Below are 72089 nucleotides of genomic sequence, written 5' to 3'. Positions count from 1 at the left end.
ATCAAGATAATCAAGGGTTGGAATCATTTTGTTTGGTATGGAATTCATTGAGGTTTTGGCACGATGGCGGTTTAGTATGGGCAGTCTGTTGGGGAGTGAGACCAATTTGAGACTTCGGATCTCGGGTAAGGTATAAATGATTTTCTGCAAGGGGATTAAGGATTCGTTTATCATCGGGATTGGAGAGTTCTACTATGGTTGGGTTCGGTTGCCTTGGGAAGGCCGTGTGTGTTTGGGGTTGTGGTTGCATTCTTCAAGCTGTCTGGGCGCTTAGGATGGTAAGTAACGATTTTGAGGATGAAATCTAATTCAAGTGGTGGAGAGTTGTAAAACTAGAAATCTTGTGGATCAGTTGTAAGGAATGAATCCCATTTTCAGGACTGGACATGGCGTGTTAGAGGAACCAACACAACGTTTCTAATTAAGGAAAAGTGCGGTTCTTATTAAGCTCAACACAGCGTGTTGGTGTCTAAACACGACATGTTGGAAGCTGGGAAGGAAAACCTAATTTTTAGGATGTTGCACCCTATATAATCTCTTTAAGCCCCAAAGGATGGTCTCCTTACCAGCCTCCATTGTCACTAAAACTGATCCTTAAGTCTCTTGTTGGTGTTCTTGAGCTAGTAAGAAGTTCTTGGTGCTCATTGTTAGTCTTTGTGAGGGAAGAGAGATCTTGAAGTTGCTTTGTTTGGGGAAAAGGCCTTAGATTCTGAATCATCATCTTGTGAGGAAGATTTATGAGGTATCAAGTTTGCATCTTGTCTTGTATATGTTTAGATCTCTTCGTTTGTGCTTTGTTGTGCTTTTGGACCCATTTTGGGTTGATTAGAGAGTGAAGTTGTTTAAGGGATTGTTATTCCAGATCTGATTTTGTTTTGGTCCCTTGAGCATAAAGGTGCAAGATTTATGAGATTTTAGGTGTCATGCATGCATTAAGTCAATTATTAAGTCCCTTTTAAGCTTGAGAGCTTCATTTAGGCATGCATAAACGTAAAGTTGGCAACTTTACGTGGTTTTCCAGCTTAAGGAAGTCAAATCTATGTTTTGGGGTTATGTCTTCAAGGATCAAGTGCTTATTGGTTAAGCCCTTGCATAATCAAGCTTTGTGGGTTGGGTTTTCCGACCTTTTGGTAGTCCTTATGGGTAAAGATGGAAACTTTACCCTTCTAAGTATCATTTTGGTCTAGATTTGAGCTTTAGAGCTCTTGGAATTGGAGATAGTAGTTGTTGTGATATGTCACTGACTTGACTCCATCTATCCGAGGGCAGGAATGAAGAGCCTATGGATCACAAAAAAAGAAGAAGGGATAGTCAGTCGTTTCCCAGGAGGTTGTCCCGAAATGAGGCTTCGACGATCAAGTCAGTGAGGGTCTGAGAGTGAGAGTTTAAAGTGTACAAAGAGTGTTTAAGGGTTAGAGATCTTGGCCCTTTCTCTTAGGGGAGAAAAGGTCCTTTTATACTTGTGGTAAAAGGGGGACAGATCCCCGAAAATACTTTCTGCCTTTTCAGGTTCCGCCAGAGCCAGGTGAACTCTAATTGGTGAATCGTATTCCGTAAGTGGTTGCCTGCCATTGGTGTAGGTTTGCCAGGTAGGATGTTCTAGGGACCACACCTGTCACCCTGTGAGTGGGTTGGTACTGTTTTATCTCGACTCTGGCCTTGATGCTTGGGCACTAAGGAATAAGCGTGGTAGTATGAGGGCTAGAGCGAGCGCGAGGACCGGACGTTAGCTATTTGTTATTCGGACTCGTTTGTCAAATTGACGGCTCCGTTGTATTTGACGGATTCTCGATGGGGTACATCAATAGTAGCTTATTGTATTAAGCTGTTGAATCTCGGGTAAACATGACGTGTTTGCAAGCCAACATTGCATGTTGGCTGAGGTTTTCCCGATTATCTGGATGATGGAAGAACATGGCGTGTTTGCAAGTCAACACGATGTTTTTGGTCAACATGGACCGTTGACTTTGACTTTGACCATAAGTTTTACCAGGGTTGACCATGGGATTTTTGGGCCTTGAGCTTTTGGATTGTTGAATGGGGCCCTTGTTTTGGGACCATGTTATGAAAAGGGTAAAAAGGTCTTTTACCATGGTTTGGACACTTAGCTTGGGTCGAATTCGATTATTGATGGATGTTTATCTTGTGATTGATAGTGTGGGGATCTGTCAAGCCAGCAGTCAGGAATTATCTAAATAATCGGTAGTGCGAGGTGAGTCTCCTCATTAGGTTTAGCGGGACGAAGGCACCAATGTCGGCCCATGATTTTGTTATATTTAGTATGCTTGTTTTCTGCGTGACTCTTGCATGTGTTATGTGTTTTATGTTTATCGAGAGGGGCTCGACGCCGGGCAGAGCCCGATGCCAGGCAGGGCCTGATGAATATATTGTATGTTAGTTATTTGTATGTGTATTATCTATTATGATTGTCGGGTACGACTCGATGTCGGGCGTGGCCCGAAGGCTAGTCTGTATGCTATTTATCTCTGTGATTATGGCATGTGTTGTGTGTTAATGTTTATATGCTTATAATGGGCAGGGCCCGATGCCAGGCGGGCCATATGATTGACATATTTGTTTACCGAGCAGGGCTCGATGCCGGACGGGGTCCGATGCCGGGTAAGGATCGATGAAGGGCGGGGTCCATTATGTATTTTTTTTGTATGTGTGGTATGAGGTATCTTGGGGAACTCACTAAGCTTTGTGCTTATGGTTTTCATTTTGTGTTTCAGGTACTTCGGTTTTCAAATGGAAGAGCTCGGGATGATTGCAGAGCACACACCACATGTTTTCGCATTCAGTGATTTACTCTGATTTGATGATGTTTTGATTAATCTCAATTAACTTAGTTTTATGGAAATGATATGTATTAACGATTTATTAATCTAAAACCAAAAATTTTATGTCATTATTTTTTGGACCTTACATTTCAAGTGCGGAAAAACTGGGCATTACGCCAATGAGTGTACATCCAACAAGAGGGTGTGTTACGGATGTAATGAAGAAGAGCATATTTCTAACGACTGCCTGAAGAAGAAAGAGGGGGCAAGGCCTAATGTGCCGCCAAAGCCAAAGGCAAGAGCATTCCAGATGACTCTGGAAGCAGAAAGGGATGAAGCAGATGTTGCTTCAGGTACCTTTCTTGTAAATGGATTTCCTGCCAATATATTGTTTGATTCCGGAGAAAATTACTCCTTTATATTGCATAAATTTGGTGGAAGACTAGCACTTCCTGTAAATAAACTTGATATTGCTCTAGCTGTAGAAGTTGTTAGTGGCAAATTCATACCTGTTATCGATTGCAATTAAAACATCATCATCGACTTGAATGGGAATAAATTCCATGAAGATTTGTTACCCATTGAGTTGAATGGTTTCTACATAGTACTAGGAATGGATTGGCTCGGTGTGAACGATGTCGATATACTATGCAGGAAGAAGATGATGAGCGTAAAACCACCCAAAAAAGAGTTGTTTATGGTGTATGAGGACAAACGTAGAGTAAATTCTGGAATCATTTCCCTGATGAACGCAATAAACTGTTTATCTAAAGAATGTACATCATACTTGGCATTTATGATCAATGCAAAGAATACCAGTGATGTGTGACTATCCGGAAGTCTTTACCGTATATCTTCCTAGATTACCCCCTGATAGACAAGTAGAGTTTCAAATAGACTTGTTGCCAGGATCGACGCCAATAGCCAAAGCACCATACCGATTATCACCGACAAAGATGAAAGAGCTTATGATGCAACTTCAGGTGTTGTTGGACAACAGTTTCATTAGACCTAGTTCTTCACCCTGGGGATCTCCATTGTTATTCGTGAAGAAGAAGGATGGGAGCATGAGGATGTGCATAGACTATAAAGAACTGAACAAGGCAACAGTAAAGAGCAAGTATCCATTGCCAAGGATTGATGACATGTTCGATCAGCTGCAAGGTTCGAGCTATTTCTCAAAGATCGATCTTAGGTCAAGATATCATCATTTGAAGGTGAGAGAGCAATGTTGGATTAGTGTCTAAGTCCATAACTATTTTGGTATGTATTTGACCCAATGATGCATGGTCCTTTTGGGTTGCCTTCACCAAAGCAACTTGATTGGAGAAATAAATAGAGAGAGAGATTATTATGATTTATTAATATGTTATAAGAATAATATATTAAAGGAGAAATCATATTTGTTTAATTAATATTGGTCAATAATTAATTAAGAATTAATTTTGTGATCAAGTGTAATTAATTAAACTAGAGGGGCTGAATTGTAATTATGTGATAGTTACAAAATAAGGTAAGGATTATCTTATATACATGGTGAACGAATTTGAGGTGTAAATCCCTTAGAATTTGACTAGGATAAGGGTTTCTAAGACTTATCTTATGGTTGCTTGGTGGGCAAGCAACTAGATAAGGATAAGGACTAAAACCCTAATCTTTACACCTATATAAACCCCCTAAGGCATAGGAATTCGTCTAAGCCTTCCCAAGAAGTCCTAGGGACGAATTCTAACCTCCCTCCTCTCTCTTTATACCTTCTCCACTTGCTTATGGTGTTTGTAAGCCATTAGAGGAGTGACACTTGTGACTCTCAGCTTTCCAAGGTCAATTCAAGGAGGAATTGGATTGTTATTGCTATATAACAATCAAGGTATGTTCTTAAACCTAATTAAATGTGAATTCTGATTTCCATATGCTAGAATTAGGGTTCAAAGTCTTGGATTCAAAGTATGTACAATAGAGAAACCTAGATCCGAGCATTAGGGTTTGTATGAGCACATAGGATGTCTTATGACCAAAACCCATCAGTGGTATCAGAGCCATGATTGGTTTCTATTGTATTGATGCTTGATGTAACTGAAAATCGTGTTTTGGCCTCACTGTTCGACCTGACTCGGCGAGTCACTCTTGGACTCGGCGAGTCAGCCCTATTCGGCGAGTTCCAGAGGGTGACTCGGCGAGTCGGTGCGTCAGACAGTGCTTATCTCCGGATTTCTTGCTGTTTTTGCATTGGGATAATTACCTTATCATGTTAGATTAATATTAATCCGATTATATGATATATTTGACAATAATTTTAATCTAATTGAAGATATTTATCAATTAATAGGATAATTGTTTCCTTATAAGATAATTGATTAATTATTTTAAGTAAATTGATAAATTATTTTGCAAGAAATCATCAAATATGGATAATTATGTGATTAAATGTTAATTTGAATTATTTGTTATTTGATCCTTGTTGTTGTGAAAAGTTTCATATTTGGCCCTTTAGGTTTTATAGTTTAAAATTTGAACCCCAAAAAGTTTTGTTGTTTTGAAATTTAAAAAGTTGAAACCCTAATGTTTTGAAAAAGGTTTCAAAACTTGCCCTCAAGTTTTGGAATTTAAATTTTGATTAAATAGTTTAATTTTGATGCATATTTAAATTCTAAACCCTAATGTGTTGAAATGTTTCAAAACTTGCCCTCAAGTTTTGGAATTTAAAAGTTGATTAAATGTTTAATTAGGAATGTTAAATTCTAAAACTCGAAGAAGTTTTGAAAAAGTTCAAATCACACACTTATTGTTTTATTAATTAATTAAGGTGTATAATTAATAGAGATTTAATAAATACATAAAAGTTTAGGTTTACAATTTAATTGAATTAAAAGTATAATTGTTAAATTAGACCACCTAGTATTTTAAAAGTATAAAAATACACCCTATACTATATATAACATTAAAGGTCTAACATTATATATATGTATGAGTAAAAGTCAGTCTTACCGTTAGTAGGCCTCATTCACGAAGCTGGTCTATAAGGGTGTTTAAGGAAATTGCCTATAAAATGGCGATTGAATGGGTATCCACTCTTACCCACCGCACTCTTGACTAGTGGAGGGTCGTTAGCCGAACGGGTAGGATAGGACGAAACCTTCCATTATAAGTATAATGAATTATAAAAGTAACTAAATGTTTTTCAAAATTCCCAATCTTAGTTACTTAGGCAAAAGTGAATTGATGCAATTCCATGAAATTACACTTTGTGCCCTTGCGAAGACGTTAGTGGAGCGTGTGTGGTTTACCGGCACACTAAATGGGTCTAAGCAAAGGTAGAAAAGGGTGACTCAATGTTTGTCATAGTTCGGTGGAGCGTGTGTGGTTTACCGGCACATCGAATAGGTGACTGTAACATGTGAGGGCACCATGTAGTTTGCATGGTTATTCACACCCGCTTTGTGATCCTCGGCATCCCAGTCACAAACAAGAGGGGCATATCGAGATTTAAACATGTCATTGAAAGTTCAATGTATCTCAAAGGATCTAGGAGTTTTCATAGATTTAAAACTTAAATGTCTTTTCGTTTTTCGTGGTGGAAATTAGTGAATCGTCATTCACTTACCTTCAAATGTTCTGCAATTTGGGTTACGGCATCCCTCTCCCGAGTTGTAGAATATTGTGTGGGGTCCTAGCCTTAGTATCTCATTTGGGTGATTTACTAAGGACTCAATCTATCAACTAACTTGAATTCGTTTTCTCCCATTTTGTAGATGTCGAAGTTCGACAACTATGGTTTTCCCAAATCCCGTGGAACAAGCTTTCCACATGAAGATGGTATTCCACGATTCAATCGCGGAACAAGAAATCATGCTTCACTTCCTCCTCCTCCTCCTATTGTTCTCCCCAACCCACAAGATCGAAGAATTGAAAGGTTCAATATCACTAAAGCCCTATTGGAAATGAAACATGAAGATGGTAAACCCGTGTGTGCCCACGTTCTAGGAATGAAATCACACATTGATAGGTTGATAATGTTGGGTGTGTCATTCCCAAATGAGTTGGCTGTGAATTGGGTTTTGCAGTCACTTCCTGAATCATATAATGAGTTCAAAAGAAAGTATTATATGATGAATCATGACGACAACCTCATTGACCTAACTTACATGCTTATTGCTGCTGAATCAGAAATGATTTGGCGAAGCAATGGAGCGTATTTGTTGGAAAAGTCAACCAACCATGCTTCCGAGGACGTTCTAGGAGAACCGACCTGCGTTTGCTGCCAAAAGAGAGGGCATTGGATACAAGTCTGCCCAAAGAGCCTGAAGAGTCCAGAAGATGGGAGAGTCAAAGAGTATGGTTGTGCTTCAGGTAAAAACCACTATCTAACTCCATTAAGTTCCCATTCATTGATACATAATGTGATAAGATTGCATTTGTATGTTTTACAGGATCGGTGAAAAGAAAGGAAGCTTGGTGAAAGAACAAGATGAATCTAATCACAAGGAATGGATCTTGATCGCATGGACTTGAAGATTAGATTTTGAGCTTAGATAGTTATGATAGAGTTGTTAGAAATTTTCTTTTGAAATACATAGTTTTCAATGGATTTTGCATTGTAAGGACAAATGTTTTCCGCTGCTTTTATAAATAAAAATAAATTTTCGTTTGACTTATTTATTTATTTGTTTATTTCCTTGCAATAAAATCGTTATGAAAATTGGTGTTTGAACATTTCTACAACAAATGAATATGATTCTTATTTATGGTGTTTATGGAAAAATCGCGAATTTACCAAATAGGGAGAGTTTCTCATCGCCCAAAGTTTCAATTGGACAGAAATTTGGAATCACGCAACTTGGTTGCACGATGAATGAGAAATTTCATATTTGAAAATTAGACAAATTCATTGACAAAGTGTCAAGTGAAGGACTAAGAGATCGAGCACACAATGTTGCGTGTTGATCAAGACCACCATAAGAGTAACAATGATATTCGTCATGATTTACTAAAGGTTTAGTAAATATGATTATACTTACAAGATTAAGTGTAATTTTGAATTGATTAAAGGGTTTAGATCAATAGCAGAATGAATAAGAAGAATCAAGTAGGCAGAAAGATAAAAGTTTCTCCATTCTAAGAAGATGGGAGAGTACCTTTTATGCTTTATGATAGGTCTTAATGATTAAGAACCATATCTCAATTGATCCTCTAAGTGAGTCTTAGTACAATTGTATGTCTAAGAAAAGGAATCAAGAATTGAAGAAATGGTTAAATCAATAAGTCAATCATACTTCATTCCAATAACAAGTCTTAAAGTTAAGATTGTGACATTGAGTGAAAGGTATTAAGAAGGTTTTTAACTTTCATTAAATGTGGAAAGTTGTGATGTCTTGGATAAGACAAAGACCAACTAGGACCAATTTATGAAGTCTTTTGATAAAATCTACACTAACTCTTGAATATTTGTTTGTCAAGAAATGGTTTTTGACAAGAGAATCTTATATGTCAAGGAGTCAGTGGGAGTCTTAATGGTCTTGAAAGGTTTCAAGAACAAATCAAATAAACCTTATCGATCATCACTAGCACACGAGTTGAGGTTTACAACCTATCGTGTTGACATTATTTTGATTCTGTGCCAATCCAATCGAGTTAATTATGCATGTGAGTTCTATGAGTTCTCATTTTGAACGCATAAAAGGCAAAGCACCTTAATCAATGAAAGGTACATTGATAGGAAAGGATGAGCTACTTAACTACTTGGAAGACATGGTGGGCAGCTGTGCTACCATAAAGGCAAGAAATCGAGATCAAGAAAGTTCGATCCATAAGAGTTTGAATTTGTCGTAAACCTTGGTTTTGACAAATTCACATGGATAAGAACAAATACACTGTTTAAATCTAAGTGTCATAAGATTTCCTCCTTCATGAAAATGATTGTGAGGAAATGCTTTCACTAAGACAGATTTTAAGAAGATAGTGATTGTAAAATTGCATTCTCGAATTCAATTATGGTTACGGCATCCCTTTCCATAATTTGAATTGTGAGGTTTGGCAATTAGTCTTAATTGTTTAGACACACATATGAACTATCGAAGGCAAGTGTGTATAATATCAAGAAACGTTGATAAAAGATTATCAAAGCACTAAGTATTAGAAACATGAACTTAAGAAATTCAATAAGCATTGTTTCTCTGAAAGTTAAGATGTTTATGAATACATGTCGAAGCTAGTGGAAGCATAAGTGTTATGTCTTATAATAATCATCAAGATAGTGGGAGCATAAAATTATGATTGTATGATTATTAAGGAAAGTATTGCAAGATTAGCAATATTAATTATAGAAAACAAGAGTCATACTTTGCAAAGTCGCAATAGTTGAATAGTTGTTTTGCTATAATTAAGGGAGAGAATATTATGCTTCATTTCAAATCTAAAGGTTTAGGTTGAGAAATGTTAATAAAATTTAGTCAAAGGTACAAAGTGTGTTCTTAAATTTTCGATTATGATTACGGCATCCCTCTTCACAATTCGAATTTTGAGAACATAGCAAATAAAACATTATGCGTCGTGTCCCATACGCTTCGGGTATAGGATCGATTGCAAATGCTTTAATGTTTGACCATTCTAAAATTTTCCGAATGTCTAGCACATTTAGAGGGAAAAAGGACTAGAATCGGTTTAGACTAAAATAATTAAACAACTATCAAAGGACAATCCAAGTTCGACGAGGATTGGTCGCTTGTGAGTAGTTGGAAGTATAGTATTGGAAAATATGGAAATGTTTCCATATTGGAGGGACTATATCGACATCGTTACAAATAGATAAGATTCTATTAAGAATGAGTTGTCATATGGAACATATGGAAGTGTGTCCATATTGGGAATTGAATATTGAGAAATCTATGATTAGATTAGAAACTTCTATGCAAAAGGATGTTCAAAGAATGTACTTTGAGTGAGAGACATCACGTCTATGGAATTGTTTTGTAACAATCTCCGATAGAGGACTTTGTAATATCATTGACAATAGTCTTTATGACTTTGGTGCAGTGACATTACGAAAGGATAAGTTGCATAGAATGTTAGAATCTAGCATATTCTATAAGTAACAAGAATTTGATATTCTTTCACTTATGAAAAGGATTTGGAGTTGTGAAATGAGAATGATTGGAAATGTGTTCAATGTGATCTATTTCACAAAGTAAGAACCATAGGTAAACATTGTGTGCATGCTAGGAGCATGGGACAAGTGTTGTAATTCAAGTAAGAAGTTGATTACCCGAAACTACAAATAATGAGTAATCAATATGGTGATAAATAAAAGGTGTTTTATTTATGCTCAAAGGGTTGAGGCCATATGGGATTAGTATTATTCTTGTGTTTCACATTTGCATGTTTTGACTTCCAGAATAATTGAGTTTATTAAGAATAATCGAATTATTCAAACGGGCCACAGTCGTTCATATGTTGGAAGTAGATATGAATGAAGACTGTCGTGAATTGGTGTGTGGATTGTCTAAAAGAGTATTAGACATAAGCAAATGTTTGCTGCAACGTTCATGAGTGCTTATGAATATGATTTGAGCATTGGATTAAACCCACGCTCACTTGGATCACTCCATGGATTGTATCACGAGTGATTGGTGAGACGATAACATCTTATATTCTTGAAACCGAGATGTGTGAGTTGTATCTTGCGAATCGGTTGCACATTGATAATATGTAAACGCACTAGTAACTTGGTGTTATAAAACATATTGTTGTGTGTGATTCGGTGAGTGAGTGCAGGCAAGCATTGTATCAAAGTTTATCCGTTCCTTTTTTTCAAAGTAGAATAAAAGCGATATCTTTGGGCCCCTCGATGGTTTAGTGATGACAAACGTAAATGCTCGGCCGGGCTAGGGCTAATTTGATTTGTTCAATTAGTCAGTCGTCATAAATCGGAATCGAGATATAGTACAAAGAGAATGATTTGAAATCATATCTCATATGATATCTAGAATGGAGGAATATATGATCCCTTATCTAAGGACACGCGTATTTGATATGATCAGAGTTGACAGCGGCTTTGGAAAGCTACGATTGCAGATCGGGATCCGAAGTCATATGCAGAATAGTTGTTAGACTTATCCAAGTGGGAGACTGTTGGATTAGTGTCTAAGTCCATAACTATTTTGGTATGTATTTGACCCAATGGTGCATGGTCCTTTTGGGTTGCCTTCACCAAAGCAACTTGATTGGAGAAATAAATAGAGAGAGAGATTATTATGATTTATTAATATGTTATAAGAATAATATATTAAAGTAGAAATCATATTTGTTTAATTAATATTGGTCAATAATTAATTAAGAATTAATTTTGTGATCAAGTGTAATTAATTAAACTAGAGGGGCTGAATTGTAATTATGTGATAGTTACAAAAGAAGGTAAGGATTATCTTATATACATGGTGAACGAATTTGAGGTGTAAATCCCTTAGAATTTGACTAGGATAAGGGTTTCTAAGACTTATCTTATGGTTGCTTGGTGGGCAAGCAACTAGATAAGGATAAGGACTAAAACCCTAATCTTTACACCTATATAAACGCCCTAAGGCATAGGAATTCGTCTAAGCCTTCCCAAGAAGTCCTAGGGACGAATTCTAACCTCCCTCCTCTCTCTTTATACCTTCTCCACTTGCTTATGGTGTTTGTAAGCCATTAGAGGAGTGACACTTGTGACTCTCAGCTTTCCAAGGTCAATTCAAGGAGGAATTGGATTGTTATTGCTATATAACAATCAAGGTATGTTCTTAAACCTAATTAAATGTGAATTCTGATTTCCATATGCTAGAATTAGGGTTCAAAGTCTTGGATTCAAAGTATGTACAATAGAGAAACCTAGATCCGAGCATTAGGGTTTGTATGAGCACATAGGATGTCTTATGACCAAAACCCATCAAGCAAGACATCGAGAAGACCGCATTCATAATGAGATACAGGCACTATGAGTTCTTGGTTATGTCATTTGTGCTAACCAATGTACCAATAATATTTATGGAATTGATGAAGAGGATTTGTAAACTATTCCTCGATAAATCCATAATAGTATTTATCAGTTCCTAGTAATGCCTTTTGGTTTAACAAATGCACCTGCAGTTTTTATGGACCTAAGGAATCGAGTATGTCGACCATTTCTGGATTGGTCGGTTATAGTATTTATCGACGCCATTTTGGTATACTCTCGTAGTGCCGAGGATCATCAGAGGCACTTGTAGGAGGTTTTGGAGACTCTTTGCAGGGAGAACCTTTACACAAAGTTCTCCAAATGCAAAGTTTAGTTGAGGGAGGTCTAATTTCATGGACACGTTATTGGTGTAGATGGGATCAAGGTAGACCCAACCAAGATAGAATCAGTTAGGGAGTGGCCAAGACTGAAGACTCCTACTAACATTCATAGTTTCTTGGGTTTAGCAGGTTATTATCAAAGATTTATGAAAGATTTCTCCAAGGTAGTGGGTTCAGTGGCCAAACTAACGAAAAAGGCGAAGCCGTTTGTTTGGAATGATAAGTAGGACTCATTTCAGACATTAAAGAAGCTTTTATGTGAGGATCCTATTCTATCTCTTCCCAAGGGGAATAAGGATTTTTTGGTTTTCAGTGATGCGTCGTATTTAGGATTCGGTTGTGTGCTCATGCAGCGAAATTACACGGTACACGATTTGGAGTTAGTAGTCGTGGTATTTGAGCTCAAGTTATGGCGACACTACTTGTATGAGACGAAGTGCATGCTATATACCGATCATAAGAGCTAATAACATATTCATAACCTAAAAGAGTTGAATATGAGACAACTGCGATGGGTGGAGTTGCTAGCAAATTATGATTGTGAGATTAGTTACCACCCAGGAAAAGCAAATATGGTGGCGGATGCTCTAAGTCGTAAGAAGGTGAGGGTGTCATATCATCTGAAGTCTATGGCATTGGTTGTGACACCAAGTATATTTGAGCAAATACAAGCTCGTCAAACTGAGGGTTTGAAAGAAAACCATATGAAGGAGAAACCTTACGCAAAGTTCTCCAAATGCGAATTTTGGTTGAGGGAGGTCTAATTTCTTGTACACATTGTTGGTGTAGATGGGATCAAGGTTGGGTGCTTCTATATGACCGATTTGGTGTTTTATGTCACTTTTTTGAAGAAAAATATATCACACAAAAATGTTCGCATTTTAAGAGTGGTTCACAGAAAAATATAAGTTCGCAAAAGATCCTAATGTCTATGTGTGTGTGTGTGTGTGTGTGTGTGTGTGTATATATATATATATATATATATATATATAAACAAGTTTTTAACCCGTGGGAACCATGGGTTATAAAATTAATTAAACTTTCATAATAAAAATTTATAATTATTAATCAATTATTTTAAATAAATTATTTTATATAAATTATTAATTCAGAGATATATCAAATTTTTAAAGTTATTATAACTTCAAATTTAGCATATAATTAGAAAATATAAATTTGAAATTTGAAATGAGTTGCCTAATATATCTGCATGACACATGACATAATATTAATAAAGAGTTGTATTAGAGTAACACTTGACAAAAGGATATTAAAACTATTTATTTATTAGAATATGGATATGGATATATATATATATATATATATATATATATATATATATACACACACACACACACACACTAGGTTATAACCCATGGGAACCACAGTTACAACAATAAATAAATTTTTATATTAAAAAGTCATAATTATTAATCAACTATAGTAAACGATTGAAGATGATCCTTGGTGATTTTAATACTACTTTTAGAGACACCAACAAAACTCACCAAAATATGATATAGAATATGCTTAATCAGATGTAGCAAATTCAACCCAATAATTTGATAGAACTTAAAGCAGACACCGACCTATAGAGCATGAAACAAATCTTTGTCTGCTAAAGCATTTTTCTCGAAAGCGAGACTTCAAAAGCATTAACCACTTGCAATACTTGAAAAATACTCTGAGTAAACCATTCAAAAGTGAAACCGTAAAACAGCAACCAAGAGACAAAAGCATTCTTAAAAAATAATGAACAAACTGACATGCATGCTCATGAAAAAATAACAACAATGAAAATATGGTGCTAGGAGAACCAAATGCCTCTTTCATATTAAAAGTTCCAAAAGCAAACACTTCTTTATATACAATATTCCAATGCAAACACATATTTGTTCCAAGATTCCAAAATATTTTTCTTTTACTAACTATTTTTCAACTACACAATCTTTCTCTACTCCTTCTAATTTCGATTAAAAAAAACATCTTAAGAAGTAGGATGCTATAAAAGATAGTTTCCAAAAAGTAAAATGCTATAAAATAGATTTTTTTAAAAAATTTCATTCGATGTTCGAAATACTAAAAAATAAACTATTTTACAAAATATAATGCTATAAATGATCGTTTTCAAAAAGTAAAATTCTATAAAAGAATATATAATTTTATTTGTCGGTCTATGTTTGAAATAAAATAAAAAAAAACATTTTACAAATGAAATCAAAGTAAATTGCTATGAATGGTAACACAAGCCGTTTAACATTAATTTTGTTAAAAAAAATTAAAAATTTATGTATATTATTAGAGTAAATTACTGAAATCGTCCCTATGATTTGGTCAAAATTGCACGTTTGGTCCCTAACTTTTCTTTTGCACTCTGATCGTCCCTACGGTTTGATTTTGTTGCGTTTTTCTTCCTTTGCATATATAAAGTTAGGGACCAAATGTGAAATTTTGACCAAACCATAGGGACGAAAAAACGCAACCAAATCAAACCATAGGGACGATCCGAGTGCAAAATAAAAGTTAAGGACCAAACGTGTAATTTTAATCAAACCATAGGGACGATTTCAGTAATTTACTCATATTATTATTCTTCATAAATGTCACATATTTTTCAAATATACAAAAAGTTCAAATCTTATTGATACAGAATGAAATCAAACCATGTTTTGTAAAGCAACTACTAAACTGAAGAAAATACCTCTAATTTTCACCTTTCTTCCATAATCATTGTAACTCAGTTACCTAACTTCTAAAGCTTAATAGTAGCTCTAGAAAACATGGCCTGAACACAAAAAATATAGAATACGAAATTATTTATAAAAATAAAGCCACCATCACAATTAACATGAAAAGAAACTTATTTCGAGCTTTACATTTTTACCTCTTCATTAAAGAAAGACAAAATGTATTGCAATATAAAACTTTGCCTTGTCCGCGTAGTAGTAGAAGAACCTAAGTATTACATTGGGTGATATCTTAAAATAGGAAAATAATAAGCAACAAAATTCAAATCAAATTATGTGACTAAACACTACGAAAAAAAAAGAACTAATAGTTGTTAGAGTGTAAATTGACTTTTATGACCCAAAACATCTAGTTGATGCGAACTCATAGAAATCTAGGCCAAAATAGTATATGAAGTTGGAGCTTTAAAATCATTTGAAAATAGATTTGGCAGTATATTTGTACAAATTCATCAAACCCACCACCCCCATCTTAGTATATTTGTACAAATTCATCAAACCCACTACCCCCATCTTACACATGATCGGATACATGTCAATGATAAAAAAGATCTGAAACCGGAAAACAAAATTTGATTAGCTTATATTATTATTTTTAATAATATGTGAGCTTGCATAAATTATAAAAAGTATTAGACATGTTTTAACATTCCATGATACAGACTACAATGTCGTAACGGGCGATAACATATACTAAAAACAACATGAGGAATAAAATCGATGAAGAACATATTAGTTATTAATACATTCACATAACACCAAATCTATTACATACCTGCAATAATTAGCTCATTATATATGAATTAGTTTCAGAAAATTCAAGTGGAATCTATTTGTTATTCAATAGCATTAGAAGAAAGACAAACCTAAAAAAACAATAGATTTAAATTAAACCTCATGCCAGTAGGACATGTATATTGTAAAGAAGATCTAAATTCAAATCCACCTAAAACCCCTGAAGAAAAAAAAAGGAAACCCCCAAAATCTTGAAATTTCAGACCCATCTGTATTGATGAAAATATTGGAAACAAAGAATCAAGCAAAGAAGATAGTATTAAGAAAGAGATTATAACAGAAACAAACGAACCTTCAAAACATACCTAAGTGTAATTAATCACCGACTCTCAGTGGAGTGTGGTGTGTGGTCTTCATAGTGGTGGTTAGTGGATTGGCGATGTTGAGCGGACGTGGTTTGTTTCTAGGTTTGAGAGAAGAGAGACGATATAGAAGGATGAATGGAGATCAAATTAACAGATCATGACACGGATTTAGAAATCAGAAAACATTAAAAATCAAAAATTATATATGAAACCTTGGAGATCAAATCTTTTGTATTTTGAAATTTGAACCAGTTGATTTGGTTTTAGAGAAATTGATATATTACCATGGTTGCATCTTTTTTTTTCTCCTTTATTGTTTTCGCCATGGTTGCGTCTTTTCAGCAACCTGACCTCAAATATGTCCAATTGAAATGATAAAAAAATACTCACCAATCCGGATGAACATGTTCAGATAAAGAAGGCTGATAGGCGAATCATTACCCCACACCAAAATCTAAACCCTAAATCGATGCTCAACAACTCTCACCAATAAGATCGTGACTTCTCTTTGCTTCAAATGTTTAGTGAGAATCGAAACTGCCCTAATATTGGCTGCTAAATGGTAGGGAAACAGATTTGGTATTTGATTTGCTATTGAATTGAATTTAATTGAATTGAATGAGCGGGAAAAAAACTGGGTAAATAGGTGGAGAGAATGACATGTGTCAACTTGCTTGTGTATAAGATGAACACGTGGCGTTTAAGGGGGGTTTTTATTAGGCATGGATATATATATATATATATATATATATATATATATATATATATATATATATATATATAGGTTCTATGGAAAACAAAAAACCCTAAAAATCATTAAAATGCATAAAAAAAATACTTAAAGATCACAACACTTTTTTTTGAATTTTTTATCAAAAAATTGCAACTTTTAGGTCAAAATCGCTGAAAAAAAAAATTTTGATTTTTTTTTTACAAAAAAAAAATTGATTTTTTATTTTTTTTCAGCGAAATTGTAAAAAATGCTGCGATTTTTTGATAAAAAAAGTCAAAAAAAAAAAAAAGTTTTGTGATGTCTTGGTATTTTTTTATGCATTTTTATGATTTTTAGGGTTTTTTTGTTTTCCAAATAACTCTTCCCTATATATATATATATATATATATATATATATATATATATATATATATATATATATATATATATATATATATATATATATATATATATATATATATATATAAGTTCAACAAAGAACTCTTAAAATAGAGCGAACCAACGAACCAAGAAACCAACTACTTTGTTGATGTATTTCTTTCGTTCCTCATAATTAAAGGAAAGAAGCAACAAACTGATTACTAAATCATTGTTCGATTACAGTGACTGAAAACTTTTTAAATTGAAGTAAATTTAAAAAAATCTTATGCATTTAATTAATGCATTGTTTTTTTCCCTAATTGTTTTATAGAAACCTTCAAAATCATGATTCAATAAGCGGTTAGATGAATCATCGTGTTTTTAGTTTTATAAAGAAGACAAAAAAATTAAAAATCTTATGCATTTAATTCATGCATTACTTTTTTTCCTATTTGTTTCACAGTAACCTTCAAGCTCATGATTCCATTAAGTGATTGGATGATTTATATTGTTTTTAGTTTTGTAAGGAATGCAAAAATTTGATGCCAACAAAAGTAGTTCTAAGATTCACTTTTATACTTTTCTACCTATATTAGCTTTGTTTTCCACCAAGTTCAAGCCAAGAAGCTAAGATCTCTTTTTCTTCTTTAGAAAATTTTACAAGCACAACAGACTAAAGATATAAGAAAAAAAGTTGAATAAATTATCAAGGATTGGAAAGTTATATAGTAAACAGTGGTATAAAAGTAATAAAGATGTGAGATCAATATTTTAAAAGGATACCTTCAAAAGTTTAACAACTTTTGTTCCTAAGTGTTGCTGCTTAGGTGTACTCTAGTTTCCATACCATGTAGAAACTTTTGTACTAGATTGTAGGATAAAGCAACCATAGTAATTTAAAGATGTTGCAACTTGAATGAGATTATGCATGCACATTGTCAAGTCTTGTTTGAACGAAACCCTTTCAACAACCACATGATACAAAAAAAATAAAAAAGAATCAGACTGAAGATAACATAGTTAACTATCGGTGAAAAACAATTAAAATCACTTTTTTTTAAATTATTTTTTTGTAATTTCATCAAATACTGATTAATTGTCTTTTTTATAAATATATAAAATATGACAATTTGTTATTGTTTCATATTTTTTTTACCACGTATAACAATAGCTACAACAATGTTGTTTTGCCATCAATTTTACATGCAACAATCTCATGAAAGGAATGATTGGAAGGTAAATAAATGCTCTATTCATCATTTTTTTTCTTGTCTCTGATTATCTATTATTTCCATGATTTCATCATTCATATGTTTGATGTTTGACTATATGCATGCTCCTTGCATGAAAAGCTCAAGAAACACCAAGGTGGTTAGGTGAACTTGTAGTTGTTACTTACAAGTTAATATACAAAATAGGATCCTTCAACTTCAAGGAGAATTTGGGTAAGTAACTATTGTCTTTATCTTGATTCAAAAATACATTTTTTGTTTCTATTTCTTATGAGTTTCTTTATTTGTGTAGGAGATATACAATAAGCAAAATGATCTAATTTTAATTGGGGAAAGACTTTTGTTAATTACTATTGCCTTTTATCTAAATAAAGAACATCCATACAAGTCACTTGTTGCTTCCCTTTGGAGATTAGATATTACAGATAGGGGGCTTGTAAAAGTTGCATGAAATTTTGTCAATGACTAGTATGTTGTAATTTGTAAAGTATCATATTTTTTACTCTCATCGGATTTTATTGATATTCAAAGGATTTTCTTTAACTAAATGGACCAGTAAACCTCGTGTACAGTGCATTAGTAACCAATATATCGAAAACACCCGTTAGAATAAAAAACCCGATTTTGCAAAAGAGCTAAGGAAAAATAGAATATATATATATATATATATATATATATATATATATATATATATATATATATATATATATATATATTCTTTTTCAATTATATCTGATACTTAAAATCTATTAATAATATCAATTAAACTGATTTTTTTCTTTTCTAATATATGAAACCTGTGTACAGTGTGTGTATATATATATATATATATATATATATATATATATATATATATATATATATATTCCTTATGTATATGTCATATTCATATGCATATGTTTGTTTATATGCATATGAATTTACATATGTCATATATTTTTGCATATGCATATACATATACATAAACATAATCATATATACTTAATTGCGTTATGCATATACTAATTTTATGTATATGCATATACTTATTCATATGCATATACATATAAATATGTATATACTCATTCTTATGCATATGTATATACATATGATTATGTTTATTCATATGTATATGCATATAGTTATTCTTATGCATATGCATATACATATGATTATGCTTAATCATATGTATATGCATATAGTTATTCTTATGTATATGTATATGCATATGCATATACTTATCCATATGGATATGCATATACTTATGAATATACATATACTATTCTTACAGATATACATATGCTTATTCATATACATATGAATATACATGTCATATACTTATTCTTATGCATATGTATATACAAATGCAAATGCATATACTTATTATTATGCATATACATATACTTATTCATATAGTATACATATACATATGCATATACTTATTATTATGCATATGCATATACTTTTCTCATATGCATATGCATATATTTATTCATATGCATCCATATATGTTTTCTTTTATGTATATAGAAGCACTAAAAATGTTTTTTTAGAATGTGCATGTACATATGCATATGTTTTTTAAAAGTTGTTTTGGTATATATGCATAATGAATTTAATATGTGTGTGTGTGTGTGTATATATATATATATATATATATATATATATATATATATATATATATATATATATATATATATGCAATTCCTTGTATAAGTATGGTCATAATTTAATGACGGGAAAATGACATTTGAGGGTAATAAAGTGTTCGGTAAGTACTCATTTGGTCCCTTATCTTTTTTTGTCTTTATTATACCATTGAACTTAATAATCTTGCTCACCAAAACCCTCGCAACCGGTAGTTGTAGGTTATTGCTTATGTGGATATTACGTGGCATTATGTGGCATAAACTGGGCTTATTAATTTCAAAGTTGCATAACTGCATCATTCTTGCCCTAGATCGACATGGATGCTTCTTCTTCTTCTTTTATTTCTTCCAAACGAAATGCTGAATTTCAACCTGAAAATCATTATTACTGTGGGTTACCATATCGTGTACGAACTTCATGAACTAAAGACAATCTAGGAAAAAGTTTTAGACTGTGCCCTAACTCCATGGTAAATCAAATGTTTTTTACTTTTTGTTTAATCTTCTTTCTTTAACCAATTTGTTACTTTTTTCAAGAATGAAGGACCAAAATGCAAGTTCTGGGAATGGTTGGAGCCTGAAACCCCTGAAAATGAAGTCAGTTCCGGGAAGGACAAAAAAGAACTGTGCAATTTAACCCTCAAAGTTTCTATATTGGAAAACGAGATCAGCATATGTAAGATATGATGGAACAAGAAAATTTGGTTGTTAGACAAGAGTTTGAAAAACTCAAATGGAAGCTATTTACTCATAAAGTTGTGATAATTGTGTTGTTTCTGTTTTTTGTGTTTAAGAAGTAGTTAGTTTAGGTGTATTCAAAGACTAAATGTAACCCTTAATGCTGTAATTTGTTTGATGTATTAAGACTAAATCTTTTTTATTAATGATAGTTTGATGTTTTGAGTGGTTTCAAAGAAGTATTAATGTGTTTAACAGTTTAGTGAATTAGACATGATGTAGGGGTAAAATGGTCCAGATTAAATTTGGCAGTAATCAATTGTTAATGTCTTGATGTGATCCAAGGGTAAAATGGTACAGATTAACCACATTGGATACATCAAACATTTCTTAATGTATTAAGACTAAATCTTTTTTATTAATGATAGTTTGATGTTTTGAGTGGTTTCAAAGAAGTATTAATGTGTTTAACAGGTTAGTGAATTGGACATGATGCAGGGGTAAAATGGTCCACATTAAGTTTGACAGTAATCAATTGTTAATGTCTTGATGTGGTCTAAGGGTAAAATGGTCCACATTAAGTTTGGCAATAATCAGTTGTTAATGTCTTGATGTGGTCCAAGGGTAAAATGGTCCACATTAAGTTTGGCAGTAATCAATTGTTAATGTCTTGATGTGATCCAAGGGTAAAATGGTCCAGATTAACCACAACAACAACATCAAACATTTCTTAATGTATTAATACTAAATCTACTTGATTAATGATAGATAATATAATATTAAAAAATCTATATGCAAATAACCAAACACCAATGCATATAGATAAAAGACAAAGTTGTAATATTCCATCAGCGTGTGCACCATTACAAAAGTTGTGCCCACAATTGTCCAAATATGTCAAAAGATGTGTCATGTGCCATGATTCTTAAAGTTTTCCCAATTACATAATTAAAAGAATAAAAGTTTGTCTTTCCAAAAATATTTAAACATAAAATTATTCCAACACCATTGGGTGGTGATCAGTGCTTCCTTCTTTCTTCAAAACCTTCCTCCTCAACCCTATCTTGGTAATTCTTTCCGAGTATTTTCGTATCCTATGCCTAGGTGCAACTGTTTGAGCAGGGACATCATTAACATGATCATCTACTTGAGCATCAACATTTGGATGCGGATCATCTACTTAAACCGGTTCAACATGTGGAGCTGGATCATCAACTGGTTCAACATGTGGAGCTGGATTTACTTGAACTGGATCCACTTGAATTGGATCCACTTGAACTGGTTCCACTTTACCTGCTATACAAAGATGTAGTTAATGAGTTGGCTATTGCAATTTAATTATATTGTTTTAATAGCATACCATTCTCTTTTTTACATTTTTTAGGTTTCTTGTTTTTTTGGCCTTGAAGTGGATGCTACATCTTTTGGTCTAGTAGGACATGGAACTACCATTAAGTGGATTAATGGTATGGTTGTAACAAGTCAAGAACATGGTTGTATGGAACCATGTCGCAACATAATCCTCTGCATTCCTGTTGAGGTATGAAATGGCTGCCACAGCATGCACACATGGATACCTGATACTTGCCAAGATCTACATCCACATGTGTTGTTGGTAAGGTCCACATCATATCCATCATTTCCAATCCTAACCTCATATTTTTGTACCCCAGAAGGTATAACTCCCCAAAATTTGTCCACAAAAATAACAAGTTCTATTAATCTACTAGATGACATAATAATACTTATAAAATACAAGTTATATCATACCTTTGATGTTTCTTTAACTTTGATATCTTTAATCTTATAAATGGGCATATTTTTAAATTACCCCATTTGTCCCTATAGCAGCATTTTATACATCCTCTTCATTGCATAAATCTGAATCTCTTCCAACATGGTGAGGAGTGGTCTCTTCCTAGCAAGATCAATAATAGAGTTGAAACTTTCTGATATGTCATTCTCATAAGCATCACAAGCCCTGTCCACTTCAAAGAATGACATGCACTACCTTTTAGGGTCCTTTTCCATGAGGTGTTCATAAGCTAAAGGGTCAATTTTTTTATGGAATTTATTTATGCCTCAAATTTAGGTTGAGTGGTACTAGCCGCAGCTGCCCAAAACAACTTCTTATATTGTTCACCTTTGAATCTTTTCTTGAAGTTAGCATAGATGTGCCTAGCACATTGTCTATGCTATGTTGTTGGAACTCTTTCTTTGACAGCCTCTACCAATCCCTGAAAGAAACAAGAAATGGATGACATAACAAAAAACATTGAACTCAAACAAAAAATAAAAGAAAATATACCTTGTGTTGGTCTGATATGAGGGTCAATCAATGACTAATTCCCATTTCAATGTCATCCAGTAGGAGGTCAAGAAATGTGACATCCCCATTTTCACGGCTAGAAAAGACCGATTTTGTTTATGCTTTATAAAAATCAGAGTACTTCTTTTCATAAAAATGTTGCGGAATTTGTTCCCAGAAAAACACGATAAATACGTTATCAAAACATTTTCGATGAAACGTATTTTATTCATTTTAAAATGTTTGGGACGTCATCGTCAATACAGAAACATAAGCATAAACAGAACTTATATTTATTTACATTGGTGATCTACATCTCCTTAATCTATCAGTGTAATGTGACTTCATATCAACATCTGTGATATAAATAAACTGAGTGGGTCAGGTTGGGAAACCTGGTGAGTACATAGGGTTTTCAACCCACAATCCTATAATTATTATGTTTAAACAATCAAACAATCAACCCAATTACCCATCCCCATTATCTTCTTTACTCTTAAGGATCTATCCTAAGAGTCATCTATCATGCATTCATTTATTCCGAGGTCCCTTGCTTCCAGGGTTATAGGACTGGCACTAAATCCATAGCTGCCAATGCTCGTTCATAAAGCACTAATTCCATAGCTGCTATAGTTTATTCATCGGGTACTAAATCCATAGCTACCAGTGTTTATCTAATAGGTACTAAGTCCATAGCTACCAGTGTTTGTCCAATAGGCACTAAGTTCATAGCTGCCGATGTTATTTATTAGGCACTAAGTCTATAGCTACCAATGTTTACTCACATCATCTTTTATCTCTCATCATTCATCTACCCATGTCATACCCAACATATTTGTATATATAAAATATGGATATCGTTTAAATCATTTAAAACATGCATAAAGATCTTTCACCAGCATAGACAACGAGTATTCAGACAATATGCACACATAGCACGTAATTTATATTAAAATACTTCATGTCTATGTGTAAGATGAAAGGGACTATCCACTCACCTGATACGGTGGTGACTCGGTCCTCGGACAGTACTCCATAACTCTTAAAACAATTTTCCTCGACAAAACCTAGTATCATTACCACTAGGGTTTAGTTTAATATTCACCGAGACTAATTTAATAGTCTAGCTATTATTATTATTATTATTATGATTATTATTATTATTATTATTATTATTATTATTATTATTATTATATAAGCGTTAAACAACACTCTATATAACTCATAATAATAGCCCAAATAATTATTTTGAAGGACCTAATAACATTACTATAATTATTTGAAAACTATATTAAAAGAGCATAGGTGTAGCTCACTTACAGCGGGTTTTATCGAAAACCGGGCTTCGCTTGGAGCAGCGTTTCCGAAACCGAAAGACCCTTTTTCTCGGGACTCTGAGAGCCTCGGGGCTTCCTTCGGGTGCTAGGGGTTCACCTAGACTTTAGGGAGGATTTGGAACCCTAAAGAGAGAAAGAAATCTAGAGAGAGAAGATTTGCTGTGAAAATCCGAGAGAATTTGCAGCTATTTATAGGTTGCTGGCTTCGGACTACGCTAAGCGTAGCCTTTGGTTACGCTGGGCGTAACTCCGGATAAGACTGCCAACCTCGGTCCAGCTGTCTCACACGTGCATCGGATGACAAGGAGCGAAGGTACGCTGGGCGTATCGACTTCGGACGCGGGGCGTAGGCGAGGAGCGACGTGTCCGAATCTGAGGCGACCTCTGATCTGCGACGGACGATCTACATCACTGCCACGTCATCGATTCTTCATCAGGTCTCGCAATTTCATGCTTCAACTTTAAAAATTCGTAACTTTCGCGTACGAGCTCCGTTTTTGACGTTCTTCATATCCACGCGGCGGTGGGAACGTACTCTACAGCTTTCGTTTAGACTCTGTCGGCTAATTTTGACTTTATTTTAAAAGTTATATTATTAACAGACCGGGACAGGATTGGTCCGTTAAAATTTCATAACTTCTTCATCCGACGTCCGTTTTCGTCTGTCTTTTTATCGTTACGCTACAAATAACGAGATCTTCGATTCTTGTTTAGGTTGTGTCGGCTAAAAACCACTCGATCTAATATTCAAATTTCGGGTTGTACACCGCTAAGCAAAAACTTCGAAAAATCATAAATTCGTCATACGAAGTCAGATTTGGGCGTTCTTTTTATGGACGCTCTCGGTTTAACGTATTCTACGAATTTTGTTTAGATTTCTAAGGCTAAAACTCGCTCTATCGTAAATTTACTATTTACGCTTCCCGGTATTGAGTCGGTACCGCCGCGAAACTTCGTCGGGTCATAACTTCTTCGTTATAACTCGGATTTCGGCGCTCTTTATATGTACGGAAACCTTGTAACATATACTACAACATGGTTAAGATTATTTATTCTAAATAATCATTTGAAGAAAATTCATTTTCGACACTTGTTGCCTCTAAATTGACTAGTATGGTCCTACGGGCGTTACAAGAAACCACTTCCATGTTTCCTTGTTTTCTACTGCCACCACAGCCCATGTAATTGGGAAGATGTGGTTGTTTGCATCCCTGCCCATAGCTGCTAACAGTTGGCCTCTACATATACCCTTTAAAAAACAACCATCTACCCTTATTACCCTCCTACATGCTGCAATCCAACCATCCCTCACATCCTTAAAACAAACATACATTTTAGAAAAGTAAGTGGTGGAATCAGGCATGACAATCACATCTATCTTTACTGTTGAACCAGGATTTGTCCTCATTATTTCTTCACCATAACTCCATACTTTACCATAATGTTCTATCAAACTACCCTCTATCTCATCGAAAGCATATCTCCTAGCATTTCTACATTGAGTCACACTAACAATCAAGTTAAACTTTGTACTCACTTTGGCTTTCATTTTCCTTATGCTCATTTTGGGGTTCTTCAAAAGTTGATTCTTAAAATGCTTTCCAATCCATTTATATGTTACAATGGAACCAAGTTTGAAGACTTTTGAACAGTTATGGTCATCAACTAAGGACTTAATCTGGAAAGAACTTTCACTACTCATCCAGGAAGCCCACAGTCTAAAAGGACAAGAGGGATTCTTGCTATCTTTACAGCATATCACTAATAACCTCTGACCATCATTTTTCTCATAATAAAGATTGTACCCATTCTTCACTGCATAATAAGTCAAACAAATTTTCAATTCTAAGGGGTTAGAGAATCTCATACCTAGAATTGGCACCATTTTGTCCCATTTCTGGTTCTCATTATGGACAAGGTACACTAGTTTGTCATCCCCATTGTTGGTTTCAACCTCATCAGTTTCAAGCTCATCATTTTTATCCTTAGAAATACCTGACGCCCGATGTAAGAATTCATCACCAACAATCTTGTCAAGAGAAGGAATGTAACCATCTGCTTCATGCTCATATGGAATATCATCAGAAAGTTGTGAATATTTATGATCATCCACGTCTGGGTCAGAATAATACTCTTCACCATCTTCTAGTACTTCCATATCAGCTCAATCAAGTACATCTTCATTTTCATGGTCTATATACATATTCATTCTTAGACCAGCTTCATCACTATAACTCGTTTCAATAAACTTATAGTAGTCAGCATCATTCCCAATTCTCCTAATACCCTCTGCCAATGGTTTATTTCTAGTGCAGTAATATACATTATCGCAACTGCCTTCAATCAACTTTGCAACAAACAACTTAAACTCTTTGAGATCCATTGCACCAAAATCGACATCAGAGATTGAAACAACAACAGCGTTCAAGTACACTAATGGTTTTGGTGCGAAAAAACCATTATAATGTACATAAACTGTCAAATACTTACGGAGTTTGTAATTGGAGGCCATCTTCACTATAACACTCGCATTCACTACTTTTCTTCAATTTCATAACTGTATTCTTCTATTAAACCGTAACTGTAAGGAGAAAATGGGATGAAGAAGAAAAGGGTTTGCAATGTGTTCTAGGTCCACATAATACGACATGTCATCTCTAATTAAACGAGATAAACGGCAAAACAAATGATAACCGGTAGCGAGGGTTTTAGTGAGCAGGATTATTAAGTTCAATGGTATAATAAACACACAAAAAAAAAAGATAAGGGACCAAATGAGTTTAACCGGTAGCGAAGGTTTTGGTGAGCAGGATTATTAAGTTCAATGGTATAATAAACACATAAAAAAAAAAAAAAAAGATAAGGGTCAAAGATCATTTTGCTAGTAAAGACATACATACTTGTTTAAACATAATAAACACTTTGACCTCGCTCATTTTTGGTAAAACCATGAGGTCATCCTAATTATATAACGATACTAAAACACCAATGATGAGTAAAAATTCCAAATCTTTGGTTCAAATTTCATACGATTCAATTCAATGGAATAAGAGGAGTTATGATGAGTTACAATATAATTAATTTTGTTTTCTTTAGGAATATAAGGCATTCAACAATCAAATGTTCGTCTATTCTAATAAACTGCATTTTGCCATCCAAACAATCGTGTTCCATTACACTTAGTTTGGCTGTTCTTCATTGCCAAATGATTCCAAAAAGGGTCAAAAGATGGGAAGAGTTTTATTCACTCGCTCATAAAATCAACAAACAAACCTCCATTCTGCTGTTTGAACAGAATCCAAAGAGCCACAAACCATATGTTTTAAGATTTGACTGCGGGTACTTGCAAAAAAATAAACACAAAAATAGAATAGTATGCAGACAAAATTCATTGTATCAAGTGCTTTAATCTCCTTCTAAATAGAAATATTCCCAAACAAAACAAAACAATGACAAACAAATAACTAAGATAAAACGCAAGGCTAGTAAAGACATCCAATAAGCAAGTATAATAAACTGAAGAGATCTCACTTCTTGGATTTCTTTGTTGCCCTGAAATAAAAGGCATTTTCACATCAAGCAAAATTCATACAGTATAATGAAAAGTAAATACATAAACAGCAACAACACTCACTGTGCAGGTTGTGTAGCAGGTGTAGGTGTAGGTGTAGGTGCAGGTGCTCTCTCCTGAGGACCCTGAAACCAAAATAAAAGTAAGAAAGAATGAAGCAAAATCAATGACAAACTTTAATGTAAATATAAATAATATATACCTGTGCCAAACGTTCCTCTCTTCTGGCCATCTTCCTTTCCCTGCTTGCCTTATTCTTGGCACGTTTGGCCTCAAACTGGTCAGATAAAGTCTTCTCTCTGGCCTTCTCAGCCTTTGACTTGTGGATGCTCTCCATCAACACACGCTTGTTCTTGAAAACATTACCTTTAACCTTCATGTACATGTCATGGTACATATGCTTGTCAATCTTCTTCGACTCTCGGTACTTTCTCAGCAATCTCCTCAACACCCTCATCCTTCTCATCCATAGAATCTTAGTTGGCAGACGCGCCTCCCTGGTTCCCTTACGCTTACCTTAACAGTTCAACCTCACACAATCAGATCACACACACACACACACAACACAGATTTACAACTTTTCATTCAAAATATCAAAATACCATATCCAGAATGACGTCCTTTTCTCTTAGCCTCCTTCATGCGCCTTGCTCGAGATCGGGAGTGAATCTTCGTTGGCTTCCTGATGATAAATCCATCCTTCACCAACTTCCTGATGTTTTGACCTGAAAACAATAAACATGCCTCATTTTACATCAATCATAAAGCCATGAATCATATATAAAAATAGTAGACCATCTTATCATAGACCTATCCTAATATGTGATATTCAATCATGTTGCAAAACTGAACAAAAGACCATAAAGAAAAACAAATCGCCTGTCTGTGAAATTTAATTTATGAGCAGTAACAGAGTTCACATAAAAAAAAAAAACAAGACAATCAGTAATGAGGAAAGTAAATGAAAACGAAGGAGAGTAGGAACATACGAGAGTTGGCCATGGAGATCTCATTGCCTTCATTGGGATCGAGCCAAACCTTTCCTCTTCCACACTTGAGGACGCTGGCGGCGAGCCTCTTCTGTAGCTTCAGCGACACCATTTCCCTTTCACGGCTGCGTCTGCGAATAAGATGACTAGGGTTTTGTATGTGTGGTAAATAATAGCGCTTATATATTATAATCGATATCCACTTCCCCTTGGGCTCAACTATGTCTATCAAGTGGCTGTGGGGCTTTCTCATCTAGAAGATTGGCGGCCCAATGGATTGTAAACTGATTGATTTTTAGTCTACCTTTTTCTTTCTTTCCCAACAGCATATGCACACCACAATATTGATATTTAAATAAAAAAAAATAAAAAAAAAATAAAAAAAACACGAGAGTTATCTTTCAATAAAATATATTACAACCAACAAACTTTTAAGTTATGTAGTTTAAGAAATTAATTACATGATTGTGTGATGAGATAACCAACACTATATTTATTCTATTTTTACTTAGAATACTAGATGTTGCTGGTTTATTATTTTCACACATTAGTCTATTACATTTTGGAAGTCAATACATATCGATTGAAGGCAAATGGGCAACAAACTGCGCCGCTAGCTCTTTTTGGATGGCAAAACCTATTCTTTTGAAAACAACATTTGTGGATCTAGGAGATATGACATTAGAATGCATAACCCGTTGGACTCTGTTAAGGAGCTCCACCGCCTCTGGTGCGAAAAAATCAAATGTATCGAATGCAAAAGGAACAAACACATGTTGATTTTCTCTACATGCATTGTCGTGCTTTACCACTTTGCACGCAGCGGCTTTCAAAGCGGCATGCCCAGCTGCGAAACCTCCGCTCCCCAAACCAACGAGAGGAGATACACCAGTAAGATCCACGCACGCATGCTTCCCTCCTATCCATCCAAAGACCAAAATGTCAGCCGGTCTAAGTGTGGACCTGCCATCCTGCGGGTCCGTCAAAAAGTTCATTGGCGCTTCTTTCTTCACAGATATACCAGCACGCCGACAAGCATCAAAGAGAACATCCCGAACCACATCATGTCTATACTTGAAACCAGGGAGCTCTCTACAATGAACCGCGTGTTCCCCAAAAGTATCCAAACATGCCTTGCGACAAACTGGGCATATCTCGTCAATTGGGAATATGGGAATCATGAGGCGGTAACGAAGGATAGTTCGGTGCTCCACAGGAGACATATGTTGGCCAAGACCATCAATAGGGATAGTTAGCAGAAAATCTTGAGCATGAGGCGCCCACAGACACTCAAGGACTGCTTTCTGTCTGACAGTCATCTCGAAGTTGACTTCCATATCTTGGACGATTTTGCTAAAAAGGGCACACGCCAAAACTTTTTGGGATTTAGGGGGGGCGGTGTCCTTATTAGTGAAACCGCTACAGTCAAATCCCGGAATCGTATCACGGAGACGAGTCATAGCACATAGATAATCCGAGTCCATACCACATATGTCACTGTCACGTAAGATGTGGTATTGTAATGCCCAAGATTGGGCCCTCGAGGCTACAAATGTGTAAGAGGAAACCTCGTAGGCCGAGTACAAACCCAAACCACCAAAACGAATAGGTAAGGAAGCCAAGCGCCACTGAATGTCTCCAAAGAAGGGGCCTCCACATACCACCATATCCTCGATAGACCTGTGCAATCCCTTGTCAAAGAATAACGCTGCCTCTTCTATGTGTACCGGCTGACATGTTCTTAAACCAAAGAAAAGTTTTGCAATGCCCATACATGATCGAAGCAAAAGGAGCTCACTCTGTGGGTCACATAGTTGTGGAAGAAGGCCCATCAAATCAACAGCATTGACCACTCTTTTCATGGCCAGCCCGCTAATAAACCCCACGTCTCTGCTAACACCCCCCCCAAGGAGTTTCACCCCCAAAGAAGGTCTCCCTATCTCCGTAGGGAATAAATCAGCCCGAAGCTTCCTACCATCACATGAGGGCCAAAAAATCTCCGTTTTCTTGATGTTCAACTCGAGACCCAAACCTGGACCATGCAACCGAATTATGTTCAACACTCTAGCCACCTCCTCTGAATCCCCAATGACAGTCCCATCATCTAGGTACCAAGCATGGAGAAGGAGCTTACAATTGTCTCTAATCTTGTGCACAAGCGGATGCAAAACAAGGGAAAAAAGAAGAAGGACCAAGGGGTCACCTTGCTGCACCCCAGTGGCAGACCATATATGTTGGTCTCCGATATAAAGTCTCGCTGCTTGCCCGTACAAGAAATTCACCCACAAAGAAATGGAAGGGCACATCTTCTTAACCTCGTGGAGCAATGCTGAATGATCCACTAGGTTAAAGGCATTCGAAAAATCCACAGTCATCATTACAAGAGACCCATTAGCATGGTGTTCACTCAACACCCTATTGGCATTGTGTAACACAGCCTCAGCACCGCCAGGTACACCAACCCCAAACTAAAAATCATTAAGGTACTTGTCCATTTCTTTACCCACACCTTTCATGGCAACCTTGGAAACCAGGCGTCTCCATATAGTGCCTACTACAATCGGACGGATTCCGTTGTCAGGTTTAAGTAGAGGCGTGAGAGGAGCGGATGCAACAAACTCTGCCAAAATGGTTGGACATCTTCCTTCTAACCATAAATTAACAACTGGAGTGATAGCATGTATGAGATATGTGGCAATAGCAGACCCTTCTCCATAAAGGGCGTCTAGTAAGTGTTGAGCCCTCAAGCCATCTCTCCCGCAAGAAGTTCCTTTAGGGAAGGATTTGATGCAACTAAATACACAATCAAAGTTGGCTACAAGGGGAGGTTCAGAAATTATAGGGCTCGGCATGGATGGGGGTGGTCTGAAAGGGTGTTTGTCCTCCAAAGCTTTAATAGTATCACCATTATATGGTGCAACACCCGATGAGCATAACACTTTCACTGCTGCGGTAAAATGACCATCTGCAACCTTACGGAGGCACTGTTTGATGTTGGTGTTACTTGATATAGCCTCCTTCTAAAGGATGCCTCCACCCTGTCTCATAGCTCCAACCTCAGGATTGTCTAACATATTTTGAACTAACTTCGTGATACCACCCTCTTTCCCCCATGTATCCAAGGATTTCAGGATGGAGCTTTGCTGTAAAGATTTTCTATTCCCAGACCTACATTCTTGTCTATTTTTGGGTCTAAACACCTGCAATGTGCATCGGGGGAGAAGTAACAAACACATCCATGCCTCAACTGAGCCAGGTTGGGCAATCACCTTGTAAAGAGCGGTCTTCAAAGCCCGAGAGAAAGCAAGACGACAACTATGGGGGATACTCTTGACAGTAGTGATAGGCTCTTTAGAAACCCGATTAAGGAGCGCAACATCAAAAACCAAACCTCCAAGAGCATTTGTCACCGACTCGTTATTTGACGGCTTTGGGATACCGACAATATAACGACTTGAACCGTCATTCCCCGTAAGAAACCTCACACGACCACCCGGGTGATGACAATAACAGCTAAGAGCCTGCAAAGTCATACACTCCCCATACATCCATTGACCAAAGGCCTTCAAAGTTTCTTCCACTGCCGTAAATAGACCAACATCCCTAAAAAGAGCTTCACGTAACACACTTTTATGATCTTCGGTATGTAAATGATATATTTTTATAAATATATAAGTTGTATATGATGGGCTAAACTGCTAAAGTGACTAGTTAGAGGTGCGGGAACAACATATCCATAAAAATCACGTATTTGAAATCAATTATTTTGTGCAAGGCTATTTTGTTGATGATGTCGTATATGGTGTAAATTTTAGAGTTCGGTTCCGAATGATGAAATAGTTATTCCTGTACATAGTTGATGACATGAAAAATCGTGTAACGTCCCGAAATTACAAAGAGATTTTTCAACCAATTACACATTTGCTTCAAAAATCATTGCGTAACATTTGATTGATTGAAACCATACACTATCAGAGTTAAATTTACAAACCGTGGAAACGAACATCTTCGATGCGCCAAGCTCTTCACACGAACAACCTGCAAAAATGTTTAATCAACAACTGTAATCATAAAGCTTACTGAGTTCTCTGATATACCACATATCCCATCATACATGCAATGTATCTACACAATATCTCAACTCTAGCATCGAGCAACCAAATCTCCTAGTCATATACATATATCACGTAACGGGCCCAACCCAACTCACATAACGGGCTCCGCCCAACCATACATAATGACCCCCACCCAACTGTACATAATGGGGCCCGCCTAATGAGTAAGTAAATAGGCCTGACCCAACCTCCACTGCCAGGAGTCACCTCTTGGTCTTCCATACAAGATATAAGGTCATATGTAGTTAGAAATCAGATAAACAGTTGAGCAGATGATCCACCCAAGTGCAAACAATTAGACAGTAACATCACAATCATGGATTAAATCAAGGGTTCTTAGGCTCTCCAACTTAGACTACACAAAACCCAAACTATCACTACCACATAATCATATAGCATAAACACATGCCTAAACTAACATAGTACATTCCCATTATCAACTATACCTTAACCAATCATAACTCCCAACAATACCATACAATCAACATGCAAAATCCTATCGGTCTAGCGTACTAAAGCACTAAGTGTTCTAAGCTGCAAGGCATAACCATAACTTACCCTAGGTCACTAACATACTTGTATTCTAACAGTACATCTATCCTACCATGCAAATGATATAAAATGGAATACATGGCATAACGAGAAACTCACCTTAATTGCAAAACTGGAGAAGCACAACAACACACTAACTCCTTGCACTGATCAATCACTCGAACCAACTAACACCGAGACAAATAAATAATCAATCAACAACCAAATCCTCCAAGTTTGACCCTAATTCAAACTTGTCAAAAGTTTAAGGTCAACCTAGTCAAAGTCAACACCACGTCGTAAGCCTTCATTGGCTACATCATGGGAATGCAAGGACAAAACAGTCGCGATGTTGGGTTTTGCCACGTCGTGACCATTCCTTGGCCACGTCGTGATGCGACTACAGAAGCCAAAATTTTACATTAAGGACTTCATTCGTTAAGTCATTTGCTCCAACTTTCTAGAAGGCTTCCTTGCCTTCTAAAGAACCATAAAAATCATTATTTTATGGACATGCATGTCCAATGCATGTCTCTCCCATAACTAGGTCAAAAAGGGATCAGAAATAGAGTCAAAACTCCATGCATTGCACCAAAAAACAAGAGAGACTAGATCTGGAAACATATGATAACCAAGGGACCTCAAAAAGTGATAAAGTTGCCAACTTTTTCCAAATCAAATAATAAATCATAACCACTAATCATGAAGGAAAAAGGCTCAAAACTTAGATCCACAAGAGATAAACCAAGAAGATGGGAACTTAGAGACTTACACAAGTCGAAAAGGTGCACCAAAAGATGTAGACAAACTTACTAGTTGATCTTTTTTTCAACAAAGTCTTCCTTTAACCTCCAAGTGACCAAAACACCATCAAAGAGCAAAAAGGAAAGAATAGAGGCTAGGGTTTCATCTAGGGATGATACAAGCTAAATAGAATGACCTAACCCTATATTTAAGGCCCTTAAATACGAAGGAAACCCTAAAAATTATGGGTTTGGGTTGCAAAGTTCACCACGTTGTGACACCCTTCATGTCACGTCATGGTGACCATCCGAAATATGCACTCTTCATTTGGCATGCCACGCCATGACACCCTTCATGTTACGTCATGGCATATGGTTTTCCTCAAAGACCATGCCTTTGACTCCTTTATACCATCAGTTGATCCATTATGGGAAACGGGTGTTACAAATCGATTTTCATATGTTTGTAGTTTTGTAGTTTTTGCAATGTTTTGAAAATTGAACCGGACATTAAACATACCGGATTACCGCTTTGATGGTTTAACTCAACCAGTTAGACTGATGTCCAAAACGAAAACCTCTTAATCCGTTCATCGTTTTTTCAAAAGGAAGACCACCATTAGTTTCCAAATGTTGAGTCTAAGTCATATCTAGACTCCAAAAATAGATTTGGCGAACTTTTTTATTGAAAAGTCTACCCTAAATATATAAAGACTGTTTTTTCCAAATATCATCGTCTTATTGAATTTGCCACATGTAATTTTGTGATTTTTTAAATTAACTTAAATCCACATGTCATTTTGTGGGGTTTTTAATTAAATTCAATTAATATGCCACATCTTTCCTTCTTAATAAAAAAGTAGTTAGTATGTCACACGTCATTTTGTCATAATTTTGATTTTTTTTCTTCTATTTTTTTAAAAATGACATATGTAATTTTCTATGATTTTACTTTCAAATTTAAATAAAATCATGTTGATTAGAATTTACAAAAAAATCAAATTCGTAATCCCTAATTAATTAGGATTGATTGTAATCCCTTAAAATCAGTCGTTTGACAATTATCACATTCTATTCAATTTCAAAACTCAAACCAATCCATAAATCTCGCTTACCTTATTGCACTCCTTTAACGAAGATTTATCTAGGTAAACAATCGATAAATCTAATATCGTACTTTAGCATCCATTTTTATACAAGGAAATAGCAAAATGAAATAGAAGTTATGGAGGAAAAGACAGATCATCAATTTCATCCATTATGTTTTGCTTTGTATTCTTCTCCGTCTTGATTTTAGTTTTCTCATTAGGTTCTGTGACATCCCCCATTTTCACAGTCAGAAAAGACCAATTTGTTTATGCTTATTTAAAAAACAGAGTATCATTTTGAAAAATAGTATTGCCGAATTTATCCCCAGAAAGCATGATAAAGATGTTATCAAAGCATTTCCAAATAAATGTATTTTTATTTAAAACATTGGGATGCCATCGTCAATACAGAAACATAAGCATAACGAAATATTACAAGCCTTACAGTAATTAAACTAGTGGCCTAATACTCCTTGAATCTCTCAACAAAATGCATTTTTCATATAGCGACCTGTGATACAATAAACTGAGTGAGTTATGTTGAGAAACCCGGTGAGTATGTAGATTTTTCAACCCACAATAATATAATTATTATGTTTAAGCATCAAACAATTAACCCAATTTCTCATCCCCATTATCTTATTTATTCTTAAGGATCTACCCTAAAAATCATATATTCATCATTGATTTATTCATAAGGATTGTCTTAAGGAATAGGCACGAAGTTCATCACTGCCAGGGTTTATCAAACGGGCACTAAGTCTATAGCTGCCAATGTGATCTATTAGGCACAACTGCCAATGTTATCTATTAGGCACTAAATCCATGACTGCCAATGTTCATTTATATGACACTAAGTCTATAGTTGTCAGGGTTTTTAGAGTAAATATGGTGAACACATAGTTCAAAAACACCTACAGGCTGTGAGCCTACTAGCGTTCCACTGGACTGTCTAGAATAGTTCGTTGTCGTCATCTATACTCTGCTAGATGACTGGATCAACTTTAAATTCAAGGCTTCTCATCATCTTTCACCTTTTATCATTTATATCATCTTTCATCTCTCATCATTCGTCTACCCATCTTTTACCTAATATATTTATAGGTATAAAAGTACATATACAGTTTAAATCACGTAAAACATGTATAAATCGTTCATCTAGCATAGATATCAGGAACACAAATAATAAGCACATATAAAATGTGTGACATCCCCAAAATCTCGGCCAGAAAAGACCGATTTTCATTTATGCTTTTAAATATTTTCAGAGTAAATCCTTTTGATTTGAAAGGGTTGCGGAATTTGTTCCCAAAAACAAAGCATGATAAAGCAATGTTTACCAAAGCATTTCATAAAAGAAATGTATTTTCATTATAATCAAAACTCGGGGTGTCATGTTCCGATACAGACCAATAAGCATAAACGAATACATTACAAGTCATATAACAAATATAAACATATGCAGACTTGTAAACAAAACAACTTGATGGTTTATCCATCTCATGCCCTTCCGCCACTTCCTGTAATACAATTTAAAACTGAGTGGGTCAGGCTTGGGAGCCTGGTGAGCATATAGGGTTTTCAACCCACAATAAATATCATATTTAATTTTCACCAACCAACAATAGCCCAATTACCCATTCCCGTTATTCTCACTTTAATGTCCCTAAAACAACTAACATAAGGGACCCAGTCTAAGAATATTTCATCGGGGCGACAACACATGCTTCGGGGGTACCTCAGCAATATAAGTCAAATAAGGCAACCATGAGGGGGATGGAGTGCAGCGAATGAACACCCAAGTTCATTAACACCTACAGGTGGCGAACCTGCTAATGTTTCCACAAGACTGTCTAGAATAGCCAGTGGTCGTCATCTAAACTCCGCTAGACGACTCAATCAAACAACAACGAGGCCTCTCATATGTTTATTACACACCAACTGTCTACCCATGTTCTACCCAACATATTAGTAGATAAAAATATACATTTGTATACATAGTTTAAAAACCTGTATAGCATGCTTTAATCAACACATATATCACATAACAGATGAGGCACACACACACACACACATAACACATATCTCATAGAGAAATAATCAGATCTATAAGATAAAAGAGAGTGAATACACATTCACACATAACACAACCAAATATATACACATAGCACGTATTTTATATAAAATACTTCATATTATTGTATTAGAAGAAAATAACTACACACTCACACCTATAAACAACAATATACTTAATACACTCGAACCATACTTGTATTATTATTGTGTTTATGAAAGGTAGTATACACTCACTTGATCAGAAGATGATCCGACAACACTACGGCTTATAGAAGTAGTAATCCTCAGCAGATCTGGAAGATCTTCACAAAAATCGAACTTTTCGCGGGCAGAGCTTCGACTCGGGAACCGCACTTCTCGGGATCTTCGGGATCTCGGGACTTGCTTCGGGATTAGAGTATGATACCGGGACTTCGGGGTATTTCTGGCACGCAAAACGATGCAAAACGGGAGAGAGAAGAGAAGAAATGAACAAAACTCTCGGCTGCCTTCGGATCCCTTTTATAGAGGCTGGAGCCTCGGAGTACGCGGGGCGTACTGTAGTACGCAGCGCGTACTGCTTCCGAAATCGTCACTGCATGCGTCATCCGAAGTGTCGACACTATGCTGAGTACGCGGTAGCGTACCCTCGTACGCAGGGCGTACTCCGGATCACACCAGTGACTCGTCTTCGGATAATACCTCCGAATTTATAATTAAATTTAAATACAAAATGATTAATAAACTTCGGAAATTCATAACTTCTTCATACGAACTCCGTTTTCGATGTTCTTTATACCCACGGAAAGGTGAGACCACGCTCTACGACTTTCGTTTAGACTCCGTCGACTAATTTTGACTTTATTTTTATTAATTATTTTTAATAGGCCGGGACAGAAACTTTCGTTATAAATTCATAACTTCTTCGTTTGACGTCCGTTCTCGCCTAACTTTTTATCGCTTCGATACCAACAATGAGATCTTCGATTCTCATTTAGATTGCTTCGGCTAAAAACCGCTCGATCTCAAATCGAGTATTTCAGACTGCATACCGCTAAGCCGGAACTTCGATAAATCATAACTTCCTCATACGAAGTCAGATTTGGGCGTTCTATATATATTCGGAAACCTCGTTTCAACTACTACAACATTAACCAAAGATATTAAGTTTATTTACACTTAAATTTTTGACGCTTATTTTTATTCTTAATTAATCAAACGACATAATTAAGCAATTAAGCATAAAACACATAATACTCAAATAATACAATCTTATTATTTCAAAACGGGTTACAAAGGTTAACCTAGACCATTACATTGCTAAAAATGGCAAGCCTGGAAACACAGGCGTTACAGAATGTATTAATATTAAATACTTCATATCTATATGTAAGATGAAAGTAACTATGCACTCACTTGTTAAAGTAACGATTCAAAATTCGGACAGCGCTTCGCTTCTAGCAATTGTCTTTTCCTTTGATGTAACCTAGTATTATTATCACTAAGTTTTAGTCTATTTGACTAATTATTAGTCTAGATTCATCATTAACTCAAAGTCTACTTCAAGATTTATCAAGTAAGGAACAACCAAGTAGGATCATATCGGAGGTAGGGTCCGTTTGGTATAGGAAGTATAATGTTAGGAAGTCCCACTTTAAACACTTCACTAAATCACATCCTATACATCATACCTATAAGTAGATAAATCAGTATAATGACTTGGAATCACTGATAAATCTTTTTTATAGGTTCATAATAACGATAATGAACTTAAACATAAGTTATACTTAAAGGATGGTAAACATAACTCACTTACAAGGGGGTTTAGCGAGGAACCGGGCTCTGTGCGAGCAGAACTTTTGAGCCGAAAGCTCTTCTTCTCAGGGCCTTTTGGTGCTCCGGGACTCACTACTAGCACCTAGGAGGTGCTAGCGAAAGGCTTAGAGGTTTTGAAGGTGTTTGGGAGAGAATGGGTTGAAGAGGTGTGGAGAAATGAGTGAAAAAACGCCTTCTATTTATAGGCTGCCAGCTCGTACGTATGCAGGACTTACGCAAGGGGACGATGGGCGTACTCCGAGCTACGTTGGGTATAATCATGCCAGGTATCACCATCTCGTGCAAATCCGTGGGGAAGAAGTAGTGGCCCAGATCGTGCCACGTGTCTCTTCCGAAGTTTTAATCCAAAACTAATTATCTTCTAAAATATGTAACTTTTGCATACAAGCTCCATTTTCTACGTTATTTATATTCATGCGTAGGTAGCAATGTGATCTACAACTTTTGCTTAGGCTCCGTCGGCTACTTTTGACTTTATTTTTAAAGTTATATTATATCAGGCTTAGACAGTCAAAGCCCGTTAAAAATTCATAACTTTATCATCCGACGTCCGTTTTCGACTATTTTTATATCGTTAAGCTCCTATTAAAGAGATCTTCAATTCTCGTTTAGGTTGTGTCGGCTAAAAATCGATTGATCTAAAATTCGATTTCTGAGTTGTGTACTGCTACGATAAATCTTATAAAATTCATAACTTCCTCAAATGAAGTCAGATTTGGATGTTCTCTATATGCACGATCTCGGTTTAATGTCTACTATGACTTTCGTTTAGGTCGCTAAGGCTAAAAATTATTTTGTCAAAAATTCACTTTTTACGATACGCGGAACCGTGCCAGTTTAATTGTGAAATTTCAACGGGTCATAACTTCTTCGTTATAAGTCGGATTTTCAGCGTTCTTTATATGTACGGAATCCTTGTGACATATTGTAACTTTGGTTAAGATTATTTATTCTAAACAATCTTCTATCAAAAATTTATTTTTTAATGCTTATTATCTCTAAATTGAATAGCCCGGATTTGCGGGCGTTACAGGTTCGTAGTATATTTGCAAATCAAATCAATTTCAAATGGATCCCCATCTATGTTTTTCTAAAAAATATGTCTTATGTAAAACAAGCAAATGTCGATTCTTAGTACTTCTCTATGAAGTCTGAATCATTGAGTTTGTATCTTCGTATATGTCAGTCTTGTCTTTTAATTTCTATATATTTAAAAAAACAATTATTGTAGTTAATGCTTGTACATGTTTTTTCTTATTCTTTTTTTACTTCTTATAATTTTCTTTTGATTTATGGTTTTATATGTCTTCAAGAAGCTTCCTACTTTCAGATCGTGATGTTATTGGTGTTTTGTTATTGCTATTAAATAACCAGCGCCACTTATGTGTTTGGCCTTTTGCTGTACGATTTTTTGTCAAAATGCAAGCTCTTATTTCCATCTTTATGGATATGGTGTGTAAGGGCTTTTCATGTTTATATTTTAGCCAATAACTAGAAGAAATTTCAAAGGAAACCTTATGAAGAAGAAAACTTAAGATGAGACGACAAAGTATCCCGACAAATTCAAAGTTTTTGCAAGTTCATTTACCCATCTTGCCATCCCAAACCACCTGATGTCGTCGATCCGCTTTATAATGTTTGATAATTAAAACTTGTGACATTTTCTTCCCGGGCCGAATACTGAATCGCTTGAGTAATCTAATCTTGAAATTTTTTTTGAATCCGAATGAAGTCAAAACTTGGTAGCCTTGTTTTTCAAACGGTGATAATGATTTCAAATACGACTCTTGGTATTTTGCCAACATATTATCATGCATTTGTTTATGCCCAACATCTTCAATGACAAGATGAGCATATACAATTATAAGTAAAACGATTAATTAAAAAATGTTTGTCCTAAAAAAGTATAGCAAACTAAATACCGGTACTCACTTGTCTAATAAACTCAATTAGACATGTAAGGGAAGATATAAATTTTTGTATAAATGAATTTAAGCTTTCTGATCTTCCGGTAATCGTCATGCCACCAAAAAAAAAAAAGCCACGAAGATAACTTGGAAACCGCTCTTCGGGAAAAATTTCGTTAATTATTCTCAATGTTATATGCATGTGATCATTGCATTCACATCCGATATAACCTTGGTTTCTTGATTTTTTCGTGTAATCTTTTTTAACCTTTGATTTTCTTTCACGATGACAAAAAAAGTCACGTTGTTTCCTTTATCTGTTTTTATTGTTCACGAACCTTCCTTTTACAACGGAGAACCCATTATTTCTCGCATAATTTTGATAAAAAAAAAAAACAAAAGCCTCTTCACTTAGAAAATATTGACCAACCAATAGTTCATAAAAAAATTACATTGTTGCTTTCACTTTGTTCTTCTATAGCAGCTTCTTCTTGTTGAATATTTATGGACTTTTCATTTAGATCCAAAGAAATGCGTTCTTGCATTTGTAAATGGTTGCAAAATGCTTGCTAAAAGTTGTCGGTGTTTAATAAAGACGAGAGGAAGGGTTGATGTAAAAAAGAGGAAGTCAATATATAAACTTGGATATGTGAATTGACGTCAATTGACAGAGCTAAAAAAGTAAACTAATTAATAAGAATATATGATTTTCTAAAATGTGCTACTTGGAGGAAAATTTTAAGATGGATATAATATAACGGTAAAGAGGAGGCCAATTAATTAATAAGACTAGTTGTAATAAAAAGGGATAATGATTTGAGAGGGTAACATACTATTCCATTTTGTCACATTTGGTCACTAAACTTTTTTTCGTGCTCTAATAGTCATTTAACTTGTTCATTCGTGTAAATTTCACCCCTACGACTGATTATAGCCAGTTTCAACGGTTGCATGGGTCTGATGTGACTTTTTTTTCCTAGGTGGCCAATGAGATGACATGTAGACCCCGATTTTGCCTCCCATCCTCATTAAAGTTAAGAGTGAAGTCTCGTTTGGTCCTTAAATTCGATTAGGGCACCAAGTCTCATTAACCCCCGATTTTTTCTCCTTCAATCTTCAATCGGTCTCTGTAATGGCTTCATCTCAATGTCCCATAGATCGAAACTTCATTGTAGTGGATTTCCACTATAATGGAACGTTTGCACCCAACCCATTAGTATACTTTGATCCCGACAAACAATCAGTAGGAGATGTTGACTTCAGTGCATTTGAGTACGAGGAGTTCATGGAATTCCTTCAAAAGCTCACCAGAACTAGAAGCAAAGACATTTACTTCTGCCTTCCACAAGAGTCTTTAAGTCAAGGAATTCATACACTGGTGAATGACGGTGATTACAAAGAATTTTTGGATTTGGCTTATGCAAATGAGAGGAGAATGAATGTGTATGTGGACCATTATAATGAACCAATCTTCGAATGGATTGAGGAAGAGGAAAATGAAGATCAAGACTACAGCTGTGAAGAGGATGAAGACTCAGTATTCTCGGAGACTTATTCTGTTGACCATGAAGAAGATGATGTTGAATATCCATTCCCAGCCAACAAAACCAAGGGTGACAGGTTCTTAAACAAACTTTGTCTAGACACATTAGATGAAGATGTTGAATATCTTGAACCTCGATACCCTGTACATGATGATAGACAACCATGGAATCAGATGAAACCACTGTTAGGTATGCAATTTTCTAACCCTGATGAGCTTAAAAACATGTTGAGCAACTATGCAGTTGCTAATGGATATGATCTCTGGTTTGAAAAAAATGACTCCCAAAGGTTGTTAGTTAAGTGTTGCAAAAAAAACAAGTCACCTAATTGTCCATTTAGACTTTGGGCCTCTTGGATGAGTAAAGAGAGGACTTTTCAGATAAAATCTTTAGTTAGTGAACATAATTGTAGCAGGGTGTTTAAGTTTGGGTCCATAGTAACTTATAAGTGGTTAGGAAAACAGTTTATGAGTGAAATTATAGAGAAGCCAAAAATGAGTGTTAGGAAGATGAAAGCTAAAGTTTCAACAACATTCAATATAAATGTGAGTGAGGGGCAATGCAGAAATGCAAAGAAATTTGCATTACAAGAAATTGAAGGAAGTCTAATTGAACATTATGGGAGATTATGGTCATATGGTCATGAAATTCTGAGGACAAACCCTGGGTCTACTGTGAGGATGGATGTAGACATCATGCCAGATTCCACAACTTTGTTTTCTAAGTACTATGTCTGCTTTAAAGCTATAAGTGATGGTTGGAAGGAAGGGTGCATGCCTGTGATTGGCCTTGATGATTGCTTTCTAAAGGGTATTGTTAGGGGAGAAGTTTTGGCAGCTGTAGGGAGGGATGCAAACAACCAAATCTACCCTATAGCATGGGCTGTAGTTGGAGTTGAGAACAAGGCCACATGGAAGTGGTTCATAGATCTCCTCATGGATGATATTGATGGTAGTCTTGGTGCAGGCATTACCCTTCTTTCTGATGGACACAAGGTGAGCATTGGTTCATATTTATACATATGGTTTTATGCATGTTTCACTAATTTTGTTGTTGTTATTTGTAGGGGTTGCTAGAAGCAGTAAAAGAAAGGTGTCCAGAAGCTGAACACAGACAATGTGTCAGGCACATTGTGGCTAATTTTGCTAAAAGGTTTACCGGTCAACATTTCAGGAAGCTTTTTTGGAGGGCTGTTAGAGCTAGTACTGAACAGAAGTTCAAACATGTAATGGAAAAGATCAAATCTTTAGATACTCAAGCATATGAGTACCTTATAGACAGAGATCCTACTACCTGGTCTAAGGCATTTTTTAAAGAGGGCAGAGATTGTGATGCAGTTGAGAATGGGGTGAGTGAGAGTTTCAATTCTGCTATTAGGCATGCTAGAAGGAAACCAATCATCACTATGCTAGAGGAGATTAGGGTATTTGTGATGGAGAGGAAATACAGTCAAAGAGTAGAAGGAATTGAATGGGATTTGAATATCTGTCCAAGTATTAGGAAGCGTATACAAGATTTGAAGGTTAAACAGAGGTAACATGTAGTTTTACAATTCATCTATCCAAGTATTAGTTTGTGTTATTAGTTATTAATTTGTAGTCATTATTGCCTTATACAGATTGTGGGGGGTTACTCCTTGTGGTTATCAAAAGTATGAAGTTAGGTTCAATGATGCAGCATATGGAGTGGATCTAATTGCAAAGAGTTGTGCATGCAGAATATGGCAACTTACAGGGATACCATGCTTACATGGAGTAGCTGCAATCTCTTCCCTGAATCAAGATGCAGAAACATATGTGTCCCAATCATATAGTAAAGAGGCTTTTCTAAAATGCTATAATTATAGCATTAACCCTCTCAATGGTAGTGATATGTAGGAAGAAGTTCCTTATCGAAAGCCTTTGCCTCCCAAAAGAAGAAGATTACCTGGTATGCCATCAGTGAAAAGGAAGAGGGATGCAGTGGAAAGGGAGTTGAGTGGACCAGTTAGACATTCTGTGACAAGAAGGGGATCCCTGATAAAGTGTAGTATTTGCAAGGAACCAGGTCATAACAAGATAAAGTGTCCATCTAAGCAGCAAACAAATACATCAGGTAAATGTCCCAATTATCTGAACATAATACATCATTTTGATATGTAATATTGAGACTTCAATTTTTTTTGCAGCACCAAGTTCATCCAGGGGTAGTGGAGCAGGACCAAGTCAACCACCAAGTTCATCATGGGGTAGTGGAGCAGGACCAAGTCAACCAGCAGCAGCAGCCCAACCACCTCCACCACCACCACCAGTAGCAGCCCAACCACCACCTCCACCACCACCACCACCACCAGCTCCAAGGCCTGTCCCAAGAAGGGCCCCAATTGGTAGAACTGGACGGAGGAAATATTCTGAAAGGATTGTCAAAATGGCATTGAGGAGGAACATACCTGGGGTTGGGAGCAGTGCAGAGAACCCTGCAGTCCTTAATTAAGTAGGTGTGTAGGTAGTGGGTGGGCACATCTTTTGTTATCAAGTTGTGATGTAAAGACAATACTATGTGTTATTTATGCTTTTCTTTTGGGTTTGTGGGCACATGGTGGCCCTTCTTTTGTGGTCCCTAGAAGGAATCTTTTGTCCTTGTGTATGCAGACAACTACTCACCCTTTATTTAATTTAGAATATTGATGGAGTATTTGCAATGAATTCAACCACCGTATTCAATTAGTTTCTTATTATTTCTATGCATTGTTGTCTTAATGATTCCATTACAGTCAAAGAACGGAATCCTATATTGTTAGATAATATGACAGTTAATCAGTTTTTACTACCAAGGGTAGTTTCGTCAATTCCTATTTTCTAGTCTGGTACAAGTTATTTAAACATGTTGATGTGTAATGTTATTAATTGAAATATGACAGTTAATCAGTTTTGACTACCAAGGGTAGTTTCGTCAATTCCTATTTTCTAGTCTGTTACAAGTTATTTAAACATCTTGATGTGTAATGTTATTAATTGAAGGAAGTCTAATAGAGCATTATGAAAGATTATGGTCATATTAGCTAAGATGTTGACTGGAATTAGCTAAGCTTTTGACTGGAGTTAGAAAGAAGTCTTTGATGTGTAATGCTATTAATTGTACATATATGCCTTCATTCCAGTCAAAATTACTACTTTGTGATTCCATTCCAGTCAAAATTACTACTTTGTGATTCCATTCCAGTCAAAATTACTACTTTGTGATTCCATTCTAGTCAAAATTACTACTTTATGATTCCATTCCAGTCAAAATTACTACTTTGTGATTCCATTCCAGTCAAAATTACTTCATTCCATTCCAATAAGAAGTTAAGATAATACATTCATTCCATTCAAACAACATCTTTCAATACATCATTCACATCATTTCATCATATACACGATGATCAAAAAAAGAAATCCTATGGTAAACTTATATATTTTTTCCTTCATTGCAATGGCATCAGAGTACTTTTCCTTCTTCATTTGTTCCATGTCTTCCTTCACCTTCTCTACTTCGGTCTTTAATGCTACTAATTCAACTTTCATTCCCTCCACCACTTCCATTAGAGGCATTTCTACAGGTTCTACATCCAACCATTTCCAATATTTGCATTTACCCTTCAACACAAATAACTCATAATGAGATTTCAAATTAGGAAAAAAGAATCAGAAAAGGGAGAAGATTCAAGTGAAATAGTTTACCTCATTGCACACCATGAAATGCCTCCTTGGATTCTTTGGTGTTTTTGATGTTAGAATACGTGCAGGGAACCCATAATCACAAGTTTTTGTATCGTGCGCAGTTGATTTCTTGCTTGATCGATTGAGGGATGATGAGAAGCTGTAGGAGGAAGCCATTGGGGGTATTAGGGCACAATCAAGGAACCGCATACACCCCTCTTTTAATAACATTAGCCTACATGCCACGTAGGATCATACTGACACGTAGGATCGACCAGTCCGTTGAAACCGACTATAATCAGTCGTAGGGGTGAAATTTACACGAATGAACAAGTTAAATGGCTATTAGAGCATGAAAAAAAGTTTAGTGACCAAATGTGACAAAATGGAATAGTATGTTACCCTCTCAAGTCATTATCCCTAATAAAAATATTTTTCATAATTAAATTGTCTTATATGTGCCCTTAGGCACATATTAAAAAAGGAAGTGATTCCTACGTAACAATTTTTTTTCATTCACAACAATTTATGTTTTATGGACTTGTCCAATACAATATTTTAATGAGTTTTTTTTTTACCAAATGGGTGTGTTTGAAAAAAATATTTACCAAATAGGTGTAGTTTCAAATATATTTACCAAAACAGTATAGTAGTTAAAATATTTACCAAAACAATTTTTTTTTTTTTTTTTTTTTTTTTTTTTTTTTTTTTTTTAACTTTTTTAATATTTCAGCTATTTTTTTTAATTTTTAATGTTTTTAATATAACTTTTGACATTTTTTAACCATTTGCTATTAACTTACATAAAAAATTACAAATGTATTATATCTCATTTAAGCATCATAACAAATTAATGAAATCTCAAAAAATGTCCTTAATTGTAAATAAGATTAATTGATAAAAACAATAATGTTAGACATCGTAGATTAAAGTCAACATCAAACGCACAATATATTTTTTGGGTACAAATCCAATAACAACTTCTTACAAAAACGGAATGAAAAAATAAATATGTCTATTGATTGAACCAATTAGCTTTAATGTCTCTGCATTCACCTTGGTTTAGAGGGACATTTTTTCCGATTATGACCACTTTGTCTACAAATCCCACAAAGGTATCCATTTTTTCCTTCTTTGATGTCCATTCCATTTCGTAGTCTTGTTGAGCGATGACGACCTTTTTTATTCCGTAAAAGCTCTAAATTTGGAAGCAATTGTCTAGATTGAGATTGTGGCCAATACGCTTCATGAGGAAGTGGGGAAAACTTGGATGCCCAAGTAGAACAATACTCTGCAATGGAGTAACATTTATGAACATATTGCCAACTATTCAAGGATAGTTTGGCACATACACTAAAAACATGAGAACATGGATATTTAAATATCTCCCACTTACCACATGTACAAGTTTTTTTGTCCAAATTAACTACTTGCACATTTTTTCCTCTTTGAGTTATCAACTTAAATATACCTTTCTCTCGATTAAAAGATCTCAATGAGTGTGCACTTGCTTTTGACATCAAAGCAACTTGTTTTACAACAACTTGAGGAGTATATGCATCTCCATTAGCTTGGGCACTAGATCCTAAAGGACGCCTCACTTCAAAATAATGTACCAATCTATAGAAAGTAAGTTGGACACAAGCTGTGATTGGTAAAAAACGAGCACCTTTAAGTACACTGTTAAAAATCTCTGACAAATTTGTTGTAAGAAGCCCATATCTCCTCCCATCATCATGTGCAAGTGTCCATCTATCAAGTGGATGTCTCTCTAGCCACTATCAAGCTTGTGGATTTAGCTTCCCAATTTCTTCCATGATGGAGTTGAATTTTCGAACTTGATTCTGACTCCCGGCACGATAAGCTAAAGCTTTCAATTCTGAATTGCGAAACTTGTCATTAAAGTTGTTGATAAAATGCCGTAAACAATACCTATAGAGTAAAAAAATTAATGTTACTTGTAAATAATAACTATGAAAAAAGTTATACAAAAATAGTAATAATACCTATGAAAACCACGTGGCTCTAACCATGGAGATCCATGCTCATTGACTACCTTTAGGATTCCCAAATGACGATCAAATATTAAACAAATGCCTTCACGCTCTTTCACCACATGACTCTTGATATAATAAAGAAACCAATTCCAACTATCATATGATTCATTTTCTACAATAACAAATGCAAGTGGCAAAATCTGATTATTACCATCAACTCCCATTGCAATCAACATCTTTCCCGTGTACTTACCATACAAGTGTGTGCCATCAATACTAATCACAGGTCGATAATGTGCAAACCCCTTAATAGAAGGAACAAAAGCCCAGAAAACACGTCTAAACTCCACATGTTCCGTATCGGTTGATCTTGAAACACACCACTCGACTATAGTCCTGGATTGAACTTCTGAAGTGCACCCAAAAATTTTGGTAAAGCAGCATAAGACTCTTCCCAATTGCCAAACACTTGTTCGATTGCATTCTGCTTTCCAGCCCAAAGCTTTTTGTATGAAGGAGTATAGCCTAATTTATCAACTATTTCGGCTCTCAAAGCAGGAACACCAATAGAAGGTTGCTCTTTTATAAGGTGTTTGGTTTCCTGAGCAATCAAGTTTGCATCTAGGTTCGTATGGTCTAAAGAAATATTGTTGTTTAAACAAGTATGTGGACCAATGTACTTTGTAATTTCAAAATTTCCACTCCGTTTTCGTTTACTTGCACGAAGTTGCCATTTACAACCAGAATGTAAATGAAACTTGCATCTTATGCTCCATAGAGTTGGGCGTGTCTCAATGACCTCAAATTGTCCATGTGTCTTAATGCATTGGAGCTTGATAGCTCTCATAAGTTCTTCTTTATCCTTGAAAGAATCTTTTTCCAGCTCCCATGTAAAATCATTCTTGCTTATTGATTGTGACACAGTCCAATTACCATCACTAATCACATTTGTTTCATCTATATTGGTAAAAGTTGATGGTACTTGATGGTTATTGTCAAAAGATGTTTCACCCCGATCTACATGTGGTGGTTCATGTTCTTGAGTGATGTCAACTCCATCATCTTCATCATATTCTTCTCTTATGTCATCTTCTTCATCAATTTCATTATCACTAATTATTCCATTACTCACAACAACAACTTGAGAAATTGTGTAGAAATCTTCATTATGAATCATATCTGATATAGCATTAACGTGGTTTGTATTAGGTAATAGTAACTCATTGTTCCTTTGCTCTTCTAGCACAACCGGTTCATGATTTCTGCTACAAATATTACAAAATAAGTTATCACATTCAAAATAAGTTGAAACTTGTAAATCATGTAAACCACAAATGATTATACCTAGATTCCATCTCTATGTGTCGAATTTGATCAATGTCTTCAACCTCTAAATAGAGATCAATGTTACTTACTTCTTGATGGAAACGAAGCACATCAAACATGATGCCAACATCATCATTATCTTTGATAGGAAGAGGAATGTATTTTACAACATTTCAATACCAACCGATGGATATCTACAAATTAAGTTGATGCGGTGGTGTTGTTTATCAAAAGATGTAGCAAGATATATACGGTCGACCAGTTCATCAAATTGTATTCTACAGTTAACATTGATTGCTTTTTTTGGAGCTTTGCTATAATTTATACCATCTGGTCCATCACAGGTTGTCCCACCCCAATAACAAAGCATTGTAACAACCTCCATCTAGAACAAAACATAAATTCAATCATAAAATTGCTCCAAAATATGAATGTTGAAGCAAACAAAAAAAAAGCAAATGTGGAATAACAATTGCAAATAAGCAAACGAAAAAAACAATAACCAAAATGAATCACAAAAAAAAAAAAAAAAAGAAGCAGTAGCCACAATATCAGTCACGATGAAGTAATGACCATAAAAAATCACAGAAAAGTTGTTTATCATTTATAATAAAGTAAGAGCCACAATTCGCAACACCAAGTATGAACTAAAAACCATGTATTATTGTTGGAACAATAGACATATTCGGCATTGATATAAAAAAATCAGAATTGTGTCGAAGAGATATTGGCATATTGCTATTAATTTGATTGTGTTTTGATTCCAAGCAAACGTATAAGTTGGAAATAGGATACAAGGGTAAATTTGTCAATAGTGTAATTGATAAGGAATTGAATCAAAATTCATACAGTTTACCTAAAAAATTAATAATCTTTTACTTGTAGATTTTAATATACATCTTGGAAATTAGTTTCATGTAATCTAAGAGTTTGCAAATAAGCAAGTAACAGTGGAATGGAATAGCAAATAGTAGTTGGAATCAATCCAAAACTAACAAGCTGAAATCAAATTTCAATAGAGGATTCAGACTTACAAGGAAATCAAGCTACAACCGAGTTTGTTGTGGCTGGAATCGAATTCACCAACGTCGACTATGGCCAAAATCGAAGAAGAATCAGGTCCACGTCGTCTTCTGCAGTGGAGTACTCGCCGGAATCAAGTCGCCGGCGTCCGTTTGTGTCCGGAATCGGAGCCGTCGGCGTCGGCTATGGCCGAAATCGAATGACGATAGAAGCGATCGATTGAAGACGGACTTTGGGGTATTAGAACGTCGACTGTCGACTGGTCTCTGTGTTTGAGTCTTACGTTTTTTTTTTCTTTTTTTCTTTGTTATTTATTTATTTTTACTTGGTATAACCCTAAATGGTAAATATGTTTAAAACTACACTTGTTTGGTAAATAAGTTTTTATAAAACATTCATTTGGTAAAAAAAAACTCTATTTTAATGCATAAATTGTTATGTATGAATCAGTTCCGCTTAGAAAAACCCATAAAAAGTATATATTTGGATTTCTCTTATTAATCCTAACTTTTTTATTTTTCTGCACAAAACACATGTACTCTTCTGATTTTATATTAACTGTGGCTCCAAACTAAAAGAAAATTGAATCACTAAAACAGTATAAATGAAAAACTAACATATTTATAATTTTGGATAAACCACAAACACGATCTAGCCTAAAATTGATGAATGGTATTGCTGTAAGCCTGTAAGTAAAAGGGAAATATTCAAATCTCTAAAGTTTTCTTTATATTTAAAAAAAATGATTAAGACCATTTAAGTGCTCCGAACTTTAAATACCATGTTTTAGAGAAAAAGAAAAAAATGCTAATAGAAAATACAAAAGCAAATCATAACTATGGTCTGGTGGTGGGTTCGACCGTCCCGTTCTCGAGTTCAACTTAACGAGAGAAAATAAAGGAAATTATTGGAAATGAGAAGAAAATAAAAGAAATTGTTGTTCGTAAGTTTCATTAAAGGAAAGAAGTGAAGAAAAATAGAATGATCATTTTCCTTCCTAACTTTCCTTATAATTTAAAAGATTTGAAAAGAAAAAACAAAATGATTAATTTTCTTTCTATTTCTTTCCAACTCGGAAACACAAAATATTTTTTTTTTCTTTTCTCCTCTGATTTTCTTATATTTTCTTTTCTTTTCTTTTGTTAGACTCAGAACATAAAGCTTCGTCCATAGATGTATTTCAATTGGTGGTTATAAATTTAGCTTCCTATTAAAATATTCGGAATTAATCATTGTAATTATCAATCAGTATCCATTATTTAAATCTCTAAATTTTATATTTAAAAAGAAAAAATGATTAAGATCATTTAAGTGCTACGAACTTTAAATACGATGTTTTGGAGAAAAAGAAAAAAATGCTAATAGAAAAAACAGAAGCAAATCATAACTAAGGTTTGGTGGTGGGTTCGACTTCTAGAGCTTCAAGGATAGATGTATTTCAATTAGTGGTTCTAAATTTAGCTTCCTATTAAAATATTCGGAATTAATCATTGTAATTATCGATCAGTATCCATTTGCTTGATTCTCTATATATCAGCAAGTAGTGTATACATAACTTTCAAATAATAATAAGTTCCAAGTTTAGATTAAAAAAATGAAGTACATATATATAATTACCTAATTAACATATTGATTTCAGACAAAAGAAAATTAATGTCAATAAGAAACCTGCAAATAAGATATGAGATGGACTAAAGGGTTGTTGGTTCAGAATTATTGGAACCGAACAAAATTATGGAGCTAGACAAAATGATTTGAATACAACAAGCAACTATAAAAAATTGAAATAAAGCAATCACAAAAGTTTGTGTTTTGACATCAAAGTTAAAGTATGAGCATATCATCGTTACTTTGCTTTCGAGATATATATATATATATATATATATATATATATATATATATATATATATATATATATATATATATATATATATATATATATATATATGTGTGTGTGTGATATCTTAATTTGTGTAGAACATTATTATATATACTAATTGCAAACTCAAAATGATCACTAAGTTTCTTGTATTTCAAAGTTTTGCTACCAATGTTTTAATTATTGGCAAATTTGTCCTTATATTTCTTGCATTTCAAAGTTTTGCCACCAGGGTTTTTATTACTGGCATATTTCGTCCTTATAGTTTTGTAATTTACAAAAAGGGTCCCTATGAGTCTTTTTTTTAAAACACTATCTATATGTTTAAGATTTTCGTATGTTAGCAGGTTTGATCACTGTATAAAAAATAAATTACATAAATTGTTCTCGCATTTACAAAAAAAGTATTTTGTAGTTTTTTTTACAAAAATGGTCAATGTGCTTAAAAAAATTACAAAAACAGTCCTTACCTAAAAGAAAATTTGCATATTACGCACCCCACGCTTCCATAATATATTGTCTTGTTTCGTCCATACATATTTTTGGTTTCACAATCTAGGCACAAGAGTTTTGTATATTTGCAAGTTTGCTCGCTACATTTTCGTATTTACGCAAGTTTAGTGCTCCACAAAACCGGGGTAGAAACTTACTAGTTAAATCTTATTTGAGTTTGATGTTATAGATGTTTTTAAGTAGAAAAATTAAATATTCTTCTACTTTTTCTTTCTACTCATCCTCCTATATTTTTAGATGATGATAAGTATAATAAAAGTTTATTAATTTTATTAAATATGATACAGTGTTAACATCTTAAATGTGTAAGAAGATTATAGGAAGAAAAAAATAAAAAGATATTTGATTTCTTTTTCAAGTAATGTGATAAAAAAATGATCATAATTTTCTAAGAAGAGGCATTAAATAGATATCAACCCCTTATAACTAGGTATGCAAAATCGGACAATCGTGTCGGGTTTGTGTCTAACACGACACACAATGACAAAGTTTTATATAACACAAACATTACATGACACGATATCGTGTTTTTTAACTATACGAAAACAAACCAATTAAAAAAGCAACAAACACAACACGACATGACATGACAAAGATAACATAAATGAACAATTAGTTAATTCAATTAATACATAACAATACATAACACGAAAAACACGACAAACAAATGTTAAATCGTATCAATTTTGTGTTGAATATTGAACACGAACACGCCACGTCACAACAATTTGTATTTTACACTTGACATGAACACGACATGAGCACGAATTCAAATTTCAATTTCGTGCCAATTTCGTTTCATATTGTGTATTTTTTTCCGATCATGTCATCCGTTGTCACCCCTACTCACAGCAATATTTTCTTTAGAAAAGAATTTCTACTAAGAGTGCTATGGGTAATATATTAATATTAGACATTTTCTATAATGAACAACCTTTTTATATTTAGATAACTTTATCGTTATTCTTTTTATTCCATCTTACAATAGGATTCAAAATTTAAATATTTGGATAAATTACACATTACCTTTACGTGTTAGGGCAGGGATGATAATAATGTTTATGAAATCAATATGAATCCTGATATGCTTGAAGGATAATGTGATCGTTTTTCGATTATTTATCTTTATAAATCATATAAAGGATGTCATTCAATTTAAATATGGTTAAAGATAAGCCTCATTCTTGCATAATACTCATTTGAAACCCTCACCCTCTCAACTTACTATACTTAACTCACAAATCAATTGAAATATTTAATCTATATAAAAATATTATTTCACATGCTTGGTTACTCATACTTGTTTTTCTTCTCTTTCTAATTACTTTATATGAAATACATATAAATGGAGAAGAAGGTTGTAGTTGTCATATAAAATTGTTATGTGGTGAAATATGTCATGGGTTATACGATCTTCTTTGGATTTAAAATAGAATGTCTTTATATAACAACTCATAGTCTTATGTAATATATTTTATATAAATAGTATACAAAAAATATTATATGTTTATAATTATGTTTTTAATAGTGGGTTGAAGGTTTTTATGTAAATTTTTATCTGGACATTAGATAATCATATTATTTATTTAATTGACTAAACACAATTTAATTATGAGTTATTATCACTATAATCCAACCAACTTATCGTTTTTGTTTTAAAAAGTCCCTCATATTTTTTTTTTGTAGTCTAGGGGAATAAACTTTATACTTACCTTCTAAAAAAGGACAATTTATAATATCCGGTTTCCTTGACAACGTGGAAATTATGTAAAAAGAAAAAAGAAAGAATAATTAAAGATGTGGCTTTTTTTTGTAAAAAAAGAAAAAGAAACTAAAGTATACATATTGAGATTCTACTGGAGATGAGTATTGGTTATTCCTAATTCCAAAACCTAAGTCACCAAACTCTCTTCATCCTCAACCATCATCTACTCGATTCACTTCTATTTCATCACAATAAAGAAATCATCGTGATGGAGCAACATAGAAAGACCATTGATTCAAGATGTAAGGAAAATAAAAATTAAATTGGGTAAAAGAAACAACATTAGTGTCGGCGGTGGTGTTCCGATGAATTATAGTGATTGTTTGAAATTATTCATCTTCTTCATCTTCAAGGTATGTCCATCTTATGGGTTTGGGTCTTTTTTCATCTTCAATATATGTTCATCTTCTTTGTCTAATGGGTTTGTTTATCCAAAGATTACCGACTATATCTTTGAATATGTCACCTTAAAGAGATGTAACTTCTTTTCAGATATGATTTCATGGGTTCTATTGATGTATCATTTTGGATATATAACCTAAATTTCATGTTTTCTAGTTTTGATTTGTCACTTTCATGATTTGTTAAGAAATGTAAATGTTCCAACTTTGATATTATAGGGGCATTTCTAGATTTTTGAATTCATTTTTTTTTGTTTTGTTGTTCTTGAAATCATATGTTTTGATGGTAATGGTTTGAAATTGTATGGTTTAATGGAGTTCTTGAATTATCATAATTTCCATTTTGTACTTGAAATCATGTAACATCCGGATCATCCATGTACACAAATCTAAGTAAAATATGGATTTGAAGGTGGTCACGATGTTAGGGAAGCACCATTACGTCGTGCACATTATGAGGGAAAGGCCATTTAAGTGTCATAACGTGACACTAAAAGGGTCACAACGTGACACCTGATCAAATGTAAAACCCTAATTTCGGACTTGGAAACTATTTAAAGAATGTGACAGGCTAGAGTTTCCTTCACCCACAGCCTCCATCACCTCCAAAAATGTAAAAGAAAACCCTAATCCCTCTCCTCTATTTTAGGCTCATTTTAGTGCTTGTGTTTTCTTTTGAAGGAACGAGTCCTTAGAAGTGTTGTGAGTGTCTTGGCTAGCTTGGGGCTCCATTTTGAGTAAGTTTGGACTTTTATAAGTGTCCAAGATCTAAACTTTCTTATGCTAGGTTTCTAGATCTAAGGTTTTATCCCATTTTCTTCATATATGAGTAAGTTAGAATGGTAGGATTCCATAAAGTTAGCAACTTTATGGATCCTTGAGGTCCTTTATATATCATATGGTTCAAATCTGGAAATTGAATGTGTATTGGACCCATGCATGTGAGCTTTGGTGTTTTTTCTTCATTTTTGACCTAATATGAGATCTAGACATGTATTGGACATGCATGTACTAAAAGCATCGATTTCTAGGAAGATTTTAGAGTTATAAGGCCATTTGGAAAGTTGGAATGCATGGCTTTAAAGTTTAGGGCCAAATGCATTAAGTTCACGACGTGACCATTTGGTGGTCAGGACGTGACAATGAGAATTTCCTCGATTTTTTAGACTGACTCTATCACAACGTGAGGGCATGGAAATCATGATGTGATGGTGGCTTGGATCGAAAATGAGTTGAGTTGAATCGTGACTGAGTTGGGACCAGGTTGAATCCATTTTCCATGACATGACCATGAGCTGGTTATGAAGTGAGGGTCCGCTAATGGAAGTATTGACCGTTGACTTTGATCTTGAATGTTGAGTTGTTAAACTGGTTTGAATTTGAGTCAAAATGGCTAGTTTTTGATGTTAGACTAAGGTAGGACCTTATTTGATTCAATAGGTGTATTTTAGTGCCGTTCACATGACAGTAAGCTTTGTTTTAACCGATCTCGTGAGACAGGTGAGTCTTCTCACTATACTGTGTAGGATGCTAGTTGTCTTTATGACTCTTGCATATATATGTTGGACTAGGCCCATCCTGTATGTTGGGATGGGCCCATTTATATATATGTTGGGATGGTCCCATTTATATGTATGTTAGGTTGAGAACTTACTAAGCTTTGTGCTTACGGTTTGTGGTTTAAACATTTTTCAAGTACTTCCAGTCCAAAAGGGAAGGGCCCAACATGCACAACATCCCCTTATTATTTTCCTCACCAAAGATTGTTATCTCACTCTAATGATTTTGATACATTTGTACTAATATTGATTTTGTAACACATTATGTATGGATTTGATGATTGTAAAAATGAAAAAGTTTTATCAGTATTTTTGGGATGTTACAAGTTGGTATCAGAGCTTTGGTTCAAGGGATTCGGGCACACTCTCGGGTTTGTCTAAACTTAAAAGGAATTGGTAATCTTTTTGAAAAGGAAAATAAGTTTTCTAAGAAGATTTTTACAAAGAAAGGGATGTGATGCGTGCAATCAGGCGAACTCAAGTAAGTGATTACCTAAATACCCATGCTTAAGTATTATGATTAGTATGTTGTTATGTGAATTGCATGCTAGAGAAGGGCTAAGGACACCTTCATGAATTGCATGATAGCATTGTTTGATTTGTGTGATGTCTTGTAGCCTAAGAGGAATTGGATGTTATGTATTACTTAGAATCTATATTGGCAGAGTTAATTTCTAAGTGTATGTTTAAAAATTGTATATGTTTAGGATCATATAGCCTTAGAATGATTGATTTATCCTTATTTCATGTTCTTTGTTTGGTTGTGGGCTTAGGGTAGAATCATTATTCGACCGTCTATATGATCCTGTATTGTGTATAATTTTCATGCATAGGGTAACTGACGGTTTTGGTAGAAGTTCTTAGTATTGCAGAGGCCAATGAGGCAAGGATTCCTAGGAGAGCCTATGGAGTGCTACAGTGGGGATATGTACGTTGTTTAACATAGGGATTATGTGATTTTCTTTAGTGGAGTGACTTAAAGGATTCAAGATGGTTCTTGAGGAAAATATAGATAGGTGTGTAAGGTAGTATTGGGCCTGAACTGTTGGATTAGGTGTTTAAGTCCATAACTATAATTGGTATGTAATTGACTTGATAGTAGCATGGTCCTTTTGGGTTGCCTTAACCAGAGCAATTTGATAGGATGGATATTTGAGAAAGAGATTATTTGTGATTTATTAATATATTATAAGAATAATATATTAATTTTGAAATCATATTATTTAATTGGAATTGATCAGGTTTTAACTTGGTGATCAAAAGAGACTGATTAAATTAACGGAGATCGATTAAGTAAATCAATGATACATATAGTTTAGGGTAATGATCCATGTTGATTAGGGATGGATTAAATCTATGTGAGAGTCCATGAAAAGTTAGTCGAAAAAGCTATCAAATGAGTTATTGGATTAAAGGCCTAAATGAATGAAGTAGGGTTTACAAGTTGAAACCCTAGGAATTCCACACTATAAATGTAACCCCAACACTCCTAAAATCGGCCAAGACATCCAACAAGAAACCCTAGCCGATTTTTGGTGCCTCCTAGCTTCTCTCTTATAATCCTCCATTGTTCTTGGTGTTTGTGACTTATTTGAGGTATTACATTTGAGGTACTAAGCTCTTGAAAGGCCAAGTTCTACAAGCTACAATAAAGAGGTATTCATCTAACTTGTTTTATGTTATAAATCTCAAAATTGTATGCTAGTAAGGGTTCATGCTTTGGATAATATGAAATTGCATGTATAACTTGAGAAAACTTAGATCCAAAGCATTAGGGGTGTATGTGCACCATAGAATTGTTGTAGTGCTCAAAACTCATCAGTGGTATCAGAGACTAGGTTGTTTTTTGTTATATTGATGCATTGATTAATTGTTCAAAGTTGAAGGAAATTGAAATCTGCTCTCTGACAGGTGGACTCAACGAGTCCTATAAAGGAACTCGACGAGTTGAGCCAACTCGACGAGTCCATTGCCTGACTCGACGAGTTGGATCATATGTTTGCAAATTTTCGGGTTTTTTGCCAGAATTCGATTAGGATCATTATCAGAAACTGTTTTGACCGATAAAGTTCGTTTTTATAAGGTAATGACTATCCTCATCCAATTGAAGGATAATTGTCAAATTTTGAGATAATTACTTGTTTTTGTGATAAATTAATTATTTGTAGAATTTGATTTAAATTATCTTTCTATATGAAATTATATTATGTCAAATTTTGTGATATAGATAAATTATATGATTAATTTAATTGTTTTCAAATTTGATCAAAGAGGTTTTGAAAAGTTTCAAAACTTGCCCTCAAGATTTGGAATTTAAAATTTGATTAAAAAGTTTTGATTTAGAAATATTTAAATTTTAAACCCCAGAGTTTTAAAAGTTTAAAATTCAACCCATATACTATTATAATATTAATAACTTAATACTTATATATATATATATATATATATATATATATATATATATATATATATATATATAAGACAACCAGTCTTACCATTAGTAGCCTCATTCATGAAGCTGGTCTATAAGGGGGTATAAGGAAATTGCTTATAAAATGACGATTTAATGAGTCTCCACTCTAACCCACCACTTCCTTGACTAGTGGAGGGTCGTTAGTCGAACGGGTAGGATATGATATTAATTATCATTAAAAAGTAAAATGATAATTATAAAAAGTTACTAAGTGTTTTTCTAAATTCCCAATCTTAGTTACTTTAGAAAAATGTGAATTTGATGCTAACCCATGAAATTGCATATTGCACCTTATTGGTCGTTAGTGGAGTGTGTGCGGTTAACCGGCACACTAATATGAGACTAATGAAGGATAGCAATGGGTAGCTCATAGGTTATCATAGATTAATGGAGCGTGTGTGGTTAACCGACACTTGATTAGGTGATAGATGACTTCGAGAGTACCAAGCTAATTTGCATGGTTATTTACACCTTGTTTGTGATCCTCGGTATCCCTGTCACAAACTTGAAGGGAATAATCGAGGTTAAACATGCCATTGAAAAGTTCAATGAATCTCAAACAATCTAGGAGTTTCATTTAAAACCTAATTCGTTTAAAATTTCGTTTTCGTGGTGGAATTGGTAAATCGTAAATTTACCTATCGACAAATAACTTACAATTGGTTACAACATCCCTCTTTCGAATTGTGAATTATTGTGTTGGGTCCTAGCCTTAATGTTTCATTTGGGTGTTATATTAAGGACTAAATCAACTATCTTGAATTTTTCCCTTGTAGATGTCTAGTTTTGACAACTATGGTCTTCCTTATGCTTTTGGAAAAAGCTTTCCTCATGAAGAAGATATTCCGCATGACATCCGAGGTGAAAGATCAATCCCTTTTTCGTGCTTTGGTGGAACTTATTTTCCTCCAACCCCTCCAATTATTCTCCCTGACCCACGTGTTTGTCAACTTGAAAAGTTCAAGGTCACTAAAGCCCTATTGGCAAGCAAACACGAAGATGGAACGTTTGTATGTGCTTACGTCATGGAGATGAATTTGCATATTAATAGGTTGGGAACGTTGGGTGTCGTTTTCCCGAGGAAGTTGGGTGTTGACTTGGTTCTTCAATCACTTACCGAGTCGTATGGTCAGTTTGTTAAAGACTACTATATGACAGATCAAGACGTGACCCTTATTGATCTTACATATTTGCTAATTGTTGTTGAATCAACAATGATTTGGTGCACATGTCAAGCAAATTTGATTAGAAGATTTGCATCCCAAATTTCCATGGACCCTAACAATGACAAAGTTGATAGTCCATAAATGGTTTCTTCTCCTAAGGGAGAGAAATCGGTCATGATCGAAAAGTTTGATCTTAAGAGAAAGGCCGAGTCTGAGATAATCCCATGCGCCATTCCGAAAGAGTCTGTTCGTTTCTATTGCCAAGAGAAGGGCTATTGGATGTGAAGCTGCCGTAAATACCTGAAGGATCACAAGGATGGTAAAGTCAAAATGTGTGACTCTACTTCAAGTAAATCCACTATCTAACTCTATTAAGTTCCTATTTATATATCCTTTTACAGGATGTGATTAGATTGCATTTTGATGTTTTGTAGGATCAAACAAAACAAAGGAAGCTTAAAGGAAGGGTGAGCTGAGTCTTCTCGCGAAGATCTGGATTTCGATCGCATGGTTCGATGATCGGATTTTTGAGCTGCTGCTTAGGAGTTATGATAGATTACTTAGGAATATTTAGTAACATAGTTTTCATTTGTACTTGCATTGTAACGACAAGTCTTCCGCATTTTTATAAATAAAGATTTTTTTTGATTTTGTCTTATTTTATATTTCCTTGCAATTGGTGTTTATATATTATTAAGAAATATTGGAAATGGATTTGATTCTTAGTTATATCATTTGTGGTAAGTGTCATAGTTTACCGAATAAGGAAGGATTTTATCACGCAAGTTTTAATTGAACAAAGACTTGGTATCATGCGACTTGTATTGTGTGATGAACGAGAATTTTCATCTTTGGGAAATTAAGACTAATTCCTTGTTCACATATGAATATAAGTCAAGTGAAAGAATTAAGGATCAAGTGCACATTGATGTGTACTGGTCAAATCCACCACAAGAGTGATAAAGACTATTCGTCATGATTTAATAATGGTTTAGTAAATATGGATATGCTTACAAGTTTAATTATTATTCTAATACCTTGAAAAGTTTCAAAGTATAAGTAGAACGAATAAGAGGAATCAATTATGAAGAAAGATGAAAGTTTCTCCAATCTGATAGGAAAGGAGATTACGTTAGTATAGTGTTTTATGATCATCCTTATGATTATGGAACCATGTCACAATTGATCCTCTAAGGACACCTTAGTGTGTTTATTTAACTAAGGAGCGGAATCAGGAATTGTTAAAATGGTTAAAATCAAAAGAATGAGTCATACTTTGTTCCAAAATCGGTTCTTAGAGTTATACTCTAGTTACTCCAAGTTATACCTTGAGTAATATGTTCTAAGTAGGTTAATAACACCTCATGAAATGTGGAGTAGAAATGTTTCTTACTTTTGCACATTTGGAATTGGTAGTTGTGATGTTTTGGCTAAAACAAAGACCAACTAAGACCAATTAAATGAAGTGTTTTTCTTAATAAGAACCCACACTAACTCTTGAATATTTGTTTGTCAAGGAATGTTTCTTGAAAAGAGAATCTTATATGTCAAGAGGTCAATGAGAGTCTTAATAATATTGAATAGTTTCAAGAACTAATCAAGAATAAACCTATTGTTTATCAGTAGCACACGACTTGAGGTTCATAACCTATCGTGTTGACACATTCTTGTTTCTGTGCCATTCCATTTATGTTGAATATGCATGTGAGTTCTATGAGTCCTCAGTTGATCGCATAAGGCAAAACACCTCAATCAGTGAAATTACATTGATATGTGTGGGTGAGCTGCTCAATGACTTGTAAGAAATGGTAGGCCCTTGTGCTACCAAATGGCAAGAAATTAAGATTGAACAAGTTCAGTCCATATGAGTTCAAATTTGTCACAAACCTTGTCTTGTGATTATGGTTATGAAAAATTGACATGGATAGGAGAACATACACCATAAAATCTAAGTATGAAGAGGTATCTCTCTACTTCATGAAAAAGACGTTGAGGAAAAGCTTTCAGTAAGTAGATTTTGAGGAGATACCGGTTGTGTTAATTTCGTTCTCAGATTTGAATATGATTACGACATCCCTCTTCATAGTTCGAATTGAAAGAAATGGCAAATAGTTTGAACATTCAGAATTTATTGTTCTAAGTTTTGAAATAGTTTAGAAACACATATGAGCTTTCTAATAAAAGGTGTATGAGCTTGGATAAGGACTTATCGAAGCATCTCGTATCAAAAATTTAAACTTTGGCAAGAAAGTCAATAAGTATTAATTTGTAGAAGTCCGGTTGTTTTTTGGGTGCATGTCAAAGCTACTGGGAGCATAAGTGTTATGCTGGAAAGAATATAATTATTATGCTAGTGGGAGCAGAATTATTACGTTAAGTGTTTCGATTTAGCAATACTAATTATAGGAAACAAAGTTTTAATTTGCAAAGTTGCAGAGTTAGAAAAGTTGTTTCGCTATAGTAAAATTTAAGGGAGAGGATACTTATACTTTATTTAGAATATAAAAGTTTAGATTGAAGTATTAATCAGACTTAGTCATGATCATATATGAATAACAGGTTGAAATGTTTCAACATTGGAAATTTTATGTATGGAAATATTATAGCGAGAGACTGGTAAAGTTGATGGGTTTTAGTATACTACAACATCCTGTGGTGCACATACAAACCTAAATGCTTTGGATCTATGTTTTCTCTATTTATACATTCAATATTGTTTCTAAAGTATTAATCCTACAACTAGCATACAAAATGATATAAACAACATATAATTGAGTTGTAGAGTTACCTCTTGGTTGTAGCTTGTGGAACTTCTTGAGTTTGGCCTTTAAGAACTTAGTGTCCCAAGTTTTGCATCTCAAATGGAATCACAACACACCTAGAACAAAGGATACTTTTGAGGGAGTATTTCTTGCACCAAAATCGGCTCATGGAACTCCAAGGATCACTAGTGTGTCTACTCCCAATTTTGGATGCTACGGGACTTCATATATAGTGTGGCAAGATTAGGGTTACACCATGTAAACCCTAATGTCCATGACCTTCCATATTCCTTAGGATCCATGGGTTTAAACCTCCATGGATCATCCATGGGTTGTCACATGGGTTTAGCCCAACCTAAGGAATCATGGATCATTGGCTCACACTATAAGAATGAATGATTTACCAAATCAATCCCCATATATTTAATTAGTTTCTTTTGATCACAAAATTAATTCCAAAATAATTCTTGATCAATACTAATTAAATAATATGATTTCATATTAATATATTAGAACTTATGATATATTAATAAATCATAAATAACCTCTTCTCAAAAGTCCATCCTATCAAATTGTCCTGGTGATATGCAACCCAAATAGACCATGCTACTCTCGGGTCAAGTACATACCAATTATAGTTATGGGCTTAGACACCTAATCCAACAGTCTCCCACTTGGATAAGTCTAATAACTATTATTGCAAGTATGACTCCACAACCCGACTAGCAATCGTAGCTCTTAAAATCCGCTGTCGAACTCTGACCTAGTCAATGACACGTCCATTAGATAAGGGATCATATATTCCTCCATTCTAGATATCATATGGACATGATACATGGATTATGATCATTCTCTCTGTTCATCTATTGTTTCTCGAATTCCGATTTATAACGACCGACTAACTGAAAAAAATCAAATCAGTCTAGGCTTGGCCAATCACTTAGGGGTGTCGTCACTAAATCGTTGAGGGGCCTACATATATCGCTTTTATCCACATGTGGTAAAAGGAATGGATAAACTTCGACCCAAATGCTCGCTTGTACTTACTCATCAAATCACAAACAACGATATGTTTTATAACACCAAGTTACTGGTGCGTTTACATATGTCAATGTGCAACCGACTTCCAACTACAACTCACACGTCTTGGTTTAAAGAATATCAGATATTATCGTCTGACAATCACTCATGATAAAATCCATGAAGTGATTCAGATGAGCGTGGGTTGAATCCAATACTCAAATCTTATTCCAAGATTACTCATGAAAATTGTAGCAAACTTGTGCTATGACTAAAACACCTCTACAGACCCATTCATGACAATATTGCCTCAATACCTACTTCGAAAGTATGATCGACTGCGGATGGTTTGAATAACCCAATTATTCGGAAGTCAAAACATGAAAAGTGAAACACAAGAATAATACTAATCCTATATGGCCCCAAAACATTTGAGTCCCATATTGATTACTCATTATTCATTGTATAATGTTTCGAATAATCAACTTAATACTTGAATTAAAACAATAGTTGTCCCATGCTCCAAGCATGCACATTATGTTTGTCTATGGTCCTGAATTTGTGAAATAGATCAATTAAAAAACATTTCAATGATGCTCATTTCACAATTCCAAATCTTTATTGCAAGTGTAAGAATTCCAAATTCCTGTCACTACTAAACTATCATGCAATGCAGCCTTTGTAATGTCATGGTACCAAAAGTCACAGAGACTTGACCAATGATATTACAAAATATTCCTTTGGTGATTGTTACAAGACAATTCCATGGAAATGAAGTCTCAAATTCAAAGTACATTCCTTTGAACATCCTTCTTGCATAAAAGTTTCTAACTTTCTAATGTATTCTTCAACCCCCAATATGGAAACATTCCATATTTTCCATACGACAACTCATTATTAATAGACTCATGTCTGTTCATAATAATGTCAATATGGTCCATCCATTACTATACTTCCCACTGTCCTTAAGCGACCAATCCTTGGCGAACCTTAGATTGTCCTTAACAGTTGTTTAACCACTTTAGTCATACCTTTTCTATTCCTTTTCCCTCTTAATGCCCTATCCATTTGGAAAATTTAGAACACGCGAATATTATATCATATTCAATCGATCCTATACCCGAAGCACATGGGATGCGATTCAAAATGTCTAACATAAAGACACGATACTTGATCAGTCTTTTGCTATAATATTTCCATTTGCCATGTTCTCACAATTCGAATTATGAAGAGGGATGCCGTAATCATAATCAAATTTTGAGAACGCAATTAACATTTCCATATATAGAATTTCTTTATGTTGAACCATTCCAACATAACATTCATATATATATATATATATATATATATATATATATATATATATATATATATATATATGACTAAACTGATTAAAAACTCAATCTAAGCTTCTAGATTTGAAATGAAGTATGAATTCCTCTCCCTTAATGATAGCAAAACAACTTTTCAAACCCACAAATTTGCGAATTGAAACTTTTGTTTTCTATAATTAACATTGCTAACTTGCAACACTTACCATAATAATTATGCTCCCACTAGCATACTAATTATTATCTTACTAGCACAACACTTATGCTCCCACTAGCTTTGACATGTACCCATAAACCAGCTGGACTTCTAGAAATCAATACTTATTGACTTTCATTACCAAAGTTCAGATTTCTGATACGAGATGATTCGATAAGACTTTATCTAGGCTTGTCAAACTCATACACCTTTCCGTAGATAGCTCACATGTGTGTCTAAACAATTTTAGAACTTACAACAATAGGTCTCAAATGTTTAGACCTTTGTCATTTCTCACAATTTGAACTACGAAGAGGGATGCCGTAATCATAATTGAATTTGAGAATGCAAATATCACAATTGCTAACTATTTAAAATCTACTTAGTGAAAGCGTTTCCTCACAATCATTTTCATGAATTGGAGAGAAACCTTATGACACTTAGATTTTATGGTGTATGTGTTCCTATCCATGTGAATTTGTCAAACCATAATCACAAGACAAGGTTAGTAACAAATCCAAACTCATATGGACTGAACTTGTTCAATCTTAATTTCTTGCCACATGGTAGCACAATGGCCTACAATTGCTTCCAAGTTGGTATTCAAACAATTGAGAACTCATAGAACTCACATGCGTAGTCAACTCAACTGGAATGGGCACATAAACATGTATATCTCAACACGATAGGTTACAAACCTCAAGTCGTGTGCTAGTGTTTAATAATAGGTTTACTCTTGATTATTTCTTGAAACTTTCAAGATCTTTAAGACTCCCACTTACCTCTTGACATATAAGATTCACTTTGTCATGGAACATTACTTGACAAACAAATATTCAAGAGTTAGTGTGGTTTCTTATCAAGATAAACACTTCACACAATTGGTCTTAATTGGTCTTTGTTTTATCCAAAACATCAAAACTTACCAATTTCAAATGTACAAGAGTAGAAAACATTTTACTCTACATTTGATAAGTGTTATAAACCTTCTTAATTTGGTGTCACTCAAGGCACAAGCTTGGAGTATGACTCTAAGACTCGATTTGGAACGAAGTATGATTCACCTTTTTGATTTAACCATTCCAACAATTCACGATTCCTCTTCTTAGCCATAGAAATGCACTAAGATGACCTTAGAGGATCAATTGTGATATGATTTTCATAATCATTAAGATGATCATAAAACATGATACTAAATTACTCTCCCATCTTTTCAGATTGGAGAAACTTTTATCTTTCTACTTAATTTGATTTTTCTCATTCGTTCTGCCATACAATGAAACTTTTCCAATATTCAGAATTATACTTAAACTTGTAAGCATAACCATATTTACTAAACTTTAGTAAATCATGACGAATTGTCTTATCGTTCTTTGTGGTGGACCTAACCAGCGTACACCTAGTGTACCCGATCCCCTAGTCCTTCATGACTCACATATTTATGTGAACAAGGAATTAGTCTTAATTTCCAAAAGATAAAGGTTCTCATTCATCACACAATACAAGTTGCATGCATGATTCCAAGTTTCTATCCAACTGAAACTTGGGTGATGAGAATCTTTCCTTATCTGGTAAATTATGACACTACCACAAATGAAAGAATCAAATTGATATGGAACATTGCTAGAATATACATAAACATCAATTTTCACAAAAGCCATTATAAGGAGATATAAAATAAAACAAAAACAAAATTTTATTTATTTATAAAACATGGAAAACTTTTCCTTACATTGCAGTTACAAATGAAAACTATGTTTCTAAATATTTGTAAGAAATCTATCATAACTCTTAAGCAGCAACTCAAAAATCTGATCATCGAACCATGCGATCGAAATCCATTTCTTCGCGATTAGACTCAACTTACTCTTCTTTTAAGCTTCCTTTGATTCTATAAAACATCAAAATGTAATTGCATTACATCATGTATTAAGAATCTCCAAATAGGAACTTAATAGAGTTAGAGAGTGGATTTTACCTGAAGTAGAGTCAATTTTTTTTGACTTTACCATCTTTGCAATCTTTCAGGTAAATATGGCAGCTTCGGAACCAATGCTCCTTCTCTTGGCAATAGAAACATATGGACTCTTTGGGAATGGTACACTAGACTATCTCAGACTTAGCCTTTCTCTTTACCATTTAGTCAAATGACTTGATTATGGTTGATCCCTTTCCATTGGGAAGAGAAATCATTTCTGGACTTCTAATGTTACCATTGTCAATGCCCATGGAAGTTTGATAAATAGATCTTCCAATCAAATTTGCTTTTCCAGTGTGCTAAATCATTGCTGATTCAGCAACAACACGCAAATAAGTAAGATCATTAAGGGTCATGTCGTGGTCTGTCACATAGTAGTCCTTAATGAACTCACTATATGACTCACAAAGTGATTGAAGAACCTAGTCAACATCCAACTTCCTCGAGACTTCGGCATCCAACTCTCATCCTGTCAATATGCAACTTCATCTCCAAGACATGAGTACACACATGTCTTCCATCTTGATGTTTCATTGCAAGTATGGCTTTAGTGACCTTGAACTTTTCAAGTCTTTGAACTTGTGGGTTATGGAGAATAATTGGAGGAGGTGGAGGAAGTGAAGTATGATTTCCGTTTCCACTAATGCACAACAAAGGGATTAATCTTTCACCTTGATCGCCGTGTGGGATATAATCTTCGAGAGGAAAGCTTGTTCCAAAAGATTTGGGAAGACCATAGTTGTCTGAACTAGACATATACAATGGGAGAAATTCAAGTTAGTTTATTTAAGTCCTTAATATAACACCCAAATGAAATATTAAGACTAGGACCCAACACAATATTTTTTAATTCGGAAGAGGGATGCCGTAATCCTATTGGAAAATATTTGAAGGTAGGTAAATGACGATTTACCAATTTCTACCATGAAAAAACAAAATTGATAATTAAGTTTTAAATGGATCGAAATTCATAGATCCTTTGAGATTCATTGAACTTTTCAATACATGTTTAAATCTTCATTGTGCCCATCAAGTTTGTGACTGGGATGCCGAGGATCACAAACAAGGTGTGAATAACCATGCAAATTAGCTTGGTACACCCAATGTTACAACCACCTAATCAATGTGCCGGTTAACCATGATGGGTTTTAGCCATATGAAGATTCCTCTGTGCACATGCAACCCTAATGCTTGGATCTAGGTTTCTCTAATTGAACATACATTGAATCCAAGACTTCTAATGGCTAATAGAGTATAATAACAATATGAAATCAGAGATTAGAAGTTTACCTTGAATCACTTGCTTGATCTTCTTGTTCTTGGAGCTTTAGAGTCACAATTGTCACTCCTTTAATGGCTTACAAACACCAACTAGCAAGAGGATGATTTGAGAAAGAGGAGAGGGAATCAAATCGGCCAGGGTTTCTTCTCTAAGCACAAGTGCCGATTTCCCTTGACCCTTGGGGTCTATTTATACTTGTAAGGCTCCTAGGGTTTCACCCTTAAACCCTAATTGGATAACTTTGGCCCTAAGCAATCCAATACCCTAATAGATAACCCCTTGGACGAATTCTAAGCTTATCCTAAGCCCTAGAAATCGTCCACTATTATCCTTAAGGGATTTATAGCCCAAAGTCTAACTATCATACAATTGACAGTTTATACCCCTTTATTTAATTAATCTCTTTAAGTCACCAAATTAATTCCTAATTAATTTATGACTTATATTAATCAAATAACAATATTATTATTCCTTATATTATTCTCATAATATATTAATAATATTTCTTCTCTCATAATAAATCATCCTGTCAAGTTGCTATGGTGAAGGCAACCCAAAAGGACCATGCACAACCGGGTCAAATAATTGCCTAATATACTTGTAGCCTTAGACACTATTCCAACAGTCTCCCACTTGGATAAGTCTAGTAACTATATACAAGTATCTTCCGATTAGCAATCGTAGCTCTCAAAGACGCTGTCAAACTCTGATCTAATCAATCTTGTCCTTCAGATAAGGGATCTTACAGTCCTCTGTTTAGATATCATGCTGACAATTCTATGGAATAATTTGTCTAGCATTTGGTTTCTCGATCTCCGATTTATTTGACATAGAACTTAATCGAACACATCAATTCAGTTCTGACCGGGCCCGACACATAAGTCAAATCAAATCATCGAGCGGCCGAGATATCGCTTTTACCCTCTTAGGATAAAAGTAACAGATAAACTTCGACTTATATGCATTTACTTATTCATTAATCAACTATACACAACAATGTGTTTTATAACATCAAGTTACTGATGCGGTTTCGCATTATCAATGTACAACCAATTAACAAATAACAAACCATATATCTTGGTTTTAAGACCATATGATATTATCGTCTTGCGATCACCCTTTTATCACATTCCATAAGGTGATTCCAGCAAGCGCGGGTTTGTTCCAATGCTCAAAACTATTTCATAAGCACTCATGAACGTTGCAGCAAACTTTTGCTATGTCTAATACCGTTTAGACAATCTACACACCAATTCATTACGATGTTCATTCATACCTACTTCAAACATATGAACGATTGTGGACAATTTGAATAATTCGATTATTCTTAATAAACTCAATTATTCTGGAAGTCAAAACATGCAAAGTGAAACAATAGTTAAACAATTAACATAAGACAGTAACATTACTCATAAATAATACTCCTTTATTTAATCATCAAATGTTAATTACATTTATCTATTACACGTTTCTAATACTATCTAATCTATACTAATATCATCCTTCAGCCCAATACTCCTAGCATGCTGCAAGTGCTTAACCCTACTCAGTCCCTTCGTAAGCGGATCTGCTGGGTTATCTTCTGATGATATCCTGTTTACCACGAGTTGTCCTTCTTCTACATGATGTCTAATAAAGTGATATTTTCTGTCGATATGTCGAGATCTACCATGATCCCTAGGTTCCTTGGTCAAGGCAACCGCTCCTTCATTATCACAGAAAATCTCCATGGGCTCCTTTATGGCAGGTACAACTCCAAGATCACCGATGAAGTTCTTCAACCATATTGCCTCCTTCGACGCTTCGCTCACTGCAATGTACTCTGATTCGCACGTTGAATCAGCTACGGTTTCCTACTTGGAACTTTTCCAAGTTACTGCTCCTCCATTCAGGGTAAAGACCGATCCCGACTGCGAACGGTAGTTGTCCCTGTCGGTCTGAAAGCTGGCGTCACTATACCCTCGCACCTTCAAGTCATCACTCCCTCCGAGGACTAAGAACCATTCCTTCGTCCTCCGAAGGTACTTAAGGATATTCTTAACCGCAATCCAATGGGCTCTGCCAGGGTTCCCTTGATATCTATTAACCATGCTCAAAGCAAAGGCTACATCAGGGCGAGTACAAGTCATAGCATACATCATTGAGCCAACTGCGGAAGCGTATGGTACTCGGCTCATTTCTGCTATTTCAGCTTCGGTACTCGGACTTTGAGTCTTACTCAATCTGGCATTACTTTGTATCGGTAATTCTCCCTTCTTCGAGTTTTCCATACTAAAACGTTTTAGTACCTTGTCCAAGTAAGTGTTCTGACTAAGTCCTATTAGTCTCTTACTTTGTTCTCTCACTATCCTTATTCCCAAAATATAGGAAGCCTCTCCGAGGTCCTTCATAGCGAAGCACTTCCCGAGCCAGGACTTAAGTTCCTATAGAGTCGGGACGTCGTTTCCTATGAGTAGTATGTCATCGACATACAAAATGAGGAAGCTTACTATACTCCCACTGGCTTTGACATATACACAAGATTCATCTTTGCTTCGTACAAATCCAAACTCTTTGACTTTCTCATCGAAGCAAAGATTCCATCTGTGAGACGCTTGCTTAAGTCCATAAATGGACTTCTCAAGCTTACACACTCTATTTGGATGCTTCGGATCGACAAAACCCTCTGCCTGAGCCATGTAAACATCCTCATCCAACTTCCCATTAAGGAAAGCGGTTTCGACATCCATTTGCCAAATCTCATAATCATGAAATGCGGCAATGTCTAGCATCACTCTAATAGACTTTATCTTCGCAACTGGTGAGAAGGTCTCATCATAGTCAACTCCGGGAGTTTGAGTAAAGCCCTTTGCAACCAATCGCGCTTTATATGTGTGTACGTTTCCATCTACGTCGGTCTTCTTCTTGAAGATCCATTTGCACCCAACGGTCTTACGTCCGGGCACATTATCAACCAAATTCCAAACTTGGTTGTCATACATGGACTGGATCTCACTGTCCATTGCCTCTTTCCATTTCGCAGACTCTGGGCCTGCCATGGCTTCCTTATATCTATTAGGTTCATCAAGGTTTATTAGTGTACCATCACTAATATACGTATCCCCTTCTGTAGTAATATGAAAACCATAAAACTAGGGTTGAACTCTA

The 72089-nt window shown here is 34.8% G+C and overlaps 4 protein-coding genes across 8 annotated transcripts; all 4 read right to left on the bottom strand.

Annotated features, from left to right (window-relative positions):
- Positions 1–25320: 25320 nt before the first annotated feature.
- LOC145073008 (uncharacterized) lies at positions 25321–26370 on the bottom strand. The gene has a single exon (XM_079019551.1). The coding sequence runs from the start codon at positions 26368–26370 to the stop codon at positions 25321–25323; it is 1050 nt and encodes a 349-aa protein (XP_078875677.1).
- A 1233-nt stretch (positions 26371–27603) lies between these two features.
- On the bottom strand, positions 27604–28939 carry LOC145073128 (large ribosomal subunit protein eL19y-like). Its single transcript, XM_079019687.1, has 5 exons — positions 28773–28939; positions 28386–28508; positions 27986–28299; positions 27847–27908; positions 27604–27764 (listed from the first exon to the last, which is right to left on the bottom strand). Exons 1-5 carry the CDS (start codon positions 28882–28884, stop codon positions 27740–27742), a joined length of 636 nt encoding a protein of 211 aa, XP_078875813.1. The 5' UTR covers positions 28885–28939; the 3' UTR covers positions 27604–27739.
- An 18226-nt stretch (positions 28940–47165) lies between these two features.
- Positions 47166–50910, bottom strand: LOC145074700 (uncharacterized). Of its 5 annotated transcripts, none has more exons than XM_079021030.1 (5): positions 50629–50910; positions 49613–49979; positions 48278–49533; positions 47668–48203; positions 47166–47562 (listed from the first exon to the last, which is right to left on the bottom strand). In XM_079021030.1, exons 2-3 carry the CDS (start codon positions 49711–49713, stop codon positions 48657–48659), a joined length of 978 nt encoding a protein of 325 aa, XP_078877156.1. In that variant the 5' UTR covers positions 49714–49979; positions 50629–50910; the 3' UTR covers positions 47166–47562; positions 47668–48203; positions 48278–48656. The 5 variants fall into 5 exon arrangements, with proteins under 5 accessions (XP_078877156.1, XP_078877157.1, XP_078877155.1 ...); XM_079021031.1 differs by having other exon boundaries at positions 47941–48203; XM_079021029.1 differs by having other exon boundaries at positions 47166–48203; positions 48278–48440; positions 48522–49533.
- On the bottom strand, positions 47324–48504 carry LOC145073000 (uncharacterized). Its single transcript, XM_079019535.1, has 4 exons — positions 48278–48504; positions 48110–48203; positions 47668–48049; positions 47324–47562 (listed from the first exon to the last, which is right to left on the bottom strand). Exons 1-4 carry the CDS (start codon positions 48502–48504, stop codon positions 47324–47326), a joined length of 942 nt encoding a protein of 313 aa, XP_078875661.1.
- Positions 50911–72089: the final 21179 nt, after the last annotated feature.

The sequence above is a fragment of the Lactuca serriola genome, chromosome 9 (genome assembly GCF_051521515.1).
Source record: "Lactuca serriola cultivar US96UC23 chromosome 9, Lser_US96UC23_V15, whole genome shotgun sequence".
In the NCBI taxonomy this organism is placed as follows: Eukaryota; Viridiplantae; Streptophyta; class Magnoliopsida; order Asterales; family Asteraceae; genus Lactuca; species Lactuca serriola.
The sequence above is the reverse complement of the archived record's forward strand: the minus strand, read 5'-3'. Positions and strand labels throughout refer to the sequence as shown.

Bases quoted from the DNA above. Each gene is read 5' to 3' on its own strand.
- LOC145073008 (XM_079019551.1), bottom strand. From the start codon at position 26,370: ATGGAAGTACTAGAAGATGGTGAAGAGTATTATTCTGACCCAGACGTG.
- LOC145073000 (XM_079019535.1), bottom strand. From the start codon at position 48,504: ATGTTGATTGCAATGGGAGTTGATGGTAATAATCAGATTTTGCCACTT. The intron at 48,050-48,109 runs GTTCGAAAATTC...CAAGCTTGATAG, and splicing joins GTGCCGGGAGTCAGAATCAA to TGGCTAGAGAGACATCCACT. The intron at 47,563-47,667 runs GTAAGTGGGAGA...ACTCCATTGCAG, and splicing joins CAAAAAAACTTGTACATGTG to AGTATTGTTCTACTTGGGCA.
- LOC145074700 (XM_079021028.1), bottom strand. From the start codon at position 49,713: ATGTTTGATGTGCTTCGTTTCCATCAAGAAGTAAGTAACATTGATCTC. The intron at 49,534-49,612 runs GTATAATCATTT...TAATATTTGTAG, and splicing joins CACATAGAGATGGAATCTAG to CAGAAATCATGAACCGGTTG.
- LOC145073128 (XM_079019687.1), bottom strand. From the start codon at position 28,884: ATGGTGTCGCTGAAGCTACAGAAGAGGCTCGCCGCCAGCGTCCTCAAG. The intron at 28,300-28,385 runs GTATTTTGATAT...TGAACTGTTAAG, and splicing joins AGGACGTCATTCTGGATATG to GTAAGCGTAAGGGAACCAGG. The intron at 27,909-27,985 runs GTATATATTATT...TTTTGGTTTCAG, and splicing joins GAGAGGAACGTTTGGCACAG to GGTCCTCAGGAGAGAGCACC.